Consider the following 69,480-nt stretch of genomic DNA (forward strand, 5'->3'; position numbering starts at 1 on the left):
GGCTGTTCTGGAACTCTCTTTGTAGACCAGCCTGGTCTCAAATTCAGAGATCCGCCTGCCTCTGCCTCCCAAGTGCTGGGATTAAAGGTGTGCGCCATCACTGCTGGGCTTCCACTTTCTATTTATGTAGCCCAGCCTGGGTTTGGACTTAAGGTTCTCCTACATTAGGCTCCTGAGTGCTGGTATTTCAGGCCCAGGCTGCCACGCTTAACTCTTCTTTAGCGGAAGGCTGAGGTTGGGAACTATGAAGGATGGGCAGCAAGAAGAGCTAGCTGAGTTTGTGATAGTAACTTTTTTTTAAAGCTTTTTATTTATTTTTGTGTCTGTGTATGAGCCTGCCTGAATATGTATGTACCATGTGCATGAAGTGCCTGTGGATCCCCGGAGCCACTGTGAGCACTCTTAACCCCTAGTCCTAGCTCCGGCCCAGTACCTGGTGTTTTATGAACACTGGTGCTTTAGATGCTATATGAATTTGTTATAACAAAACCAGAAATAGCAGCAACTGAACACGCTTTCCTGCTTTCTCTCAGAAATGGGGTCCCTGCACAATCATCCTGCCGCCCAATCCCCTGGTGATAGACCGGATCACTCGTGTGCAAATCCCTTTGTGTTAACTGGCACTATGAGACCACACCACTGCCTTCAGCACGTCAACGGAAAGTCAAATCTGAAGTAGCAGGGCCAACCCAGATAAAGGACGTGGGTACAGCGCAACAAGAAGCAGGCCTAGACAGGAACAGGGCACCAGGCACCACACGGGGGTGCTCTGTTGTGATGGGGAGAATCCCAGTGCAGGCGCGTTAATTAGGAAGAACAGGCAGGTCCAACGTCCATTGCTGCTGGGCGTCTGAGCTGGTGGCTCCTGGCCAGGAATGTATAGCCGACTGGAAGCCCAGAGGGGTGCGGATGACCAGAAGGTACCGTCCCCAGCTGAGGCCAGGCTTCCCAGCTGCCCAATGACTCGCGAGATGGGGACGGGGAGGGGAAGTCTGGTAGGGCTTCACAAAGCGAAGAGGAAATTCTTTACCCTAAGTCATTTTCTAGCGCCATTTCTAGCAGGAAGACACTTTGCGAGACCTCAACCCAGGCAACAAGAGGCCACGAGATGGCAGCAGAGGACGCAACCCGAGGCTTAAAATTCAAGCCAAAAACAGGTCGAGAAAAGGAAAAGAATTCACTTGGGAACTATCGTCAGTTGTATTCAGTGTATTCAAAGTCAGAATAAACGACTGAATTTCAAAGAGATGAGAGTAACATTCACCAGAATGGGTTCCCCCACCCCAACTCTCACAGGCTTAAGATGCATATGAAGCCACCCAACATGAACTCTCTCTTCAATGGAGAGAGAATGGGGTGGGGGTCACGACCTTTAAAAACTGACGTCAGCAGGAGCCTAGTCACAATCTCTTTTTGTTAAGTTCTGATTCAAACAAAATGGGTGACCTCCATAGAGGCTGCCAGATCGGTGCAGACAGAGTGGTCATAGGAGCATGGGAGCAATGCGGCAAGCGGTTCCAGAGCAGCCAGGGACTCTGGCCAGTGGTGTAGAGGGCGAAACTTAACAGCCAGAAGAGGAGCCGTGGCAACCTCCTGGTTTCTATGCTAACGCACCTGCCACATTCCCTTACCACCCCACCCTCAGCTGAACATCAAAAATCTCTTCAAATATGTAAAATATCCCCAGCAGGCAAAAACGACCTTTTCCTGAAAAGCAGTGCACTAGAGGGGTAACTTCATGTTTAACCCCTCCAACACACGGCTATTCACAGGAGCTACACACACCATGTTGTACACCCCAAACCAGAATTCTTTTTGTTGTTGTTGGTGGTGGTTTTTGACTTTTCAAGACAGGTTCTCCCTGTGTAGCCCCGGCTGTCCTAGAACTCGCTCTGTGGATCAAACTGGTATCGAACTCACAGTGATCCTCCTACCTCTGTCTCCTGTGTGTGGAGATTTAAATCAAATTCTTGTATTATTTGCACAATGCAGAAACTGGCATTGAAATCTACAGATCTACAGGCTGAATTTGACCACTGAACTAAAAACTATGTCATTATTAATATCTTAAAATTAGAGTATTTTACAAAGTCAAAATTTCTGAACTTCAAAATGGAAGTCATGGCAGTAGCTGGAGGTGTGTACACACCCCCATCCACACTTGGAGTGTGCACCGCTGAGTTCCCTCCAGCCCTGTCATCTCCCCTATCACCTTCTTACACAATGCATTTTTGTCCTCTCAAGTGCCTCATAGTTTTAAAGTACTTTTCCCTGTCTGACTCTACTTTAGCCTTATGCTTCAGCAAAATAAGGAGAAATAAGATAGAATGGCTATGTGAACAAAGTATAGTTCAGGCAGATTTTACTTGCCCAACCAACAAACCAGAATCCAGGTTTTCCTGACACCCAGTCTTGTTTTTTTTCCCATCAAGAATTTCACAGGGAAGTCACTGAAGTAAACAAGCAGGAATGGGTGTAACTGCTAATAGACAAATTCCAGCTATTTAGCAAATCAAGATTCAAATTCCAAACCTTTTCTTTCAATTAGTTCTGCTTCCCCTCATTTCCTACATTACCTTTTCCATGAAATTGAGTGTGGTTTTATGATTTGCTTTGACCCATAAGCTGTGATGGAAGTTACCATGGAGCACTGCAGAATTCATGAATTCAGGCTTTTTCACCTGTTGGTAAGGGGGTGGGGTGGGAGAACTTCATGGTGACACGTCGTATGAGGACCCTACTGCGGCTTGGTTGGGCATGGTGGCATATATGCCTGTAATTATCGCACTCACAAACTTGTGGATCAAATGGGAGTTCGAGGCCGGCCTGGTCTACAAAGCAAGTTCCAGCTTCAGCATCGCAGGGATTTTAATAATTTACAATGAACAAAGCCCCTTGCCAGTTACTTTGGACAATAAACGAGAAACAAAACCACTGAGGTCTTGGCTCTGAGCATTCAGCATTGTAAAAAACCCATGTGCACGGTCACTGAACATCTCTTAAGATACAGAATGCAATTTCCAGGTTTCCGATCACAACAGAAACAGCTGGAAGACAACAAATTGCTGGTTTCCCCCCATAGTTTCTTTGGTCACTAGGTCCTGACTTTGAAGAAAGATCTTCTTTTCAGAGCCCTTCATTCCTGCAGTTTGATTGGGGGAGAGAAAAAATGGGGGAGGCCCAGATTGGGTTCTCTCCATTCCAGAGCCTGATCCCAGAGCTGTCTCCACCCACTAATACTCACACGTAACTTTGTCATAGGGCGACTATTACCACTCCCAAGGTGTCACAAACAGAAAGGATCTGCCGCTGGCGCCACTGCAATGTCAAGGCAAGCCAGCCAGGCTGCGCTCTAGCCTCACTGTACCTGGGCTTGCCTGAGCCCGGAGAAGCAGCATTCTCTAGGGAAAGAAGCCTTCTCAAGTGGGAGCAAAAATGATGTGAGACGAACACCCATCCCGGGCACTATGTGAATTTGGGGTGAGTTCTCTTAGGCCTAGCTAATTTCTACTTTTTAGCAGCGACTAAGCTGCCCCTGGTGTTATCGGGATCCACCATTTTCCTGGGCTTTCTCCCCAGACCATCCGAGCCTGTCATCTTTGTACACTTGCAGAGGTCACAAGTGGTGTGGGCTCAGTGCAACCAGAGCTTCTGCGACCGCACGGCAGCAGGGATCAAAGGCCCGCCGGGGCCGGCAGAGAGCCCGAGCCTGCGCAGTCCCGCTCCCGCCTTGCAAAGGGTGGTGGCCACGCGGGCTCGGTCGACCAGCGTGCTCGCTCAGAGGCGGGAAAGCCCTAGGTCGGTACCCCCCGCCTGCCCAGCCAGCCCGTCCTCTCCAGCGCCCGGTCCGGGGGGGAGGGGGCGAGGAGGGCCGGCGCCTCTGACTCATCATCTCCAACCCCCTTCTCGCGCGCGCTCCAAGTCTCAGGACTTTGAACCTGGGCACCGGCGCGAGGGGCGCGGCGGCAGCACCTGGGGAAGCGCGGCTCTGCCCGGCGCCGACCCCCAGCCTCAGCCAGTGTGGGCAGCTGCGGGCAGGAGGGCTGGAGACCCCCAGCCGGCTGCGGCTGTCCGGCCGCGGTGGCGGCCCCGCTGTGCGCGGCGGCCCGCCCGGTTCCTCCCTGCACTCGGGGCCAGTGGTCGCGTCCGAGGAAACTCGGCTAGGCCCTGCTCCAGGCGCCTCGCGTCACTCAGCAGATGCACAGCGCCCCCGCCGCCGAGGGAAGGCTCTTTATTTTCCAGTAGGTCACGGGGTAGCGGGGCATCCTGGGAATTGTAGTCTCCAGTGACTTAGCAGGACCCGGATCCAAGGGAGACCCGGAGCACAACCGACGCGGATTCTGGGTTGGCGGGTGCAGCAGCTGGGCTCGGAGTGGATGGGATTGTGAAAGGTGAACAGACGGAAACAGTGAGATGAGGCAGATGTGAATCTGGATGGAGAGGCAGGGAGGAAGGAGGCCAAGAATGCAAGGGAGGAAGCAGCTTGACTAGAAACAAGGTGACAAGATCTTCCTCGAGTGGGAAAGAGAAGAGAGCTGGGCCTGGTTTGAGGAAAAACTGAGGGCACTCCTGTGGGCTTCACGCACATCTTTGGGGAGTTCAGTTCTAGTCCGAGGGAGGGGCACGACGCGAAAGTGCCAGGAGAATGCCCCCTTTGGTGGAGGAGGGCAGTGGCCACTCATTCATCTGTTCTGTTTCGGGTGCTAGCCACCATGGGACCATCCTCCAAACCGGAAACCTCCTCCATCTCAGAGAGACCCTGAAAACAGATGTGAGCAAATTTTAGGGTCGAGAAAGGCAAAACTCCAGGTGGAAGCAGAACCCTCCCAGCTTCTCGAGTCTTTCCAATAATACATTAAGGCCTCCTACTAACGTTTGCACACTCGTGTAGTCCCAATCATTAAATACCCAGTTCCTTCACAACCGTTATTAGGGGCATTAACGTCCAATGCCAGAAAGCCGGTCAGCGTCAGCCCTTCATTTCCCTACTGCCCCACTACAAGGACAGCCAGAAGAAAAATTAGCTGGAAGCTGGCGGCTTCATGTTTTCCTCCCTCACCCCCTACCTCCGGTAGCTCCTGGTAGTGCAGACTTGACCTCGTGAAGCATCCTTGCTTCCTCTGGCTCAGCAAGAACAGGGCGTATGTTGAGACCAGCACTCCTCCTAGGGTGAAGGCCTCCACGCTGAGTTCTAGCACCAGCAACCCTGTCAGCTGCAGGTAGCAGGGTGAGGATGCTTTGGGGGGTACAGTCCGTTTTCTTCCACCATTTCTCCTCCCTTGTACCTTTCTCTTTATTCACCTGTTCCTGGGTGGGGCCAGTAGGGGCAGGCCCCAAGGCTGTCTTCGTCACTTCTATCACCACCACGATGAAGCCCAAGATCAGGTTGAAGGTGTTGGATATCATCATGGCCCGCACCTACCAGTGAGCCAACTCAGCCCTGCCCAGCCTAGGGGATTCATTCCGAGCTTAAACTCCACCTATACCCTAGCTGAAAACAAAACTCAGAGGCAGGACTGGTGGTGGTGGCATAGGCCTGTAATCTAGAAGTCTCAGGCAGGAGGATTCAAAGTTCAAGGTCTCACTGGACTCCAGAATATGTTCAAGACCATTGAGTAAACTTAGAGGGGTGAAAGCACTGGGCTGTAGCTAAGGGATAGTGTGTGCTACACTGGGAAGTGGGGGGACGAGCTTGTATTCTCTTCTCTCACCTTCCAGAAACAGGGTGCTCTGCGAAGCTCAAGGGTGATGATCCCAGTGAGGAGACCCTGAGTGGTGAGAAGGGGGACATGTGAGCTCTTGTCAGACAGGGGTCCCCCGGGATCTTCCTCTCACTCCTTGTGGGTCTCACCGAGGCTCCAGGCCAGAGCGGCAGTGCTGTGGCCATGTGACAGGCAGAGCTCAAGCAGGCCACTGAGATCGTGAAGGGCACCGTGGCTATGGCCAGCCAGAGCTGGCTCACCTGGAGGCCAGAGTTGGGGAATTAGAGGGGACGGGCTGATTCTCTTTCCCCACAATGTTTTCACCTTTAGATACCAGTAGTTGGGATAAAAGGAAGGTTAAAAAAAAAGGGGGCTGTTAAAGAAGTGAAATTTAAAAATTAGATGCTATTTTTTCCTTCTGCCTCATTTTATAGTTTACTCACCTTTGCGTAGGTACGGCAAGCTACTTGGAAGGGTTTTACCTTGTTCATTTCTACATCCCCTCCTGGCCCCGCACCCCCAGCCTAGCAGAGTTTCTGGCACAGGGTATGTATTCACTGAATTGAACTGGCCAAAACCTGAATCAGGGCAACCTGGCCTCACCGCCACCACCAGTAGGTATCCACTTTGCCTGTGTCTTGCCCAGTGCTGTAGCTTTTCCAGACGAAGACTGGGCCTCTCCTGCCTCGCCAGATCCACACTGTGGTCCATGGTTCCCTTGCCGCTAAGGACGGTGCTTCCTGGATTGGAAAAACTCATTATGGGGCCATTCAGGAAATACAACCTCACTCTCGTTTACCCCTCTGCCAACTCCCAATTCAGAGTTGAGGCCCAGCACGTTACACCTACCTAGTCTGAAGCAGCCACTCCAGAGGGTTGGAACTCAGCTGGTAGCTCAGTGCAGACAAAATTTCCTGGCACGTAGTCTGTCAGAGCTGAGGTGTGGTGGGGCAAAGATCACTACGAGGTCCTAAGGATCCAAGGAGTGGCCACGCAGGCATCACCCTCAGTTCACCCCTCAAGCCACCAAGGCCTGCCTCCCTTTCCCCACTTCCTGTTGTCCTAGTTTCCCCCATCTTCTTCATCTTACTTCATCCCTATGTACAGAATCACCCTAGACCTCAGTCTCCCCTTATGTCCATCTTCTCTTTGTTCTTTGGCTCATCACTCCTCAAATTACCTGCTCTGCCCTAGTGAGATTATCTGGATTGCTGCTCCTGGACCAGTTTGCGTTCCCCTGCCTTTTCTGGAAGGTGTCTCCTTCCTCCTTACCGCTTTTTCAAAGGCGGCTCTGGGGATCCCGGGGCTCTGTCAATGCTAGGCAAGCACTCTACCACCGAGCTCAGTCTCCAGCCCTTGCTCCTTTCTTTCTTGAGAACTTTTTTAAAAATTGGACATTGATTGATTGATTAATTGGAGGGCAAGCCCTGTACATAGTGCAAGATTGTTCTGACTCAGTGAACAACACTGTGGTGCCCAAATGTTCAGTCTTGAAAAGGATACTGTACCTATGTTTTTGAGAAAGATTCCCGTAGCCTGGGCTAGAATCTTGGTTCTGATACTTTTCCAGGTTGATGACCTTGGCTACATCATTGTGACATTATTTTACCTATTTGAACTCCAGTTTATTCCCTGACAAGGCAGAATTAACAACAGTATGCCCCTGAAGGGTAGCTGATGCCCCAGGGTGGGAAGAGGCACCATTGTTGGTGCTGAGGTCATACAGATGGGCTTGCGGTCCATATTCTGTATGGCTTACTCAGAAGCCAAGGTGAGAACATGTATTTCCACAGTAAGAGAACCAGATCAAATATAGGAAAGAGCTGTGGTCTCGAGATGAGACTACCTGTGCTGTGTCCCTGATCGTTCTGGCTGACCTCAGTCAAGTTGCCTAATCTACTTCCTTATCTATAAAGAGAAATTAATAATACCAACCTCATGGGGTTGCCTGGAGCACTAAGAGAAAATGCATATGAATTAGTTAGCCCAGCACATACCGCATAAAGAGGTGGCTATTATTTATAATCACCGAAAATAAAAGAAACGGAGCCAGAAGATGCCTGGGAGTTGAGGCCCAGGAGGAAGGGAAAAGTGGCTTTCTCCTGCCCTACTCACTGGGGCGCTGTATCCACACTGCCTTCCTGGGCACCCTGAATCGCAGCTTAAAGGGAACCAGACATCTGTTTGTGCCTGGTTCCTCTCTTTTCAATCACCTAGAGAGCTGACTTTATTTAATGGCAAGGTTGAGATGTAGGCCTTGCGGTGAGGATCCCTGAATTTGCAGGCCAGTGGAAGGAGAGACCTCGAGCATCTTTTTCTTACCTGTAAATGGGAGTTTTTATTAGAGGATTACTGGAAAGATCTCATGCTGCTAAATACGTGAACAAGCATCGTGTAAATATTGACTAAATCTGAATATGCCACTTAGAAGTGTACAGTAACTGTTTGGGCTATAATCGCGTCGGGAGAAAGTATCACATCCCCCTCTTCTCTGCATCTCCCCCAGGGTTGAGCACAGCGCCGGTGCTTGGTAAGCACTCAGTAAATATTGTTGCATTGAAGAGCCATTAAAGTGTCTTAAAGAACGGAAAACAGAATTCGCGAAGCGGCAGCGAGAAGTGTTTATCCAGAACGGCAAAGACGGAAGAGTAACTTTAATAATGTTTCTTGTACGGCAGACATTAACTATCTCTATAATCGCCCCTCCTCCTCTCCCAAAAGAGAGACAAATTGTAAGGGAGAGGCTTTGAGATAAAACCCCAGGAAGAACTTCCCGAGCCTGTGCATGTTGGGGCAGAAGCAGCGACAGAGCCAACTCCTTCCCTGGTATGTCCGGGTCTAGGGTGGGAGGGGCAGTCCCGCTTGGAGGCTGGGGGAAGGACAAGATGACCTTTCACTATCTCCTCCAGTCCCCTCGAGGAACGGTCTGCGCGCCCCACCCCGCCCCCTCCTCCTCGCGCGACGCCCCCGACCCCCCCCCAGGCCCGCACCCCCTGGCGGCCGCCTCCTGCCGCTCTGGGGGTCCCCCGGCCCCGGAGCCCGAGCGCTCAGCCCGCCGCGCCGCGCCGCCCCCCGCATGCTAATGGCCGGGCCGCCTCCCGCCGTACACAATGCGGGCCGGGCCGGGGGCGGAGGGCCGGGGAGGGGCGGGGGCCGGGCCGGGGGCGGGGGGGCCGGGGCCCGGCGCATCTCCCCCGGCCCCACGTAACGCTGACGCCCGCGCCGCCGGCCCGCCGCCGCCGCCGCCCGCGCCGCCGCCCGCCGGGGCTCGTGAGTAGCCGCTCCCCCCGCGCCCCCCCGCCGCCGCCCTCCCCGCCCCTCCCGGAGGGGGCGCGCGCGGAGCAGGTGCAGGGGGCGGGGGCGGGGGAGGGGCGCCGCGCGGCCCCGGCAAACTTCGCCCGCAGCTCCGGGGGGCGGGGTGGGGGCGGCGGGGCCGGCGTGAGAGTTGGGGGGGTCCGGGGGAGGGGGCCAGGTGGGGGAGCCGGGAGCCGGGCACGGAGGGGAGGCCGCGGCGCGGGGCGGCGCGGGGCGGGGGCGCGCGGCTTTGTAGGGGCCGTGAGGCCGGGCTCGGAGGCCTGGGGTGCGGGGGGGGGGGGGTGAGGGTGCGCGGTGGGGGAGCGGTGAGCGGGGTGCTCCCCCGGCCCAGGTGCAGCGGGTGGGGGTGGGGGACGGAGCCCTAACTCCCCGGGACCGGGCTGGGCACGGGGGGGGAGGGGAGGGGAGAGGATGGGGGTGCTTCTCTCTGTGTCCCAAACAAAGTGTCACAAAGAGCTCGGCCCGCGGCAGCCGCGGAGGCGGCTGTAACTCTGCTTTTGTTCTCCTGGCCCGGGGTAGCTGAGCTCTGGCCTCCCTATGTCCCAACCCTGCCCCCATCGTCCTCCTGGATTATTTTCCGCGGGTGGAGTGTGGGGTGTGCCGGTGGAGCCCCTCGTGCGAGAGCACAGGTCCTGCTCTGCCTACCAGTTTTCGAGAGGGATATTCTCCCAGAGGGTCTCCCACCCACCTCCCAGCCTGAGAACTCAGGCTCTTACAGGCACTAACACTGACTTTTTTAAGGGCCAGCTCTAGTTAGAGGGATTTAAGGCTGTAGATATGCCGTCTGTCTCCCACCCCCCTCTGCCCCAGCCCGGGCTCCTCAGAACTTTCAGAATCGGGGTCAAGTTAGGACATGCTAGAACTTGGGTCTGGGAGAAGATTGTGTGCGGGGGTTGTGCCTCCCTCTCACCTCTCGATAGTTATTTGGGAGCCCATGACTGAAATTTCATGCCCCCCTATCCCTTTTCCAAGAACTCTAAAAGGTGTCGAGGTTCAGTGTAGTGTGTATTTGAAGCAGCTTTCAGAGCAGTGGGGTTCAGAGAGCCACGGAGAGAACGTAAAGTGAGTTGTTGGTCTGTGTGTGTTCTCCGGGTGGTCCTGACTCCGCACAGTCTAATAGCCCCCTTTCGATTTAATCTCATCTGTCGAAGTGGCTCATATTCATTAGCTGATTTAGGAGAGGGGAAATTGCTGACAAGGAAAAAAATTCATGTGTTGGGGATGACCAGGGGCAGAGGCCTACTTACAGCTAGGCCCCAGAGACCCTAATCCTTTGCTACTGAACACTTGACCTTAAAACATTTTGAGTCACAAGATTTGGGGTGGGAGAATCTTCTTGGTCCTTGATTTAGCTGATTCTTCTGTAAGTCTCTCACCACCATCCTCCGTAGGATTTGGGGGTCCTACCTTTCCGCATCAGCTCTCCTAGCGTGTAAAAGTAATTGGCCTGTTGCTTTGGAAATACTTCTCATGCGTACCGCAGGTCCTGCATCCTGCAAAGATACACACAGGAGCAAGATAACCCCTGATTCCCCCTGGGTCTGGAAAGTAGGTCACTGCTACTCCCTGGCCCGGGCTCAGGGGTGGTGTTTAAGCCTTGAGTGTAGAAAAATGCGAGGCTTGTCCACAGACAATACATGTCTGACTTAGGTTGCAAACCAGGTCACACTCTGTCTCTGTTGGTGCCCTCCCCTATCGAGAGCAATTTATGAGATCCGGTGCCTGAGACCTGGTTTGATGGAGATGACGGAAGCCATCTTGACTGGGCCTCGGAGGTCTCGGTGGATTTTACTGATTTCAGGCCACCTTCTGGGAAACTTCCCCTGAGGAGAAATTCAACTTCCATCTGGGCCTTCTTGTGTGCCACTGCTCCATCCTGGGAACTGCTTCCCATCCTGGGAACTGCTACTGCAGTGTGGTTGGTGTTGCTCAGGGGAGGAGGAGGAAGCTGTGCCCTGCTTCTGCTCCTTTTGCCTCAGATATAAGCCGTTTTCCTAGGAGACATTTTGTTTAGTGTTTTACAGGCATTATTCTAGGGCCTAGTGTCTTCTCAGGATCAGAATATGCGCCCATAGGTTAGTCAGCTATGACCATGCAATATTCACACACACACACACACACACACACACACACCCTCCCAGCCATCTGCTTCCTCTGAATATACCAGATTGGCTGTACACCAGGATGTTCCGGGAATCCCCAGGAAAGCAACAGAATGTGATGGACTCAAATACGATACCTCAGTAACCCATTCCAGGATGTACAAACTGTAACTGTTATGACAGTCTGTATAGCTAATTAAAATTTTTCTAGGTATGTGCATTTTCTATTCTATTTTCAGTGGCATCCAAAAGGCCACAGTAATTCCCCTGATACCTCTCCATGGTTTCTCTGATACTCCATACTTCCCAAATAGGATTTTTTTTCTCATCCACTAGTTTCTGTGTCCTCTCTTTGGTGGGCACACTGCCTCTCTAACACGGCCCAGTTGTGTCTGTGATTCTGAGGTGGCCAAAGTGGTGTCTCTGGTAGCCCACTGCACTCTCCATGGTACTGAAGGAGTGGCTATTTGTTTTAACATTTCTTGGGGGCCAGAAGAGTGTTGTGACTTAAAACCACACAACTTTCAAGTTGGCAGGGACTACAAATGTAAATTTATTGTAATTCATCTCATAGACGGTAAACTGAGAGATGAGGTGACTTATTCATGGCTGTAAGACATAGACTTACAATGGCCTGGTACCCTTAGTATCTAACTCACCTTCATGCAACTTTGAGTGAGGCAGGTCAGGCTGTTGGTCCCAGGAAAGGGTTTATTTGGAGTCTCCATAGGACAAGAGTGGATGCCTGAATTTGGAGCTGCAGAAACACACATGTTAAGTGGTCGTCTAGAGATGCTTGTTAATTTGTCTGTTAATGCTCCAAGGTCAGATTCTGCATGTAACAGGTGTCTTGCCACTCCGCTCAGTGCTGAAAATTAATGCAGTTTTGAAGCCCCAGAGTTGTCTTTGCTGATAAGCAGGGCTAACTCCTGGCCCAGTTTGCTTCAATTAAAGATTTGTAAGCAAAGTAAGGCTTGAGTTCTTTTCTTTCCTTGTAACCCATTTCAGTTTCATAATTCTCACGGCAAGGAAGTTCTTTATCAAATATTATGTCTGAGGTTAAATTAAAGCTAGGCCCAAGTTCATCTGGGCTGAACAAGATACAGTTCTGTATGGAAGGAGGAAGGTAGTTATGACTTCTGGCCATCCACTGAAGTCTAATTCCTGACCCTGTCAGCCGTGAAATGGCAGGAGAACCTCCCCCTCACCATCCTCTCCCTCAACTCTCCTCTTCCCTGCCCTGTGCAGCACTTGTCAGGGATAGGGAATTTTAGATGGAGAATTTTAACCCCTTCCTGCTCAGAGTATGTGTGGATCCCCCTATCTGTGCAGATGGCAAGGCCCCGCCCCCCGTCCCTCACTCCAGCCTCTTGAGCTCAGAGCCAGTGTAATCCTCCTCTTGTGTGAGGAAGCCTTTCCCCTGCAGAGAGGAGGAAAGCCTGCCTCGGAACAGCTCTGGACAAAGGGGCTGAGATGCCCCATCAAACCACAGGCTCCAAGGTTTGAAACGGGTTGAAACCTAAATGGGATTTGCAGTTTAAACCCCTTGCCTAGGCTGGTAGTGCCCCTTAACTTCCACACCTCCCCCAACTCTCTTCATTCCCTCTGTAGCTGGCTCTCCCTCCATGCCCCTCCCCCTCTGTCTCCAGACTCTGCTGCTGGGAGGTGTTTCTCTCCCATGCATGAATGAGTCTCTGTAATGAATGGAAATGAATGGATCAGGAATCCAGGAAGGGGGAGGGGGAGGAGGAAAGACCAGAAGACTGGGTGCCGGCAGAAGCTAGGAGGAGGAACCTGGAGGGATTTTGGCTGGCTGGCCCTGGGTCTGAGAGGAGCTGGTACCACTTGGATAATAGGAGTATGGCTAGCCCTCCGCATTTGTTTATCCAGTGGCACAGCCCCGTGCGAGTGGAAGAGGGTATACTATGATGGCTTCCCACATCGTGTGTGTGCTGGGGGGTGATGGTGGTTCTGGACTAGGTGTTTAAAACATCATTTGGGGGTGGAGTTCTGGGTTTGTCATACAGATTAGCAGATCAAGGGGTGCAAGTTTTGAAGACAGCAAATAGGAAGCATGTGATACCTCAAGATCCACGTAGGAAGAAGGGATGGGTTTTAAGAATACAGGCTGCAAAGTGGGGTGACTTTACTGCTGAGAGCCAGGGCTCATCTTTCCTCCAATCAATCTGTCTTGTTTTAGCACCTCCGCACCTGTTGCCTCCATTAGCAGCTTTCCTTCCTCCTCCTTCCAATCCTCAGAACCAAAGAATGTGAAGGGGGTCCATGGAGGTGAGTGGAGCACTGTCCTTGACCCGCAAGTTCCTTCGACGGTACCCCCTCTCCTACCTACATTCTTACTTCCTATTATAGTAATAGATGCTATTACCTTGGCCCCAGTATCTTAACTTCCACCCATCCCACAACTTCTGGAGGTGAGCGGCACCAGTGTTCTCAGGTCAGGCCCCAGCCTACCACACACTCTAACTTTCCGTTCTTCGTGCCTTTGATGCCTTTGCATTTTCCATAGATCGGCCCTTCCCACTCTCTCCTCTACGTGCATCTTTCCCCACAGGGCTCACGTCCCCGCATCTTGGTCGGCCACCTAGAGCCTTCCCCGCCAGTTTTCGACGGCGAACTGGATCTGCAGCACTACTCCAACGGACCAGGTGTGAGCGCCGGGTCTCCTGGGATGGGAGCAGTGGGCTGGTCTGAGACTCGTGCAGGTGAACGGCGATTTCCCTGTCCTGTGTGCGGAAAGCGCTTCCGATTCAATTCCATCCTGGCTTTGCACCTGCGAGCACACCCGGGCGCCCAAGCCTTCCAGTGCCCACACTGTGGCCACCGAGCAGCTCAGCGGGCTCTGCTTCGCTCACATCTTCGAACGCACCAGCCCGAGCGCCCACGAAGCCCTGCTGCACGGCTGTTGCTGGAGTTGGAGGAACGCGCCCTGCTCCGTGAAGCCCAACTGGAGAGAGCCAGAACCTCAGGGGGCATGCAGGCCACCCCTGCTGCAGAGGGCCTGGCACGCCCTCAGGTTCCTCCCTCGTCTGCCTTCCGATGCCCTTTCTGCAAAGGCAAGTTTCGCACCTCCGCGGAGCGGGAACGCCACCTGCATATCCTGCATAGGCCCTGGAAGTGCAGCTTGTGCAGTTTTGGTTCCAGCCAGGAGGAGGAGTTGCTGCATCACAGTCTGACGGCCCATGGGGCTCCCGAGCGCCCCCTGGCGGCTACTTCTACACCCGAGCCCCAGCCTCCACCCCAGCCAGAACCCAGATCTGCCCTTGAGCCTGAGCCTGAGCCTGAGCCAGAGCCTGAACGGGAGGCAAACCCTACCCCGACTCCTGCACCTCCGGAGGAACCCCCGGCTCCACCTGAGTTCCGTTGCCAGGTGTGCGGCCAGAGCTTCACACAGTCCTGGTTTCTCAAGGGTCACATGCGCAAGCACAAGGCCTCCTTTGATCATGCATGCCCTGTGTGTGGCCGCTGCTTCAAGGAGCCCTGGTTCCTTAAGAACCACATGAAGGTGCACACCAGCAAGCTGGGTCCTTTGCGTGCCCCGGGGCCTGGCTCTACTCCTGCCAGGGCCCCTCAGCCTCCTGACCTGAGCCTGTTGGCTTATGAGCCACTAGGCCCTGCGCTTCTCCTGGCCCCAGCGCCCACCCCAGCTGAGCGCCGAGAGCCCCCAAGCCTCTTAGGCTACCTGAGTGTGCGAGCTGGGGAAGTACGACCCAATGGTGAGGGTGCTGACCCTGGAGCTGGCCGAAGCTATGGGGGATTCCGCCCGCTGCCTTCAGCTCTTCCCAATCGTGCTCGGCGGCACCGTACAGACGAACCGGAGGAGGAAGAAGAGGTGGTAGAGGCAGAAGAGGAGAGCTGGGCCCGGGGCAGGTCGCTGGGCACTCTGACTTCCCTGCACCCCAACTCAGGTGAGGGGTCAGGACAGTCTGCACCTGCCGTGGGGGCCCAGGCAAGATCTACGGCCACCCAAGGTAGGTCCACACTATTTCCCTCTGGGTCGCCTGCTTTTAGTTATCAACACTTGGGCCACCACTCCTGTAGTTTCCTTTTCAAAAGACCTGTCTTTACAGTCTTCTGGGCTTTTCCCTACTGGGAAAACCCTGTGTAAAAAGGTGTTAACTCTTAACAAATCTACGTTCCCCTAAACCCTTTCCTCTTGGGTCCAGAGAGGTGGTGGGTATAATGGGTGCCAGACTGGGACAAGACAGTGAGACCCTATAACTTCCGCTTAACGTGTTGCAGAAGAAAATGGGCTGCTGGTTGGAGGGACCCGATCCGAAGCGGGCCGCGGGGCCACTGGCAAGGACTGCCCCTTCTGTGGAAAGTCTTTCCGCTCGGCACATCACCTGAAAGTGCATCTTCGCGTGCACACAGGTTAGGGAAGCGTTCTTCATGGGGGCGGGTCTAGGAGCAAGAGAGGCAAGAGCCACCGCAAGGCTGGAGGTCATGCTGCACAGTCTTCAGATGGGCCAGCTTTCAGATTCATCTGAATCACTTAGTGGGGAATCGGCTTCTAAACCTTGGGGTGAAGTTTGTAAATTGAGCAAAATGTCGTGTGCGTGTGTGTATGAGTATGTGTGCACGCGCAGTGATGGTGACCCCATGACCTACTCTGACCCACTCTTCCCAGGTGAGCGTCCCTACAAGTGTCCACATTGCGACTATGCAGGCACCCAGTCGGGCTCGCTCAAGTATCACCTTCAGCGTCACCACCGAGAGCAGAGGAGCAGTGCAGGTCCTGGACCTCCTCCAGAACCCCCGCCCCCTGCCCCCAGGGGCTCAGCCTCACTGCAGCCGCAGTCGGGAGCCAAACCAACTCAGGCCTCTGCCACCTGGGTGGAGGGCACTGCGAGTACCAGGCCTCTTTCGAGCAGCACCGGACCAGGGCCCCGAAGAAAGCCTGCCAGCCCTGGGAGGACCCTGCGTAACGGGAGAGGTGGTGAGGCCGAGCCCCTGGACCTGTCCCTGCGGGCAGGCCCAGGAGGTGAGGCCGGGTCAGGGGGTGCCCTTCACCGCTGCCTCTTCTGCCCCTTTGCCACTGGAGCTCCTGAGCTCATGACCTTGCATCTGCAAGTACACCACAGCCGTCGAGCCCGGGGCCGCCGGCAGCCCCGAGCTGACACATCTCCACCCTATGTCCGAGCACCGTCAGGAGAGACACCTCCCAGCCCTCCACTAGAAGAGGAGGGCAGCCCAGGGCTGTCTAGATCTGGAGAGGCAGGTCTTGGGGGGCAAGAACGGTAGGAGTGCCCTCTTAGGAGTGATTAGCTTAGTAAGCTTACCCCGCAGGAGCTGGGAAGCGCTAGAGGTAGTTGGGTAGAGCAGCCAGCAGGGAGCAGTGTGGGACCCGTACCCCAGCCCAAGGCGGACCAAGAGGTGAAGAGGGCAGTGGGTGAAGGAGGGTGGGCAGGCAGTATCCACCCAGCCCAGGGGAGTCACAGTGCCTTAGAAGTGGCAGAGGTGAGGGTCAGAGAACGGGGTCCTAGGGCTGGTAGAGGATGCGCTCCTGCTGAGGAGCCGCCCTGCCAGCCTCTGCTGGTCCATAGGCTCGAGAGTTTATTTTTGTATAAGGGGTGGGGGTGGGGGGCACTGTACCCTTCTAGCCCTGTCAGGGGCCCTGTAGACGTTGCTATTTTTGGTACGATTCCTGTCATCCCTGTTGAAGAGTCATGTCCCCAATAAACAGGTGTCTTGAGGCACAAGGCCCTGTGTGTCTGCCTGTGTTTCGCTCTCCCTAAAGCGCTTCATTATCAATGAGCTCCAACGGGATGCAGACTTGAGATTCAGGAGCTCTGGATGGGGATCCTCCTCTACCGTAGCTCGTGGACATCACTAGATAATTACTGGGTTATGATGGACCCATCTGATCATCTCAGCTCCAAGACGTAGGTGCAAAATGGAGGAGGGACTTCAAAGAGCCCGTTGAATTTCTTAGAACCTCTGAGGGGGAGGCACGTCCTCCCACGCTATCAGCTTTGGGCCAGTAAAGGGCAGAACCGCTACTTTATGGCCTTGGTTTTATTTTCTGAGTCCTAGTTGGAGCTTCATAGGGAAGAACTCGAGTTAGTTCAAACACTGTAATCCAGAGGCCTGCTCTGGCCCTTGGGAGGCACAGTGAGAGCAAATACATTTAATATAGCAATAGTATAATAACAGTAATTACATATATAAAGTCTGCAATGCCCACCCATCTCCTTCAATGGCTTGTAACACTTCATTTCCCATGATACCCCAGAATGGGGTTCCATTCGACCTGGCAGAGATGAATCTCCTGGGAGAGTCAGGGACGAGAAGAGAGGTGGCAGTCAGCAGAGCCTGTCCTGCGGTGGTGTGCATAGCACAGGTGGGAAACGTGCGAGAAGGGATGTTTCCCTGCCCCCGGGGGCAGAAAGCAAGCTCCAAGCAGGGGAGAGCTAGAGAGAGCAGCCAGCGACAGGAGAAGCTCTGGTCCTTGCCCCCCTCTGTCCAGGAAGCAGAGGGAGGGAAATGAGTCCTCCATTCTGTCCCATTGGCATCTCAACCTAAAACATGCTGACAGGGGCGCAGTCAAGTGCTGGATCTTCTCTGGAAGCCAGGAGAGAAGAGGGAGATGGGTTGGAGAGGCAAGAAGCTGACTCCCATGCACTGGAGGCCAGGAAGGAAGGCACGCTGGATGTGGAAGAAGGATGGCTGACTTACCGCTCACAGAGGCGTGGTGGGGTCACTCAGGGCTCGCGAATGACTCTGAGGACACAGAAATGGCACTGGGTTTAGACATTTCTCTATTGCGTACGTCTCTCCCTGCTTCTTAAGGCTTTTTTTTTACCTCTGACCTTGATGCTTCTCAGCCAGGCCTGGGGAGAGGAGAAAGGCAGACTGGATAATAAACCCAATCTGTGGCATCAGCTGAGAGGACCAATCTCTAGTTCCTCTAAACTCCCCAATGTCGGATGGTCAGAAAAGCCTACCCAGAAAGAGAGCACCCGCTCCCAGCCTTACTGCAGGGACTTACCTGCCGGGAGAGCCCTAAGATCCCTCCACTGGCCAGAGAGGGAGTGCTGCTCCCAGGGTGCGGGGGCTGCAGGCTGGAGCCGGTTCTTGGTCCTGGGGACCCATCTCCAGAAGAGTCAAGTGTTTCTGAGGCTGGAGGGGAAGCTAGGATAAGAGTAGGCATAAAACTCTTCCAGATTACCTTAAACAACCAAGCTCCTCTGACAACAGGGAGCTGCGAGTCACCATAGCAATCCACTTGCAAGAGAACCCCCCTACCAAGAGGCAGGAAACTGTCAGCAGCATCATTAGAGCAACCAGGGAAGAAGCGACAGGAAACTAAGAATTGCTGTGGTGAACCGGGAGGGTACAACAGGAAGCTGAGGCAGTTTCCATAGAAACTCAAGGAGAGCTAGAAAGGTACAGAAGTGCTTCTTAGCAAAAGGCTGCTGTAAGCATCTCCCTAGCAACCAGATGGAAGGCTCTTTTAGCAACGGGGAAGCTGTATGTAGTTGTCATGGCAACTGGGCTACTTGGCTAGAAAAAGGAATTGCTTAGCAATAGGCAGCGGTTGGGGGCCACCCCTTGAGAGGCGCCTCACCCAGGGAAATCTGCTTGACGTCCAGATCCCAGGCCTCCTCCTCGACGCGGGCAGGCAGGGAGCAGGCTCCCGGCGAGAGGCCGGGAAGGGACGGGCCAGCATGCTCAAAGGAGGATACCGCTACGGAGGCCCGGGTGCGGGCGGCTGCAGAGAGTGGGGAGCGGGGTGGTGGGGTGCTGGGGTTGAAAAGTCCTCCTGGCTCCTGGAGGAGTCCCACATTTTGGGAAGAGTTGCCCACTCAGGACTCAGTATTTTTCCTAACGACTCCCCTTTGCTTTTTTATCATTGGTCAAGGCCTGACTGGGAGCACAGCCCCGCCCCCTGCACCCTGGACCTTACCTCTTCCGGTGAGCAGGGCACTCAGTGTCCGTTCTCCGAGGGCTTTAATGTCCAGGAAAGGTTTATTCCCAATGCCCATGGAAACCATCTGCTGCACGCGGAGCTCTAGGGAACAGAGACCCTGTTTGCAACCTTCTCTCGGCCCTCCCACCTCAGGGTTAGCACACTGCTGTTGACTCTCTTACCCTCCCCTTCTCCCCTTCCTTGACCAGCACGGCATAGACCATAAGGGTGATGTTTGGCCTCTTCAGACATGCATCTGTTCTTTGCTATATAGTTCATCCTGTCCATTTGGCACCTGGTGTGTGTGTGTGTGTGTGTGTGTGTGTGTGCATTTGCACATCTGGTGTGGATGAGGAATACACATTTGGAGGTTAGGGCACACTGGATGTCAGTTGATCTTCATTTTCCCCTGTGTTTATGGCTGACCTCTTGATTGTTTTTGGTGTGCATATGCCAGGATGGCTGCATGGCAAGCTTCTGGAGGAAATTCCTGTCAGTCTCCCATGTGCTCTGTAGCAGTGATGAAATTACAGATGTCCCTGTTACTACATTTGCAGTACTGCTGGCTTTTGTGTGGGTTCAGGGATTTGAACTCGGGTCTTCACACTTGCATGACAAGCACGTTTGTCGTAGACATTAAGAGCAAAACTCATCTTTTGTGCGTCTGCGTGACTTGTCAAGTGCTTCATGTGTCACCTACTCGACCCTCCCGTCACGCTGAGCTGAAGAGAGCACTTTGCCTTTTCCAGATTGATAGAATGATTCAGAAAATCACAACAACGAAACCCAAATCAAAGCCCAGTACCAACCAACAACAAAGAAAAGCTATTGGTCTGGGTCACACCAGTCCCCCTAAGCCCAGTCCAGTAAGCAGTTCTGCACCTCTTGTGGAGACATTTGCTCTTTCCTCAGAATTTCTAGCTTTCTCTTTCCTTACGGATAGTTCTGTCTCGGCCATAGCTCTTGCTTGAACCAGCCCTTGAGCTGTCTCTGAAGGCATCCTGTCATCTCCATACTCCAAGCTCCACCCATCTAGTCCGCCCATCACCTTTGTTGTGGGCTGCCTGTCTCCACAGCAGCTGGGCAATAGAACTTGTCCACTTGAGTTTGGTCTCTGGAGAGGCAGCCTGCAAAGTGTACGCTTCTCGTGTGCGCCGTCGCCGAAACCATAGCTCAAAACAGAGCCCACTCTCCCCGATGTTTTCCGTCAGCCCCATGTCAGCAGTCTGAGGGAGGGCAGGAGAGACAGCCCTGACTTACAGAAGGAAAAGAGGGCTCACGGAGACACGAAGCAACTGTCTCAAGAGCTTACCAGGGTTTTAGTAAGGATACACCCCCTATGTATGCTATTCCAAACACAGACCTTTGCCTCTGCCCTACCTCTGAAGAGCTGGAACTAACGCAGAACAGTTTGGAAACCGTTAGTACCACCTGACCCAGGACTGTGGGCTGCTATGGATGCTTATATCTGGTTAGTGCCCAAAGCAAGACCTGTCTCTTGAGTTCTATCTACTTCAGTGAAGTTAAGGGGTGTCTGTGTAACGTCTTTTCTCTTCACATACCAGGTACCACCTTTAACTCAAAACACACGTGTGGGTTTTTTGTTTTTTGAGACAGGATTTCTCTGTGTAGCCCAGGCTGGCCTGGAACTCAGAGATCCACCTGTCTCTGCCTCCCGAGTGCTGGGATTGAAGGACTGTGCCCACCACCACCCAGCAGGCATATGTGTTCTCATTCGGAAGGTCTTTTTTCCATTCTGTCTTGAAATGCCTCCATAAGTCTTCTGACACCCTAAAATTGATGACTAATTAGAGACCAAAACCTATTTTAGGTGATGGAGATTCTGAACCTGTTTGAGGTTAAACTTCCAGAATATCCTGAGTTCTTATGAAGACCATGGCTCAGTATCCCTACTCCATGCCATGTACCTTGAATGCCTGCTTGTAGGTGAAGGTCTCAGATCCCCCCTCAGAGCCCTTGAACTTGCTGAACAAGAGCAGGTCCTCGAAGAGAAAGACGTGGCGGAGGCACTTTTTCCGGCCACAAAAGACGGTGAATGGGTCCCGATGCAGGAGCTGTCCCTGTTCCTTCAGATCTAGCTGGAGAAAGGAGAAGGGACGGCTGGTTAGGGGCCTTGGTCAGGGAGGGCTTCAGCCTAATCCTTTCCCTGATTCTCATGCCCAACTGCCTAGCAGCTGCAATTCCTCCAAGTCTGTGCCCAGCCTGCCATGGTGAAGTTTTTGTGTACTGGAGATGCAGAAAGAAAGCCAGCAAAGAACATGGGTATGTTCATCTAAACCAGAGGTTCTCAACCTTCCTAGTGCCGAGACACTCGAAAGCCGTTCCTCATAAGGTGGTGACCCCCAACCATAAAATTATTTTCGTTGCTATTTTATAGCCATAATTTTGCTACTGTTATGAATTGTAATGTAACTATCTGTGTTTTCTGATGTTCTTAGGCAGCCCCCATTGAAAGGGTCATTTGACCTTGGAAGGGTTGCAACCCATGGGTTGAGAACCACCGATCTAGAGGGAGTGCAGTTCTAGCCTGATCCGGAATCAGTGTGGGAAAGAGATCAGGTTGAGTAAGAAGCAGTAGGCTAGACACGTGGAAACAGACAGGCAAGAAGAACCAGGAAAGGAGCGGACAAGCACAGGGCTCATGTAGAACAGAGGGTGTTGGATGTAATTGAGGCAATGAAGGACAGACAGTCTAGGGCCCTCAGACTTAGGGTCTGCTTTTATGGTCACAGCCTACACTGTTTCGAGACAGGGTTTCTCTGTAGCTCTAGAACAGGCTCTTGTAGACCAGGCTGGCCTCGAACTCACAGAGATCTGCCTGCCTCTGCCTCCCGGTGCTGGGATTAAAGGCATGCACCACCACCGCCCGGCTGCCTACACTGTTTCTAAGGCCACAGAGTTACAGTTTGAACAAGAGTCAGCAAAGGCCGGGACCTTACCTCACAGCCCCGCACAGCTTCTACTGCGAGCAGATCTCTGCCTCGGGCCTCTTGTTCCTGGAGCAACTGTACAGCGGTCCTGAGCGCCTGGCGCTCGGAGCTTAGCTCAGGCCCAGCTTCCCTCAGGAGCTCCTCCAGGAGCTGTCCATACCGAGCCAGCTGCTCCAGGGGCTGTTGAAGGGCCCGAGGCAAGCAAGGGCTGCTCTCCATAGAACCCTAGGGTAGAACCATAGCCTGGGATGAGAAGACCTGCGGCCAGGGCAGGGCCAGGGTGGGGGCCGGGGCTGGGGCCGGGCTGGGGCGGGGCCGAGGCTGGGGCGGGGCCCAAATCTGAAGACACGGATGTGATAGGCTGGGGTATACGCTTTGGGGAACAGAGGAAGACCTGGAGATATACTCTTAAAGGTAGAACAAGGGGCCTACAAGACGGCTCAGTGGGTAAACGTGTTTTCTACCAAGCCTGACAACCCGAGTTTCATCCCTGGGACCCACATGACAGAGAGATTGACTCATGGAGTTTCTCCTCTGGCCACACACACACACACACACACACACACGCATGTGTGGACACGTACACACACACACACACACCATTCAAGAAAAATGTAAAAAAAAATTTTTTTTTCAAAATAAAGAGAAAAAAATACAGATGTCAAAGAGATGGCCCAGAAGCTAAAGGCATTTGTCACCAAGCCTGGGAATCAAGCTCCATCCCTGGGAGTCCGGTGGTGAAAGGAGAGAACTAGCTTCTGTGAACCGTCCTATGACTTCCTCACACATGCTTGGCACACACGTGCACGCACCCCCCCCCCACACACACAGTGTAATTTTAAAAAGGAAAGGAGGCAGGCAGGGCCCCAGGAGATGTAGCTGTCTTGTGCTGAAGGGGAGCCAGCTCTCAGCCACTTATGCTTACACCTTTCACGCGAACTCCTTTGACCCTCAAGCGCCGGTGAGCCGGACAAAGTGCATACTGCCCTTGGTTATCACACGCAGAAACAGGCTTAGGGGCTGAAGAGACAGCTCAGCAGTCAGGAGCAGAGGACCTGGGCTCAATTCCCGGCACCCTATACATAGTGTCTCCTAAGTGTCTTTAACTCCACTTTAAGGTGACCTGATACCCTCTTCTGGCCTCCTTGTGCACTGGGTACAGTGCAGTACACATACGTACCACATACATATGTGCAGGCAAACAGCCACACGCATACAATAAAAATAAATAAATCTGCCAGGCAGTGGTGGCGCACGCCTTTAATCCCAGCACTTGGGAGGCAGAGGCAGGCCGATCTCAGTAAATTCAAGACCAACCTGGACTATTTAATGAGTTCGTGAAGGGTTGTGTTCTCTGAGAGGTCAAGCTGGGGTGAGTTTTTAGGTCTTCCTGGTTCCTTCTCTTACAAAATTTTCTCATTGTACTTTGTGTGTGTGCACACGTGCGTGCAGTCAGAACACGACACATTTTCAGGAACCACTTCTCTCATTCTACCATGTTGTTTCTGGGCTGGAACTCAGAGGCCGGTCTGGGAGGGAAGCATACCTTCCTGCCATCTCATCGACTCACTTTTCTTAGGGAGGTTTACCTTGGCCGAGGGGGTGAGTGCAGTCAGACCAGTCTCCAGTTTATGTCTGTGCTTCACGAACTGTGCATAGAGGTTGAACTGGTCCCCCTGTACCAGTAAGGAAGACGTAGTAAGTGTCCCTGGTGAGGGACCTGTGGATGCTTTTCTTCTCCCATCCCCACAGCCCGAGGAGGGATAAGCGGACAGCACTCTGCTGGCCAGGAATCAACAGTGAAGTTCATAGAACACCCGAAGACAAGTAACACTGGGCCAAGTTGAGGGACCGCACAAGAGGGAGGGAGGGGGAGAAGTGAGGGGGACTGTAGATAGGGCAGAATGCGGGAAGGGAGAAGATTTGGGAGTTTAGTGGGTTGCTCACATGGCGAAGGAAGCAGGCCCCAATGCGCAGGGGATGGGTGCTACAGCCCTGAAGCTCCTGTAGGAAGTGCGATCCGTGGAAGCTGCGAAGTCTCTCTCGGGCACTCAGGGCCGCGGCCCAGGTGCAACGAAGCTCGGGAGTGAGCTCGGGCCCAGGCGGTGGCACCGGCTCATTCAGAGCGGTGATGTACTCTTGCTCACAGGCAATCAGTTCCGACACTAGACGCTGCTGGGCACTGTAGGCACAACCAGAGTAGCAGAGGCATCACTAGGCATCACTCTGGCATGGGAAAGAGTCGCTGTCCCCGGCAGTTCTCTCCCGGTCTGAACTCTCACCTGATGCTGCGTTTGCGCTCCATTCGAGGGGTGCCTACTCCCCAGGGCCCATCTGGTCCTCCAGCCCGACCCAACAGCACGTGTTCTCGGGGTGAACACGTCCTGTCCACCACTTCAGTACTGGTGACTTCCAGGCCTCGGATCAGCACAGCCCTCGGAGGTCTTCCGTCTACTTCTGGAGCTAGCTCAAGGCCTTCCTCCTCATGGTCCTCCCCACACGGGGTCAGAGAGCAATGTGATGGGGCTGCCCGTGGTCCAGGGCTGCTGGGAAGAAGCAGGGAGCTGAGGCTGGGTGAAGGGCTGTGGGCTCCATGCTGGGCCCCTGTGCTGCTGGCGCTGTCTGCCCGTCGTCTTCTGTGGCCTCGAGGACTGGCCTCTTCTCCCAGCTGCTGCTGAATCCTTCTTTCCAGCTCTTGGCAGCGTGCCCGGCATCGGCCCCATTCTCGAAGGACTGCTGGGCTGCCCAGGTCCAGAGCCAGAGCTCGCATCTCCTGGAAGGTGCCCGCACTGGGCTCCGGGGCCCGCCGCAGGGCTAGGGCTGCCAGCACAGCGTCACGCCCAGGTCCAGCTCCCGCCAGCCGAGCAGAACCCTCATCTACCCATTCGTGAGCCTACAAAAGCCAAACAGGTTGTAGGTGGAGGAAAAAGGTAAGGGCACACGCCACTTCGAAACACGTATCCCACCGCCAATGGCTCCCTTGGGGCCTGCCCAGCATCACAGCATAACCTTGGAGATGGCACGGACACAGAGGAGCTAGTACTTACACACACAGCACGGAGTTAAGCTTGTACTAATTGCTTTCAAACAGTGCCTCACCTAACTTTCACAGCAGATGTGCAAATGTCTTCAAAGGACCTACCTCGGGTCATTCAGCCTGGGCAAGCTAAAAGCCAGAGTCAAGGAGACAGGCTTCTAAGGTACCACTCTTAGCCGCCGCCTGACCAACTTCTCCAGGCTGAAGAGAGAAAATCGGCTCAGGAGGGCGCTCTGCACCCACCTGTTGGAAGAAGCGCTGCAGCCGGAGCGCCCGATGGAGGCCACTCTCAACCTGCTCCAGCCGTTGTTCGAAGACATCCAGAACTTTCTGGGAGGCGATGTCTTCCTCCAGAGCCAAAGCTTCCCGGGCCTGGGCGAGGCGCTCCTGGAGAGAGGGATCTGAGCTCAGACCTGGTCCTCTCCCCGTGACCCCCACCCCCAACTCCTCTCAGTCGTTACCTGCACCTCAGTGCTGAAAGCCCGAAACCGCAGTTCTGTCTCTTGCAAGACCGAGAGTGAGTTCCCCGGCATGGCAAAGCTGGCCAGCTGCTCTTCCCCTGGGCCAGAAAGCCACTGCAACACCTGAGAGGGAAGGGGAGGTGGTGACCGGGCCAGGCTAAGACCCACTTGGCTGCCATCACCCCAAATGCAGTCTCTCTAGTGCTGTGAGACTCATACCGTGAATGACAACAGTTTTCACAGGATTAAATGAGAAGCTGGCTATGCCATCTTTGGTAAAGTGCTGTAGGATCAGAGCTGGGAGGAGACCGGGGTTATTGTGCCAGGGCCAGGCCAGGATGAGGAAACAAATAAGACGGACTCGCACCAAAGAAAGGAGGGATGAAAATTCCTTGGATAACAGGGCCAAGAGGAATTCTACATCTAATGTGTGGTGAGCAGGAACCTAGGCAGCAAGCCTGAAGACAGCCCAGGAGATGCGTGTGTTGTGTGCTCGTGTGCGCGCGCATGCGTGTGTATGTGTGTGTGCGTGTGTATGTGTGTGTGAGTGTGTATGTCTGTGTGTATCCAGTTCCAGTCCAACTTTCCTACTGTAGAGAATCTCCTACTCTTTCTGAAATGCTTGACTAATTTTTTCCTCCGAAGAAAGCCTGGAAGCTAGGGTGGAGCAGCTGGAAAATAAGAAGTCTCAGAATGTTCCTCAAAGTCAGTGCCAGCGAGAGCACTTTTGGAGTCCTCTACTGACTTCACGCCCCATCCTACCCACCTGTGTGCTGTCTGTACAGGACGGGCAACTCGGCAGCAACATCTATACATACCAGAGCTAGATCTCAAAGCTAAACACTTTTACATCCAAATTCTGTTTTCAAAGTAGGTTTTTAAATGGGCAGGGATATCTATTAGTAGGGGATAACCCTGGATGGAACAACAGAAGCCAGCAGGCAGCCTCAGAACACAAAAACCCTGGCTCCCTTTAGCACTGACTTTGAGATGACCCTTTTATACCTACATACAGATCCACGGGGTATATATTCACAGTACAGGAGCTAAGGAAAAACACCAGATTTTAAGTCCCTCTTCCCTTCACAGTGCACAGACAGCAAACTCCCACAGAGCTTAAATCCAGAAGAGAAGGACCAAGGTTCAGAGAAGCCAGTCTTATTCTTGAATCTTAAGAGGCCTGTGGTTCCTTTCAGTGGCTAACAATGTAGGAGGAGACAGGGCCTTTTTTCCTCCATTTTGGAGAATGGTAACACATAAGGAGTCAAGGAAAATGTGGAGCCAAAGAGCTCAGCTATTAACTACCAGGCTCAGTTAGGCTGGCATCCCCGCAAGGCGATGAAGGCGGGAGCATGAGGAGCACCAGCTACATAGTGACTTCCAGGCCAATCTGGGCCACATCAGATCTCCTCTCAGAAGACTCCCAAACAAATCAAAACTCGGTTGCACCGAGCCAACCAGCTGATTCCAGGGTTCCCTTTGGGCGGCGAACACTTCCCACAATATCTAATGATCCTGACCAAAGACAGACAGGAGGCTGACCTTCTGGCTTCTTTCTGCTGGTGCAGAGATGCTCCTGCCCTCGTGCTGAGTCTCACACTTCTATGACTGACCTCCAAGGGAGGAAGGAGGGATGCGGTTAAGCAGGGGCCAGGCTTCCAGGCTAAGGGTTTGGGGAATCTCCTCACCTGCTGGAGTTGGCGCAAGCGCTGGCGTTGTTCCTGCTTCTGCACGCGTAGGTTGGAGAGACGCACAAGTTGGTGGATGGCCTCATCTACCTCCTGGTATAACACAGCTGGGCCTGGACCCTCTAGCCTGGGGAAAGAGAGACGACACTGAGTCTCTGCCCTTGTCAAGCTCACCAGTTCTGCCTTTGTATCCGCAGGGATGCAAACATCGCAGGTGTCATGACAACGGGAATGAGGCTGCGAGGGTTATAAGTGTAAAGGCACGGCATCTTACAGGTAAAAGCAGAATAAAAATTATCTGTCACTTCAGGGTTAGGTCACCTCTCTGCGACCTGCCTCCCCGCACCCCCATTTGCCTCGCCACAGCCACACCCGACTCTCATACTTGCTGCTGTGGGTGGAGCGCATGCGCATCAGGACTGCTCCTCCAGTCCGCTGTAGCGCCGCCAGCCGAGGATCTGCCAGCACCTTTCGCAGGGGCTCGGGCGTTCCCACCGCCTCCTTGGGACACGGAGATACTCGGAGTTCCACTAACGCGCCAACCCCAGTCCCACCCCTTCCACACCCGCCATTAGTCCACCTGGGTCTACACCTCTTCCTTTGCTTCCGCTGCTCCCTCTAGCTCCTTGATGGCCTGTTGCACAGAGGCCAACACACCCTGGCACAAGCTGCACAGCCTTGCCACCTCCTGCAATCCACATACAGAGATGGAGGTAAGGGCCGGGTTCAGGGTAAGAAACACAATGGGCATAGCGGGTCTTTCTGTAGTCCCAGCACTCGGGAGGCAGAGGTGGGTGGATCTCTGAGTCTGAGGCCAGCTGGCCTGCATACTCAGTCCCAGGACAGCCAGAGTTATAAAGAGAGACCCTGTCTCAAAAACAAAGAAAGGAAAATAAATAAACGTAGAGACAAATAAACAAATAAATAAAATAAAAAAACCACAGGATGGAGATGGAGTCCTGGTGACCTTTGTGGAAATAATGCTAGGTTTAGTTTGTTTCTGAGTTTGTTGCTTCCAAGTTATACAATATTGGGCAAGCCCACAATTCCTAAAATTCATTTTATTCAATAGTAAAGTCAGAATAAATATAGATTTTGTAAAATCTAAGGAAGTGATATCAGCCTGGCACTGGAATGGTTGCAGCACACAGGACAGCTTGGTATGTGAGTTTCCTTTGCCATCCTGCCTTGGTCTTCACTCTGCCAAGCCCCGTCTCCAGCTCTCCATATCTTCTGCGCTAAGAACTATTTGTAGTCAACTGTGATCACGCTGATTCCTCTATTCTTAAGCACTTACTACACTTAGGTTCAGAGAAGCGTGAAGGTAAGCGACAGAGGCTCTCTAGAGACCACGCCAAGGGGGAAGATCCTGCACCTTGTGGATATATATATATATATATATATATAGAGAGAGAGAGAGAGAGAGAGAGAGAAGGCACTAAAGGCACCATCTCCAGAAGTGATGTAAAGTCACATGGAACCAACTCCGAGCACTTTCTAGACACCAACAAAGCTATCACAAATACTTCCCTGCGTGTTTTATATCTTAAAAGCCCCTACTAGAAAGCATCCATTAAGGTTAATAATCTGACACACTTGGGGGGCAGGGAGCTGGAAAGATTGCTCAGTGGTATTTTTCTTCCAGAGGACCCAGGTTTGATTCCCAGCACTCACATGTGGTTCTGATGGCTCCAGTCTCTAGGGACACCCACATGCGTGGCGTTTACTTACACAGACACAGAGACACATGTACACGCTTAAAAATGAAACAAATCTTACAAAATTAAAAAATATTACAAAGGTGGGTGGTAACTGAAAAGACAGTTTACAGGTTGAAAGCACTTGTTGCTCTTGCAGAGAACTTGTGTTGAGTACACAGACCCACAGGGTGGCTCACAACCTTCTGAAACTCCAATTCCCGGGTATCAGATGCCCTCTTCTGGGTTTTCTGGGCACCTGGCACATGTGTGCCTGAAAATACATGTATGTGGAGCATATACATATATGCAGGCAAAATATTCATACACATAAGATAAAAAAATAATTTAGCGAACCCTTCCCATCTTCACAGCGGCCAACAGCATCTGATCAAGGTTCAGGAGTCAGAACTATTTTGTGAACTGAACGGAACCGTATCTCTCCCAGCCCCATGGTTATGCCTGTCTTTGTCTTCCGCCTACATTTCCAGCTCTCAGATTTCTAGGTGCTGTTTACCTGATGTATCTCCACCCAGTGGTTGGGGGAGAGGTCCCTGTGACCCCCCAAGTCCCATGGGAGCTCCTCTGGCTTGGCCACTCTTTTCAGGTCCTTTTCTGACAATGGCTCAGCTCCCTGTAGACACAGGAAAGCAGGAGAGTTTTGCGCAGGCCCCTTGGGATTCAGTGAGCTTCCCCTCCCTTTTCCCTCGCTGACGTGGGGGGGACAGTAGTGGACGAGAACCTACCTTAAGTCCACAGAGTTCAGGTGGAGGGTCTTCATGAGTGAGAATCACCAGCCGCTGAATGAGCGGAGGGTTGCCTGAGTCCTAAGTGCAAAGAAAAATAGCCCTAAACTTTGGACAGTTGGATGGCCTGGCATGGCTGCCACTGGAGAAAAGCGAGGACCTCGAGACATGCCTGTCACGGGTTGTTGATTACCTGAAGCTGACTCAAGGCAGGAATAAGTGCTGGAGGCAGTGGGGGTGCCTTGCGAAGGTCAAGCAGGGTGGTTAGCCCCAATAACTGGAGATCAGGCCTGTGGAGGTAAGGAGAACCAAAAAAGACATGTGTGCGTGCGTGCATGTGTGTGCGTGTGTATGTGCACGTGCGTGCATGTGTGTGTGTGTGTATGTGTGTGTGTGCGCACGTGCACACGCTGAGGAGACAGCAAACAGAACAGAAGAAAGCGCAGGTCATCTGGCTTGGTGCTAACAGCCTTCAGAAGTTAACGCTACTATATTTGGGAAGCAATGAGCAAACGGCCGAGGTCTGGGACATTTGCCCAGCAGGCGACCTAACAATCACAAGCCTACACTGACATGGCTACTGGGTGGGAGGACTAAAACTCGATGTGCTATGATGGATACATCCAAGGCCTTAGCGTTTATCTGAGGTACTCAGCGTCACAAAGTATTTGCTGTCTGAATGATTCTGCGCACTGATAATCTGGGCTCTACCGCAGAGGCGAAAGAGCCAGCAGTGTTGATTTTGAAAACCACGAAGCCATCCTGGAAGTCAGAATTGGTCAAGGTGGACGGCCTGGAAACCGAGGCCTGGAAGTCGCAGGCAGTGCCTTGAGAAAGAAAGCAGCTCCCCCGACTGCGACTGCGCTAAGGCCCAGGGTGCTGAAGCTGGCCGCGTTTACCTCAGCAGCGAGTGCAGGTAACGAAGGGCGCTGCTCAATGTCTCTTCTGAGGGCTCCTCAGGCAGGCACGGAGGTGTGATCATCAGCAAAGCTCTCCCAGTCTGATCGACCCCTCCTGAAGACAGAAAACGGCCAGGCTATCCTGGCTGGGAGCAACCTTTGACTATCTCCCCACCACCTTCCCTCCTGCCCACCCTCCCTGTGTGTGTGCTTGGCATGTCCTTGTTTGTGTGCATACACGTGTACGTGTGTGGAGGCCAGAGGTCAATGTAAGCTCTTTTGCGATCATTTTCCACAGGAACTCTCACTAAACTTGGATTATCTCTGGCTCAGCTAGACTGCCTGGGCAATGAACACCAGTTCCCTTTTCCTTCCAGCGCTGGGTTACAGATCAGTGCCGTGTCCAGCTTTCCTGTGGGTGCTGGGGATTTGAACTCAGCCCTCCTGCTTGTGAAGCGGGCACTTTACCAGCTGAGCCATCTCCCCAGCCCCTTTCCTCTTATTCACAGATGCCCACTGACCAGTCAGAACGAAGAATCCTGATGCCATCAAGTCCCAAGCTACAGGTGGGTTATCCAAGATGGAAACTGGGGGTGTTTCTTCTGGGGTGCTGTCTTTTACATCCTGCAAAGTCTCCAGAGGCTGTTTTGGGGGGTCAGATAGGATGATCCCTGGACCTGTGGATCCTGTGCAGATAGAGGCAGAGTTACTCTATTCTGTTACCAGCTAGACCACAGCTTCTCCTCCAGTCCCCTTCCCGAGGCCCAGCCTGCCCTGGCCCTTGCCCCTGGGCCTGTCATCTCACCTGCTGTACACACCGGGATCGACTCCTCTTGTTCACTCTCTCTGATCCCCTCTTCTGGAGGCCCTCTGTCTTCTGGGGGTGCAGGCTCTTTTCCGTCTGCTGGCTTGAATTCCTCTTTTGGTTCAGACTCTGGCTTTTCAGAATCCTCTTTCTCCTTAAGCGGGCTGCATTCTGCAGGTTCCTGTTCACTGGGTGAGGCCAGGCTGACGGGGGCTTCCTGATGCCTAGTCGCTTCCTTGTCCCTGGAGCTGACTGGGTTACCATCCCCTTTCAAGGCAGCTCTGCCCGCAGCCCGCTTCTTTCTTCTGTTTCCTTTGCCTGTTCTTCGAGGGGTACCAGGTGGTCCTCCAGCCTCCCCTGCCAGGAGGCAGGATTCAGAGGCCTCCCCCAGAGCCTCTGCTGGGGGCTCAGATGACTCCAGGGCTGTTGCTTCTGGGTCCGCCTCAGCTCCTGGGGGTGAGTCCGAAGTGGCCCCAGTGCTGCTCCCCTCACCAGGTGGGCGTGCCCCATCCTGGTCCCGAGCCCCTAGGCTTTTCTGGTGCATCCATGCCCTGTGTCTCCGGTGCCGGCCCTTCCCTCCAGTACTCTTACGGGTGGGCACTGTGCGGGTCCTGGAGAGGCCCGAGGCCTCAGCATCTACGGGGTTTCCCCTCATATGAGGCAGTGTTACCTCCAACAGTTCTACATATTCTCCCTCTGGACCTTCAGCAGGGGCATTGTGTCCATCTCCAGGACTCCGGGTACCCAGCACCTCCTCGGGGAGTGGAGAGCTAGGAAGCCCCGGAGGTCCAGAGGGCAGTTCCGGAGGTGGTGTGCTTGGCTGATGTCCGACCATGAAGCCCTCTTTGTGCACAAATCTTGGGCAGATGAGCTCAGCCCAGGGAAGCCTCTGAATTCCAGAGGGTGCAGACAGGAGGCAGGTGCTGAGGCGCCCTGTTGGCCGGTCCTTGTTAACGCCTTGCAGCCACTCGGGGGTGAATAGGTAGGCACAGGCTTCATTGGGCACTGGCAGCTCCTGGACCCGTCCACCTCCTGGGGCCAGACATTTCAGTGCCAGACGGGGAGCCTGGGCTGCTGAGGGTACTACCTGCAGGTAGAAGTCGCCAGGGCGCAGCAGCTGCCAGGGAAGGGCTGCTAGCTGTACCACTATCTGCTCATGCAAGCAGAGTGGCCAGCCCTCGTGGAAGAAGAGGAATCCACTATACTGGGCCTGGAAACAAAGAAGCAAGAGGCTATACTCAAGGCCTCTGCTGAAGAAACCAGCAAGCAGTGGGAGGGGCATTGTGAGGATGAGTCTACACTAGGCAGGGCTGGCCTTACATCTGGTGGGTTAAAACCCCTAGGGGACAGGAAAGGAGACCACGTGGCAGAGGAAAGAACCAAAGTCGTTGATCCTTTGGTGGAAGGAAGCTTTCCTAGACAGCCAGCTGCGTATGTGGGAAGGTAAGGACCCAGTCAGTACAGCATCACCAGATGCCACTGCCTTGGCAAAATCAAAGACTGTTGGTGTTTCTATCTGCAGAGTGAAGACTTTTCTGAATCACGTCTGAGTCTGAGGGAGTATCCTAAGACATTCACAAGGAGGACATGTTTGAAACTTGTTCTGAAAAAGTCAGGGTCTTTTTGGGGGGAAGTTGATGTTTGTTAAGAGTCTATAGTTAAGGAAAATAAATATACCTGTATATGTGTTAGTGTTTGAGTGGTCACAGTCAGTGGGAGGTCAGTAAATGAGACCTAAGGGTTCCTGTGGAGAACAGGATTGGGAAGACTGTGTCTCTAAGTGGGTGGAAATTAGCCTGACAGAAAAGGGTTAACAGCCACTCACACAGGCTTCCTGCTGGACCTTGGCAAGCAGGTGTTTAGCAGGTACCAGGAAGTCCAGCGTGTACCTCAGCGCATCCTCCTGGTAAGTCCTCTCCACCACCTGGAACACTTGGCCCAACAGGGTCGGTGCTGTGGCTTCAAAGGGTGGGTACAAGGCAGCCAGTGTGCTTTGCACACAATCCTCCACTGGCTCAGGCTCCTGGGAGAGACAAGACCAAGCTATAGATAACTAGAGCTTACACTAGCACGGCTCTTGGGCAGGTCGCTGGTCTGCAGATAGCTATGTCCTAGATCATATGAGCACAGCGGGTAATCAGAAAATGCTGGCTGAATGAGCCAAAGGATAGGAATGGGGTTTGGTTAGTCAGTACCTCCAGGCTTACCCTGGCTTCACATTTAAGGATAGGAATGGGGTTTGGTTAGTCAGTACATCCAGGTTTACCCTGGCTTCACATTTAAGCTCTGAGACCTTGGCTTTAGAGATGCAGGGAGACTTTGTTATGAATGACTCTGATCAGGATTGTTCCAGGTACTTGTAAATTAGGGTGACTGCATGGATTCACCTGCACAGGTTGGGCCACTTGACCTCCCTGATGGTCATGAATTCTGGTAGATGGGGAAGGGTTTCTACATAGCCATCTAGCCAATAGAGTTTCCCAGAACTCACCATCCGGATACCTTTATCATAAGTGGAGGTGTGCCCACCCACAAACCATGGCATCCTAGAGATGGCTGACTGATAGGTGGGAAGAAAGAAGACAATAAGCCTGTGGCTGTCTCAGTTCTTTGTGGCATCCTTTTCTTCCATTCACAGAGCCTGCCGGATTGGCTGTCATGAACTGGCTGGGGCCACGTGAAAGAAGATAGAGACAAATGGAACTCTTGCAGAAGAGAGGAGAAGTCTTGATGCTATGCAATCCCGTTGAATTTTACCTGGACCTCAAAGACTAAACATTTTATCTAGTCTCAAAGACTAAGCCATGTCCCATTCTGACCCACTTCCCTAAGTGAATCATTGGGGTAACTTTCTTCAGCTCATTCCCTAAACAAAATCCCTCGGGTCTGTTTCTTTGCAAATCTTTCAAAATGGCTTTTTAGTTTCTTTTCTCAAACGTCTTTGTTGTAAACAAAGAATGGGGCACTCTGCAATATTTACCGAGCTCTCAACCCATAGCAAACAGTCCTGGTTTCGCTCCAAGACAAAAATTGCTTGTTTTACTCTCCAGCCAGAGTTGCTTAATCCCGGCTGTTTGAAAAGATTAGGGTATTCAGTCACCCCCAGAGACCAGCATTCTGTATTATCAGCGCTCAGACTCGGCCCCAAGGTGTGGGCGAGCAGACAGACCCTCAGTGTTGCCGGGACTGTGTACGTGGGTGGGGAAAAAGGGTAGGGGTGAGGCTGAGTGGGCCTGGGCTCTGAAGTTAGGATCGGGGCGCTACAGCATGAGTAGCTAAGCAGCTGCAACCCATTAGGGGCGGTGAGCTCACGGCTGAACAAGAGTCGCAGCCACAGGAAACGGCCTCAGCAGGAGGGGAGGAGGGGTCTGGAGCAGGCGGAGGTGGGCAGGAGCCCAAGACACCAGGCCTCTGATCGGCGGGGACCAGAAAGACAGGCGAGACTGAGTCAGCTCTCACTGGCCTAGTTCCTGTCTAGCTCCAACCCCCTGAGCAGGGTGATGCCTCCCGGGCTCTCTCCGTAGGCATCGCCCCGGGCAGGGCCTCTCCCCCTCCTCCACTCTGCAGTGAGTGCGGTAGGCTGCACCGTCTGGACAGTGGGCGCCCTCGCTAGCAGAGCCCACTCCTGCCGTAGTTTTTCAGGGTACGTCTGGCCGGAAAGTTCCAGGCTTAGCGTTCGATCCCGTTGACACGGGCTTCTGGTACCCTGAGTCGCTGCCCTCGGAGCCTCGTCCTCGTGCATAGGATTCCATCCAGTTCCCTCCTTGCAGCGGGAGGGCTCTGAGGCAGGCTCCTGTTCCCTGCAGCGGCGTGAGCCTTGGGGAACTTTGTCCCAAAACTCTGGTTTTGGCTCTGGATACGTCACGCCCACTGGTACTGCGGAACACCCCCTACCCACCCTCAAACTGCCCCCTTTCTGTGAGGGAATTTCCCTTTGGACATGCCCTTTGGCCCTGACCCAGCCACAGCTGTGACGAGTCCCTCAGGGCCGGATGGGTGGGCCCACCTCACCGGCTTGGGGACAGGGATGGAAAATGGTGGTTCCAGGCAGGTCAGTTCTCATGACCCGAGGCAGAGCCCTTTCCAGGGCTGCCACCATACCAACTCGCAGAGGGTCTCCAGGAGTGAAAAACTGGGATGGGGAGGGGGAGGGAAGTTTCGGGAGCAGAAGACTGGGTAGGACAGAGAAGGCCGGGGGTGGGCTGTGTGCAAAGATCACGGAAAGATGGGGAGGCTGCAGAGAAGAAAGAAAGGGTCACCGAGTACGGTGGGGACTGGGCAGGCAGCGGCCGGCAGATAGAAGAAAAGAAGGGGGATGGGAGGGTGGAGAGTCTTCGGGGCGCCCAGCAGCGCTAGGCAGGCACAGAAGGCATGGGGCTGGGGACTCGGAGCGGGCTGCACGAAGGCCGAGGGAACACCGGGATGCGACGCGGGACTCACCATGGCTCAACGTCCGGAGGCGTCCGATTCTCCGGCGGGTGGGTCGGCGGGGCCCGTCGGCCACCGCCTCCCTGCCGGCGCTCGATCTCGCCGGGTCTGGCTGCAGGACAGCTCGCACGGCGGCCGCGGCTCCGTCCGCTCGCTCGCTCACTCGCTGGGGCGCCCAGGCCGCGGGGCCCCGCCAGGGAGGGCCGAGACGGCCGCCTGCACCGCCCCGCCCAGCCCGGGACCCCAGCCGAGACGCCCCCTCCGTCGCAAGCCTCGCCTCCGCTCCCCTCGCTGTCCACTGCCAGCCCGCCCCGCCCCCGCCCCCTCCGAGAACCGCCCAGCCGAGGACGCCCCGGGTTTCCCGCGTCCTCTCGCTCTGCGTGATCCGTTCAGCCTTATTTCTGGACGCTGCAGAGATCTCTCGTCTAGGATCGAGGTTGTCGAGCGGCCAGAAGCCTTCTTCCATCTCTGAGACTCATGACGCTTCTCCCTGCGGTCCGTGGCCACACGCTCCGGTTCCCCGCAGGTAGAGCTGAGGGCAGAGAAAGTAGGGGATCCCCCAGCCTTGGGCGTTTGCCCGCCCTTCTTCCCCTTCCACCTTCTTGGGTCTCGAGAGTCCAGACAACTACAATGGGCTTCTGTGTGCTGCCTGGGGAGGGCGGGGGATGAGAGGGGAATTATGGAGAAGCAAAGGCTTGGCATGGGGGTGGGTGTCGTGCCTCTGGATCACGATCCTTCTGTAGGGTATGGGCGCGTTTTCGGAGTTGCTCCTCTCTGCCTTTTTCTGAACCTCATACCCCTGTATGAGGATGAAGGAGGGGAGGCAGCAGCTCCTGGCCTGGATCCCATACTGGTACTGATGCTAGCTAGATCTGGCTTGTTGCAGGGCGATAGTGGCCCGCCACCGCTAGGGTTCTCCACAGTGACTGTTATCTTACTCTGCAGACTAAAGGAGCTAGATTCCTTTCAAAAGTTCTAGGCTCACCCCTTATGTCCCACCGACAAACAGTATCGCTTCTGCGTGGGAAATGAAAGACAGGTGGGTTCTCCCAGAAGAGATTGGGCGACCTCAGCACAGCAAGGGGTTACCTCTGAGTCACAGCGTACTCGCCCAAAAGGTGGACCTTTGCGAGGCGATCTGAGAGCTTCCCAGTTCCCAGAGAGAACTTAAAGGTACTGTCACTGCAGGATGAGGGTAAAGTTTGTGTAAAAGATGTGTAGCGGTGGTTACAGTCCGATGAGGTTGCAACGACGGAACCCAGGCAACAGCACCGAGGAGAGGGAAGGGCCTCTGTGACAAATGACACTTCTCCCCTCAGGAGAAACTGCCTTTTCCCCTCTGGGTCTGGGGAAGGAAGAAACTCAAGGAAAGAGCCATCTGGTTCATAGGATTCAAACAGAACCTCGGGAAGGGGAACCCTATGACCTTAGGCTAGACCCGCGTAGATGGAACTGGTTCTAACCTTCTGGCAAGCTAGACTCCCCACTTTCCTTATCATTAATGCACAGGAGCCAAGAGAATGAGATTTTGCTACCCCCCTGGTGTCTGCCGGGTAAATACTGCCCTGAAGTAGGCTGTGGAGACCTTCTTGGGAAGCTTTTCTAGATGATGTTTCACGAACCTTGCTCATCATGGCCTACAATCTAGCTCACCTGTCCTTGGTGTGGAAAGACTGAACCTTCCCATACTGGAACTTAGCGGTTCTCATACCCAGATCATTTGGTAGAATCCAAGGTTCCCTACATAGGCAGTGAGACATAGACACACACAATGGGAAAATCATCCGGAAGGTTTGAACAGGCTAACCCCTTCTTTCCATGGGGTGTGTGTGTGCTTAAACAGCCCTTTCTCCATAGGCATGACTTACCTATATGTGTGTACAATGTAATCTGTGAGGTGTGTGCTCTTTGATAAGGGAGATGGGAAGATATTCAAATAGGCCCTCTCCTGCATTACAGATCCCTTTCTCTGTGCTTTATGTAATGTGTGTTCTTTGAAACGTAGCAAATTTCTGTTTCATAGAAGGAAAAGTTTAATTTTGTTGAAATTATGTAGCTTTCTATATGCAGTACAGTAAAGGGGATGAGCCAGGGCCTGGGCCCAGCTGTCTGACTTCAGGATTTTCATTCTTAACCAAGTTGTAAGTTCTAGAACGTTAGGTGTCAAAGTCCGTTAAAGAACTCCACTCTGTCACCTTTTCTACCACCTCACCACTCCATTAAAAACATGGGGAGTCAGTGAGGAGCGGGGAATGTGTCTGGGCCAGACTTGGTATAGAATAATAGTGAAATTAATTCCTGAGAAGTTCCTGTGTGGTTCTAATGGAAAATAAATAAATAAATAGTATTCAATTAGCATATCGTATCAGTTCTGTTTTGGTGTGATTTTTCATTACTTTTGGTTTTATTTGATTCAAAACATTTCTTTCAGAGCTTATAACTCATGGGACTGGAGTGATGGCTCAGTGGTTGAGATCCTTCATTGCTCGTGCAGTGGGCCTGGGTTCAGTTCCCATAATGCACGTGGTGGTCCACAATCGCCTACAACTCCAGTTCCACAGATTTGTTATGTTCTTCTGACACACGTGATACATATGCAAACATAAAATAAATCAATTTATTGTAACTTGTTTTCTTTCCTGACCTAGGTGCCATCAGAACCAGCCACTAATGAATACCACGACTGGCCTACTGACCCTACTTTGACCTTCTAATAAACTATTCTCTGCTTTCTAAGTGACATTTTAAATATTAGTCAGGGCCCATGAGCTGGCTCAGTCAGTAAAGGTGCTTGCTGCCAAGCCTGACAGCTAAGTTCTGTCCCCAGGCACACACGGTGGGAGGAGTGAACCAAGCCGCAGGCTGTCCTGTAGCCTGCACACTGCACACACAAGCTGTCCTGTAGCCTGCACACTGCACACACAAGCTGTCCTGTAGCCTGCACACTGCACACACAAGCTGTCCTCTGGTCTGCACACTGCACACACAAGCTGTCCTGTAGTCTGCACACTGCACACACAAGCTGTCCTGTAGCCTGCACACTGCACACACAAGCTGTCCTGTAGTCTGCACACTGCACACACAAGCTGTCCTGTAGTCTCCACACTGCACACACAAGCTGTTCTGTAGTCTCCACACTGCACACACACAAGCTGTCCTGTAGTCTCCACACTGCACACACAAGCTGTCCTGTAGTCTCCACACTGCACACACAAGCTGTCCTGTAGCCTGCACACCGCACACACAAGCTGTCCTGTAGTCTCCACACTGCACACACAAGCTGTTCTGTAGTCTCCACACTGCACACACACAAGCTGTCCTGTAGTCTGCACACTGCACACACAAGCTGTCCTGTAGCCTGCACACTGCACACACAAGCTGTCCTGTAGCCTGCACACTGCACACACAAGCTGTCCTGTAGCCTGCACATGTACACACAGAAGCTGTCCTGTATCCTCCACACTGCACACACAAGCTGTCCTGTATCCTCCACACTGCACATACAAGCTGTCCTGTATCCTCCACACTGCACACACAAGCTGTCCTGTAGCCTGCACACTGCACACATAAGCTGTCCTGTAGCCTGCACACTGCACACACAAGCTGTCCTGTAATCTCCACACTGCACACACAAGCTGTCCTGTAGCCTGCACACTGCACACACAAGCTGTCCTGTAGTCTGCACACTGCACACACAATCTGTCCTGTATCCTCCACACTGCATACACAAGCTGTCCTGTATCCTCCTCACGTGCACACACAAGCTGTCCTGTATCCTTCTCCATGCACACAAAAGATGTCCTGTAGCCCCTTGTAGCAACTGCATGTGCAGCTGGTAACTTGCTTACACCCCTCGAGCCTCTTTTCTACCCGTCCCAAAGTGAAGTGTGGTCACCATGGGAGACCCTTCAGCCACAGCCACTTTCCAGCTCTGTAAGCATGACCTGCTCCCCTTCCTTCTATCTTGCTTTGGGTCTGTATTAAAGTACTATCATCTTAGAGCCAATCAGACTAGCCAATCTGACGTGTCTCTTCTCTATCATGCACACCATTCATATCTGTCTTACTGACACTGATTGGTCCGCTTGTTCCCTGTCTCTTGCTTAGACAGCATTCCTTTATATTCCATACAGCCTAAAAATAAACTTGGTGGAGTTGGGAGCTGTATCTGTCTTTTCCCTGATCCTTCCTAACTGTTATCTGACCAGGATAGAGGCAGGAACTTGGGAAAGGTAGAAACGGGTTAGGGATGCGAGCTGCAGCTCTTTCCCACCTTCCCGAATCTGACCCTTAGTGTTTTGTTATTTTCAAACAGATGATACATAGGACGGAATTAAAAACAAAATAGTGTAGGCTGGAGAGTTGGCTCAGAAGTTAAGAGCTCCGTATCTCTTCCAGAGGTCCTGAGTTCAATTCCCAGCAGCCACATGGTGGCTCACAACCATCTGTAATGAGATCTGGTGCCCTCTTCTGGCCTGCAGACATGCAGTGAAGGGTACATCTATTGGTCAGATGTAAGTTTATTGTTTTATGAGAGGTGGAGAAGGCGTGACTTGAAGGCAGTTTGCCTCTGCGTCTCGAGTGCTGTTATTAAAGGTGTGAGCCGCCATCACTGCCCAGCTGAAGGCTTCTGAGGACAGTGAGGTTAGTTATGTACTTAGTTCATATATGGGCACATGAATCTTTTTATATAGTTGTACTCCTTTTAGAAATATACGTTTTTTAAATTTTATTTTTATGTATTTAGGTGTCTTGCCTGTATGTATATCTGTGTTTCACACACACGCTTGGTGCCTGAGGAGACCAGAAGGTAGATCCTGTGAGACTGGAGCTATGGATGGTTGTGAGTCACCATGTGTGTGCTGGGAATAGAATCTGGGCCCTCTGGAAGCAGCCAGTGTGTTGTTAACTGCTGAGCCATCTCTCCAACCCAGTGTTCTGTTCCTTCATATACTATTGCTCATACACATTCCCAAGCATTATGGTAACTCTCAGGTCAGTTATGGTAGTCCATACCTATAACCACAGCACTCAGGAGGCAGAAGAATTGTACGTTTGAGGCCAACCTGAGTTACATGGCAGATACAAGGTCAACCTTTGCTACGTGGGAAGACTCTGTCTCAAAGAAACCAAGATTTTCAAACATGCTCTCCAGTAAAACCTCAAGTAAGATGCCCGTCATTTCTTTAGTCCCTTTCAACTTTAGAGAGTTTGCATTATTTTAAGTTTTTCTCTACTGTGCAAAGGAGAGAATAACACACATTGTGCAAATTTACTCCTTATTTTGAGCTGTTCCTATCTGGCATATTTTACATTCTGGAATTACTAGGTCAGACAGTCGGAGCCGTTTTATAGGTCATTGTAATGGTTTATCCTGGTTGTCATCGTGACCACATGTGGAATCAACTAAACACAAGCCGTTGGGCTTGCCTGCAGAGAATTTTCTTGATCTGATTATTTGAACAGAGAGACCCACCCGAAATGTGGTGTCAGCCCAGATAAAAGGATGTGGTAGAGGAAACTGCCTTTTGCTTGTTTGCTTTCATTCCTCCGGATAGTCCTTCAGTCTTGCTGCTGTGATATCCCTTTGTTGGTGTTAGGACCAACTTCTTCAGACTCCTAACACAGAGAATGGCTATGCAGAAATCCCTGAGGTCTTCAGCACCACACTGGAAGCCCCGGCATTTCTGAGCAGCCCCAGGATTCTAGCTTCTGACGGTCTCCAGTGTGAGACTGCCATTGCTAGTCTGCCAGGACCTCTTTCTGTAAGCCAAATAAATCTGCTGTCGTATGTGTGCTCGTACTAGCAGTTACCTCCCTCCAGACAGCCTGCCTAATAGTTGTTGTGTTGCCAGAGAAGGCATCATTTGGAGGTCAGGGGTCATGAGAACTCTTAAATATTAAAAGGTTGCTGTAAGGAGCAAGACTTATTATGAGTGCCCCAAAGTGGCAGCACATCCGTGAATTGTTGTAGCTAAGCAGAGAAGATGATTAGGCTCCATTTAAAGGGGTTGTTAACATTTGGAAATGCCTGAAATGTGGAATGGGACGGTGTCTCTTTAAGAGGTCATTTCTACTCAATGAAAACTTTTATGCACAGTGAGAGTTTTTAGAAACATTGTTTCATAAGCTTTACAAATTTGTGATCTGTCTATTTTGTTAGCCGTATTCTGCTGTTCCAAGAATAAACTTTGTTAAATGAACATACATTAAAATGGAAAACATGACTAGGCATAGTGACAAACACCTTTAATCCCAGCACTAGGGAGGCAGAGACAGGCGGATCTCTGTGAGTTCAAGACCGGCCTGGTCTACAGAGTTCCAGGCTAGATCAATAACCAGTGGTAGTAGCAGCATCCTCAAGCCCTCGCTGGAGACTGGAGTCGGACTCTGCTGAGCAGACAGTCTGGAAACGGGAGGCAGAAATGACCTCTCACCCCGGTCTTCAGAACTGCCGAGCAGGTAGGTTCAAGTTGACTTTAGTTTCTTTTTCATCTTTTCCTTTCTTTTTGGAGTACACAGCTCAGAACAGTTTCTTTCTTTCTCTCTTCTTGTTTCTTCTTCTCTTTTGGTTTTTCAAGACAGCGTTTCTCTGTGTAACCCTGGCTGTCCTGGAACTCGCTCTGTAGCCCAGGCTGGCCTCGAACTCATAGAGATCCACCTGCTTCTGCCTCCCGAGTGCTGGGATTCCCCAGTTCCCTGATACTGCCTTTCGTGCTCATTGCTTACCTCCAGGTCTGTCTCAGTTCCTTTTCCATTGCTGTGACAAGACACCAGGACCAAGGCAGCTTATAAAAGAAAACACTTAATTCGAAGGCTCACAGAAGTCCTGTGTGGCCGCAGGCAGGCGGGCATGGCGCTCCATCAGTGAGCTGAAAGCTTACACTTGACAAACAAGCGTGAGGAGAGAGAAAGAGAGAGGGGGGTAACTGGGAATGGTGTGTGCTTTCGAAACCTCAAAGCCCATCCTTGCCCCAAGTCACACAGTGGCTACAATACAGCCATAGCTCCTAATCCTTCCCAAATAGCTACACCAGCTGGGGACCAAACATTCAAATCCAAGAGCCTATGGGGACATTCTCACTCCACCACCACAAGGTCCCTGCCACGCTGTGCTCACTCGCAGGGCCTTCATCATAAAGCTCTTTATGCTCTACCGGTAATGCTGCAGGTGGCTCTGAAGCCAACACTAGCTCCTAAGCAGTCAATTCCCACAATTGTTACGTTTATGCTGTTAATTTGTTTCTTAACCAAAAGGCTTTACGTTTCGGATGAGTAGTCTGAACCCTAAGGAATCTGTGGTTGGTAGAATATTACACACTTATGTTCATTAATATAAATTTACTTTCTTATATGAACACGTGCTTACACACACACACACACACACATACACACACTTTCTTTCTGTGTGTGTGTGTGTGTGTGTGTTTGTGCGTATGCGCACACGTGTTAGCTCTGCGAAGGCATTCTGATTTATGGAAAGAAATTATTACTTAATGATCTGTTGTGGTTTTTGTTTGTTTGTTTTTGCCATCCAACAAAACTCCCAGTTTGATGGGGATATAGCTTAGCTGGTAGTGTTTGCCCGACCCTGAATTCCATTCACATAAATGCAGGTACTTAGGAGGTAGAGGCAGGATGGTCGGGTGTTTAAGGTCATCCTTGAGCACAAAGTTCAAGGCTACAGGCCTCTGAAACAAGAAACAAACAAATCCGAGTTTGCCCAAGAAGAAAATAATCCCTATGGTGATTTTTTTTTATCGTGAAGTTGGTGACTCAACCACAGGCCGAATTTTAGCTTTTCCTGGCATGCATTTGGTGGGCTTTGTCTACCATCACCACCAGCGGCCTCAGAGAAGGCCTGCTTCTTTTGCCCAGTTCTTCCAGAAGCCATTAGGAGTCTCGTTAAGTCAGAATAATTCTCCAGGAGCAGGCAGCATGGAGAGGAGGGAGAACACTTAGGACGAGCCAGGGTTCACTTCCGGTATCATCATCGTCTATGGAATGCCCGCAAGCTTCAGCTGCTGCTCCCGTGTCCCCAGCAGTGTCCTCCTGTCTTAGTGACACCACCACAGTGTCCCTCCTGTCTTAGTGACGTCGCCACAGTGTCCCTCCTGTCTTAGTGATGTCACCACAGTGTCCCTCCTGTCTTAGTGACGCCATCACAGTGTCCTCCTGTCTTAGTGACGTCACCACAATGTCTCTCCTGTCTTAGTGACGCCATCACAGTGTCCTCCTGTCTTAGTGATGTCACCACAATGTCTCTCCTGTCTTAGTGATGTCACCACAGTGTCCCTCCTGTCTTAGTGACACCATCACAGTGTCCCTCCTGTCTTAGTGATGTCACCACAGAGTCCCTCCTGTCTTAGTGATGTCACCACAGAGTCCCTCCTGTCTTAGTGACGTCACCACAATGTCTCTCCTGTCTTAGTGACGCCATCACAGTGTCCCTCCTGTCTTAGTGACGTCACCACAATGTCTCTCCTGTCTTAGTGACGTCACCACAGTGTCCCTCCTGTCTTAGTGACATCACCACAGTGTCCCTCCTGTCTTAGTCAGTGACCTAATGCTGTGAAGTGACATCATAACTACAGCAACTTTTTTAAAAAGCTTTTTTTTCAAGACAGGATTTCTCTGTGTAGCCCTGGCTATCCTGAAACTCACTATGTAGACCAGGCTGGCCCCGAACTCACAAAGATCCATCTGCCTCTGCCTCCCAAGTGCTGGGATTAAACCACTGCTTGGCAGCCACAGCAACTTTTATAAAAGAAAACATTTAATTGTGCTGACTTACAGGTTAAGAGATTTAGCTCGCTATTGTCATGGTGGGAAGCATGGTGGTGTGTAGACAGACATGGTGCTGAAGAAGGCACTGAGAGTTCTGCATCTGGATTGGCAGGTGGCAGGATGAGAGAGTGAGCCACTGGTCCTGGCTTGAGATTCTGAAACCTCAAAACTCATCCCCAGTGACACACTTCCTCCAAGAAGGCCACACTTGCTCCACCTGTCCTAATTCTTTCAAATGATGACACAGCCGATGAGCCTATGGGGCCATTTCCATTCAAACCCCCATGCCTCCCGCTAAACTGCCCAACAAAAAGAACAGAGAATACAATCAGTAAAACCAACTATGTAGTACAGCTGAAAACACCTCATAAAATGGACTGCTTTTGTGAGCTCTCTCTCTCTCTCTCTCTCTCTCTCTCTCTCTCTCTCTCTCTATTTCTTTCTGAGTTCTTAAAATGCCCCTTTTGGGGGCTGGAGAAACAGTTCAGTGGTTAATAGCACTGGATGCTCTTCCAGAGGACCTAGGTTGGCTCTCAATCTCCTGTAACTGCAGTTTCAGGGGATCTAACAGCCTCTTCTGGCCTCTGTGAGCACCAGGCATGCCCGTGGTGCACAGACACACAAGCAGACAAAACACCCATGCACATAAAATTTTAAGTATTTTCAAAAAAATCTGTTTATTTCTTATATATACACTTTCCAGGAGACAGTGCCCAATCTCATTACAGATGGCTGTGAGCCACCATGTGGTTGCTGGGAATTGAACTCAGGACCTCTGGCAGTGCTCTTAACCTCTGAGCCATCTCTCTAGCCCATAAAATTTTAGACAAACAAACTTGAAAGGGACCCAGCAGGCAGGGAAGTGAACGGTGAACGTGAAGAGATGAGAGTAGAAACTCGGTTCAGATAGGCTTCCTCACCCTGGGTCAAGACTCCAGGGAACCTGCAGTTTAATCCAACACAGTTTTTAAAGATAACTTATTTAGTTTTCTTTTATGTGCCCTGGTGTTTCGCCTGCCTCTGTGTGTGTGTGTGTGTGTGTGTGTGTGTGTGTGTGTGTGTGTGTGTCAGATTCTGGAGTTACGGGCAGTTGTGAGCTGATATGTGGGTGATGGGAATTGAACCCAGGTCCTCTGGAAGAGCAGCCAGTGCTCTCAACCTCTGAGCCATAACTTTAGCTCTGTTCCCAACAAATTTAAACACAGTATAATTTGGAAAAAGTTTTGGCATATTACAACTCCTGGTGCACAAGGAAGCAAGGAAGCATAAATTACATCAAAATTTGACTCAGGGTACATTCATTTCTTCCAAGAAGATGCTTTCTGGAGACAGGGTACCTGTACGGGCTTAAGGGTTTAAGTAAGAGTCTGGTCACACATACAGTGTAGAGGTCATTTGGGCTACCTCTATTCCTGGTTGTAGGAGCTTGGGGGAGCTTCTGGCTATACAGATAATGTAGGGTCATTTAGACTATAAGGAATCTCTGGTCCTGGTTGTGGAAGTTAGAGGAGCCCCTGGCTGTAAGGGTCATTTAGATTACTAGCCACCTCCAGTCCTGGCCCAAAAGATAACACAGGTCGCCAGGATGCTTTCTGGGTGGAAGAACAGGTTTTTCATCTTTCCCATTGGAAAGACAATCCTGTGTGCTTGCCGTCCTGGTTTCTCTGGAGATCTGTGGGCCCAAGGACCTTAGTGCTTTGCTTCCAACACAAGCAACAGAAAACGTCTTAAAAGCCCCTTTATGCCTGGGAAAGGAGACTCACAGGACCACGTGATTAGGAAAGAAATGAAGTCCTCTGGGTCATGGAGATGCTTCAGCAGGGGGAAGTACCCGCTGCCCAGCCTGACCATCAGAGCTCTCTCGCCAGGACCAATAAACTGCCCATACTTCCTCTGACCTCCTCACCTGTGTGTGCACACATGCATGCATACATACATAAACAAGCTTTTTTTTTTTTAAATTTATGTTCTCAGGTTTCAGTGAAATGGCTCATTGGGCAAAAGTGTTTGCTGCCAAGCCTAAGAATTACATAGCTTAATCCCTAGAGCCTTCATGGGAGTGGAGGGAGGAGAGAGAGAGAGAGAGAGAAGGCTGAAAGTTGTCCTCTGGCCTTCACAACAGTGTCATAGCATGTGTGTAGCCACATGCACGTGTGCACACGCACACACACACTCACATTTAAATAAATAAATAAATGTAAAAATATAACAAATAAATAAAGGCCGGATGTGGTAGAGTACATCTTTAATCCCAACATTTGAGGGGAAGAGGCAGGTAGACCCACAAAAGTGTGAGACCAGCCTGGTCTACACAGTGAGTTCCAGCCAGCTGGCACTACAAAGTAGAACCGTGTCACAGTGAAGAAGAAAAGGAAGAAGAAGGAGGAGGACGAGAGGGGGGAGGAGGAGGAGGAGAAGGAAAGAGGAGGAGGAAGACGAAGAAAAAGAAGGAGAAGGAGAAGAAGAAGTGCCTGGGCTGGCAAGATAGTTTAGAGGGTAAAGACACTTGCCAAATTAACCTGATTACCTGAGTTCAAGTCCTAGATACCACTGTGGGTAGAAAAAACCGAATCTCAGAAGTTGTCTAACATCCATGCACACGCCATGTCATGCACACACGTGTACTGTGTAGACACAAACAATAATAAATAAACAAATAATAAGATTCCCACCATTAAAGCTGCAGATCAGAAGGCTAGTTTTTCTTTATGTGTTTATTCTTAACTTTCAAATTAATTCTAAAAATCATTCTAAAGAAGTGTTTATTACCATTTTCCCACTTATAAAAGTTAATGAAAGCTGAAACAATGAACTATATTAAGCAAAATTATCTAAACATTAATTTTATTTTAATTATGAGTGTGTATCCTGGTGCCTTTGGAAGCAGGAAGAGAGCACAGATCTCCTGGGTCTGTCTGGACCTGCAGTTACTGGTGGTCTAAGCCTCCAGGTGCGGCTGCTGGGAACTCCTCCTCCTCCTTCCCATCCTCTTCCTCCTTCTGAGGGAATAAGATATAGCTTATTTTGGGGCCATTCTGAGTAACCATAGCCTGGGAACACAAATTTAGGCTACCTCAAATTCCATGTTCTGACATGAAAAAAGTTTCATAAAGCTTATAGTTTTACAGAACAAAGAGAGTCATAAATCAAAGGAAGTTTAAAATACACGGCGGGTACATCCGAGAGACAGGTACACTGAGATGGAGAAGCTTTCTATAGGGCGCAAGACGATCTGATGACGTGCTTAGGTTTTGGATTGGTGGAGGCTAGTGTTCTGCCAGGCTAATAGATTCTAAAAGGTTTCTCTCTATTGAGTCATAAGATGTTAGCTCCAGCACAGAGGTGAGCAAGAAACGGCTGGTCCTGAGAGCCAGAACTAGCCCAAGATGAGGTTATTAGCCTCTGAACTTACGAAATTCACTCTCTGCACAGTACTGAGATTCTAACAGTCTCTGCAGACAGTTCATTCCAAGTGTTTCCCCCAATGGCCAAGCACCGCATTTTGTTTATTAAATATTTTAAGATCCTTTATAGCTAGGAAGCTCATTCGTAGGATCTGAGGTAGCTGAGGTTAAGCAGTGAGCAGGAGAGAGCAATAGCTGGTAAAGACCATTAAGAAAGAAAGTCCAGGGTCATAGCAACGCTACTAGCCACCATACTCTGGATCTTATTTTTTTAACACCTTCTTTTAACATGGTAATAGCATTTACCCATGATTATAAATTGCTATATGTAAAAATTAAGTAATTAAGAACAGAGTTTGGTCTAATAGAGTGAGGTTACAGATGAAAGAAACACTTCTAAAATAACAAAAATTTACATATTTTTAATGAAATTGACTAACAGTTTCTCCCGTATATACAGTTTTGTACTTGATGGACTTCTCTTGCTTATATTTAAGTGGCTGGAAACGGGACTTCTGAAGGGGTCACTGAAGTGTTGTCTCCTCTTTTATTAGTAAGATACAAAATTGTTTAATTAATTTTTCTATTCCCAGTTAATTGTACTATAGACTATTTTGGATGCTAATTACACCAAGAAACATCAATACCTGCCGTGTGTGGTGACTCAGCCTTTAGTCCCAGCAGTCAGGAGGCAGAGGCAGGAGGATTTAGAGAGTTGGAGGCCAACCTGGTCTACAGAGTGAGTTTCAGAACAGTCAGGACTACATAGAGAAACCCTGTATTGGAAAACTCTTTAAAAAGACAGAAAGAGAGAGAGAAAGAGAAAAAGAAAAAAAGATCAATACTTAAGTTATAATTCATCATAGATGTTGTTATTAGAGATGTCTTATATGCTCTGGAGAAGAAAAATTAACCCAAATTTCTGGGTATCTCTAGTTAGAGTAAATGGAGTTAAGTGTAACTTAAAAACTAGATTTTATTTGTTTTATTCAAAATATACTGAATAAGAGACTATATATGTATACACAAAGACAATGAAAAACTTGAGTTATTTCAAGCATTGTTTTGGATAAGGTAGGGGTCTAGGGTAAGCACACAGTCGCACAAAAAGGTCCAATCAAGTGAGGGGACACCATACTTTCATTTGCAACTTCATTAGCACCGAGATTAGAAATGTATCAGATAGAGTATTAGGTATCATAAATACTTTTTAAAGCCTGACAACAAAAACCTTTAAGAAACATAAACAGAGAAACATTTAGTCACTCTGGTACTCCACTGTTGGTGTCACTCGCGTTTTCCAAGTCCGAATGAAAGTGCCCTTAGGTGACCTAAGGTTCAGCATCCCCAGGAGTGCCTTAGGAGCACCTGGATACAGTCCTGGTCTTTAAGGCAGAATGACGCCGTTGACACGAGGGCTTTTTTTTTTCTCTTAGCTGAAATCGTCTGGATTTTATCTTTTGGAGAAGACTTTACAATTAATTTTGAACTTAGTTATAGTTAAAAGTCCTTTACAGCACCCTGTGTTACTTGTTTATCTAACAGACCAAATTTTATAAATAGATTTAACTATTTGTCCATTAAACAAGTCTCATAATCACTGTTTAATTTAGTAAGGATATTCTAAGTAAGGATCAGTTTCTCAACAGAAACTTTTTTTAATGGTTAAAGCAATGACTGACAATCCAAAAAGCAAAGTCTTTGCCCAATGGGAAAACATATTTAAAAACACCCTAAAATTTAATCATACATTTAAAATGTTCATTTAACCAAGAGATACTAAAAATAGATCAACTCTTAAGAAAATATTGTAGAAATCTGGGCAGTGGTGGTGCATGCCTTTAATCCTAGCACTCAGGAGGCAGAGGCAGGTGGATCACCAAGTTCAAGGCCAGTCTGGTCTACAGAGTGAGTTCTAGGACAGTTAAAGTTACACAGAGAAACCTTGTCTTAAGAAATAAAACCAAACAACAGCAACAACAACAACAAAAACCAAAAATTGTAGAAAATCAAGCATTAATTTTATCTCAAGGTACAGAATTAACCTTAAAACATTTTATAAGCTTGATAGTATTTTAACTTAGTTCTAATCACATTTTTAACAAATGTTTGCAGTATACCTTAATCTTAACATCATTATTGTTACCACAAAATTTAGAAAACAACTTTAATGACACAATTTTAAATGAAAGCTCAGGAAGCTGTATCTAAACTACAGAAAAATATGTTTCTTAGATATATAACAGTTATAAACATGGCAAAGTGCTGTGGGATGCTCTTTCTGTATGTGCTGAATATGTGCTGCTCTTATTGTCTGATAAATAAAGAGCCAGGTGGGAAATCCAAGCAGATAATACAGCTGGGAGACGTAAGCGCAACCACCTAGGAATTAAGACATGTAAAAAATGAGGTAATGCCAGTCATGTGGCAATACATAGACTAATAGAAATATGCTAATTTAAGAAGTAAGAGCTAGCTAGTAATAAGCCTGAGCTATCGGCCAACCATTTATAAGTAATATTAAAACTTTGAGTGATTATTCAGGAACTGGTGGTAAGAGAGAAACCTATATTCACAGCAAAGTACATTAATAATTTGTTTTCCTAGCCAAATTTAAATGAATTACTTGCTGAAGATAGAAGTTATTGTAACAGGTACTTTAAATTGGTCTTTGCTATAAAAAGCATTACTTTTTATTCATGTTTATGAAGTGTCTGGTGTAGGATAAGACATACAGAACAGGTTAAAGTTTGACATTTAGATTATTAGTATTATGTCTAACTAAAATAGAGATAAATAATTTAAAATACATCATTATAGTGTAACACATTAAGACATTCTCTAAACTCTAAGACGTTTGTCCAAGCGTCAAAGTAGGCTTTCAAAATGACAATTTAAAAATACTGAAGAGTTTTCTCCTACCTAGGTCTAGCTAAAATAAGAATCTTGAAAAACCCAATTGTTTGTTCATTTTAAAAGAAGCAGTAATGGGGCTGGAGAGATGGCTCAGCGGTTAATAGCATTGCCTGCTCTTCCAAAGGTCCTGAGTTCAATTCCCAGCAACCACATGGTGGCTCAAAACCATCTGTGTAATGAGGTCTGGTGCCCTCTTCTGGCCCGTAGGCATACACACAGACAGAATATTATGTACATAATAAATAAATAAAAGAAGCAGTAATGGCCAAAAATATCCTTAAAGGGCTGGAGAGATGGCTCAGAGGTTAAGAGCATTGCCTCCTCTTCCAAAGGTCCTGAGTTCAATTCCCAGCAACCACATGGTGGCTCACAACCATCTGTAATGCATAGGTGTGGTCTGCTGCCCTCTTCTGGACTGCAGGCATATACACAGACAGAATATTGTATACATAATAAATAAATAAATATATAAAAAAATCCGTAAAATCCTTAAAATGTTTGTCCTATATACACACACCTGAAAACAAAGACATGAACTACCCTCTTTTGAAATGTATTTATTCAATTTATTAATTTTACATGTGTGGGTGTTTTGCCTGCAGGTATGTGTAAACATGACATCACTCCTGGTCCCTGCAGAGGCCAGAAGAGGTATTTGACCCTTGGGGACTAGAATTACAGATAGTTGTGAGTCACCACGTGGAGCTGAGACTTGAACCCGTGACCCCTGGAAGAGCAGTCAGTACTCTTCACCTTTGGAGCCATCTCTCCAGCCCCTACCCTCTTTATCTTTGCAATAGGGTTGAGTATCTCAAGGGAGGGCAATTGTCTATGTGTGTGTAGATCTCAAGTGGGACAGGATCAGGGAGACAGGAGCTTGACCACAGCTACATGGTCTTTTGTCCTTAAGAGTACACCTAAATTGTTTAAACTTAAAAACTCATATTAATTGTTCCCCCCAAAAGGACCATTACCCATCTTTACTTGTTTTACCTGTGGGGTCACATTTATTAAATATACTTTTTGTGTTTTATCATTGTTTTATTTCTTAATTTTTTTAAATATTTATTTATTTATTATGTATATAATATTCTGTCTGTCTGCAGGCCAGAAGAGGGCACCAGACCTCATTACAGATGGTTGTGAGCCACCATGTGGTTGCTGGGAATTGAACTCAGGACCTTTGGAAGAGCAGGCAATGCTCTTAACCACTGAGCCATCTCTCCAGCCCCTATTTCTTAATATTTTAATTTCACTATGAGCCAAAATGAAGCTGAGCCAAGTTAACAACTTTAGTTTACATAAGCACTTACTTACAAGCCAATTTGGCAGTAAGTATAATTATGTAAAAATAAAACATAACCACATGCAGATAGAACGTTTATATACATAATCATTCTAAGATATATTTTAATGATTTGTTTTTATTTTATGTGCATTGGTGTTTGGTCTACATGTATGTCTATGTGAGGGTGTCAGATCCTTTGGAACTGGAGGCACAGACAGTTGTGAACTGCCACGTGGGTGCTGGAAATTGAACCCAAGTTCAACACACACATACACACATACATATACACACACATACACACATGTACAGATACATATACACATACACACATACATACACACACATACACACATACGCATACACACATACATACACACATATACACACATACACACATGTACAGATATATATACACATACACACAAACACACACCCACACACATGCGCACACACATACACACATACACATACACACATACATACACACCCACATGCATGCACACACATGCATACACACATACGCATACACACATACATACACACCCATATGCATGCACATACATGCACACACACTCACACACATGCACACACACGCACAGATGCACGCACACTCTCTCTCTCTCTCACGCACACACACATACACACACACACAATACACACAAGGTACTCCTATATTCAGTATTATCAAGGTTTTAGTTTCATCCGATAAGGTGGTTTGACAAGTTGTCTTGACAACTGTTGGAAATCTCTTTCAGGGAGGCAAATTCTGTGTGGCCAGAGCCCTTACCCTCTCACAGCAAGAGATTTCCAGGGAAATCCCCACATCCTCAGGGTCCATTCTTTCAGTGATCTGATAATCAGACGGAGAGACATGGGGTCTCTTTAGAATCTTTATGTCTGCCAGACCCCACTATACCAGGTAGGGAGAAGCGGGGAGGGGGATCAGATTTTCAGAGATGTTCCGCAGAAAAGTCATGTGACCCAGAAGCAGAGTGTGGGTGTGTCTTGGAAATATCTGTTTTGATGTTAGATCACTCAACTATAGAAGCAGAGGAACACAGAGCCCATGTTTAATAAGATTGATCAGTCCAATGACAGGCAAACTCCCCAAGATGCTTGAAGATGGTTGAGGAGAGAATCCCGGGAACGCTGGCCTCAGAAAGCACAGGTATATATTATCATCAACCTGAATTCCCCTAAGCTGTAGGGACGTCCACTTGGGGGAGGGAGGGGAGGAAGCTGGCACTGAAATTCTTGGCTTTAAGGCTGAAATGAGCTTAGGCTGGTTTGAATAATGAAGACACATTACTGCTGAAGGAAGACTAAAAACCAGAGGTGAAGGAGGAAGGCTGGAGAACACAGAACGCTTTAGAATTTACCTGAGATTTTGGCATACACCACAAAGAGTTTTAACTTATTCTTTCTTTCAACACTCACAGGTACTGCTTTTTTTTAAGAGTTCTTTTTTATGATTAATTGCCACTTTTATTGCCCCCAAATCATTTTACATTTTAATTTAAGCTACCTGCCTGTTTGTGATTTTTTTTTCTTGAAACTTTATTGTCTGGGACTTTGATAAGCACTCAGCGCCAGTTTGGAAGTAGTAAATGTTTGTCTCCATGTTTCCACATACTTGCGAGTTAGGGATCATCACAAATAAGGCCAGCTAGGGTGTCTGGTGGCCTTTTATCTCCAAACATTTCCTCCTTTTGGAAATCATGTTCTTGTTCCCCATTCTCTCTCTCTCTCTTACACACACACACACACACATACACACACACACTTCTCATATATATGTATCTATCTATCTAGATATATGATATATATGGATATGGATTGATTTTCTCAGCTTTTGTCCTGAGACTGTCTTTTGTTCTCTTGCATCTTACTCAAATGTGAGGGGGCTCAAGACAGCGGGTGAACCGGTCCCTCATATGTGTCTTCCCAGGTGAACTAATAAAGTTCCTTCTGACCCAGGAAACAGGTGTGTTTGTTGGGATGTTCCCCCAGACATCTCCACACTTCTGTGTGGGAGGGAACAAGTACCTCACAATGTCAGTGCCTTTGGCAGGGTCACAAGGGAAGCAACAGAAAAACGTAGAATTATGCAGATAGAAGAATATCAGGAGACTGAAGTCAAAACCCACAGAAGTGATGTGGATGCCCTTCTGTACGCTGCAAATATGTGTTGCTCTTATTGTTTGATGAGTAAAGCTGCTTTGGCCTTTGGTAGGGCAGAACATAGATAGGCAGGAAAACCAAGCAGAGATACAGGGAGAAAGAAGGCGGAGTTGGGAGAGATGCCAGCAACTAGCTCCTGGAGGGAAAAGATGCCAGAGCATCTATAAGTAAGCCACAGGCCATGTGGTGATTCATATTAATAGAAATGGGTTAATCTAAACGTAAGAGCTAGGTATTAATAAGCCTAAGCCATCAGCCAAACAACTATAATTAATATTAAGTCTCTGTATTTTATAAGCAGCTGCTAGACTGGGCTGGACGCAGAAAAGCCTCTAGCAAAGGCCAAATGATAATAAATCAAATTTGTCAAAACAATGAAAACCAACACAAATAAAAACTAAAATGTCTTCAAAGTTCCAAGAGTGAACAGATACTGAAAACAAGCTGAACGGTCAGAGTCCAAAGTGACTTTACAGGTCCAAAAGCAAGCAAAGAATCACACCAAATGTCTAGACCAACGTGCTTCAAGGCAAAGAGATCTGATGCCTTAAGCCAGTGGTATCCTGTCAGACATTTACATTATGATTCATAACAGTAGCAAAATTACAGTTATGAAGTAGCAGCAAAATAATCTTATAGTTTGGGGTCACCACAACTAGAGGAACTGTATTAAAGGGTTGCAGCATTAGGAATGTTGAGAAACACTGCCTTAAACCAAATATTTAAAAAGTGAATTTAAAAGGTATTTAACAAATAGAAGTCTTTCTTTTTAACAATTTACTTTTATTTTATGTGCTTTGGGGTCTTGCCTGCATGCACCTCTGTCTGTGTGAGGATGTCAGATCTTGGAGTTACAAATACTTGTGAGCTGCCATGGGGATGCTGGGAATTGAACTTGGGTTCTCTGGAAGAGTAGTCAGTGCTCTTAACCACTGAGCCATCTCTCCAGCTCCCAAAATAGCATTTTTGTTAACTAGTTCAGAATAAACAAAATGGACCATGGACCAATCAAGTTAAGGGAGGCCCAGAGGCCTGGAAAAACTCCCAACAATCTGCCTGAGGAATAACAAGGCAGCCTAGACTCAGTGGGTTCATGCGGATGGTCGGCTTCTGTTCACTTGATTCCTCCAGAGAAAGGCAAATCATCCTGAGTCCAACATTGTGATGCCATAATTGTTGATAAAACTGCAACTTTCTTCTTAAAGGAGAAAAGAGATAAGAGAGAGTTTATTTTGGAGCCATTTTGAATGACCATGGTCCAGGAACACAGATGTTTCAGCAAGTGTTCTTAACTGTTGAGCCATTTCTCCAGCTTCAACATTTGTTTTGTTTTGTTTTTTTCAGACATGGCTTTTCTGTGTAGTCTTGTTTTGGAACTGGAACTCACGCTGTAGACCAGGCTGGCCTCAAACTCACAAAGATCCACCTGCCTCTGCTTCCCAAGTAGTGGGATTAAAGGTGTGCGCCACCACTGCCCGGCTCCAACTTCTATTTTTAAATCTATTATTTTATTTTGAGTATGCATATATGTATGTTAATGTACCACATGTACGTGGTGCCACGGGGGGGGGGGTCAAGATTTTGGCGGGCTGTCTTGACACTCCTCCAGGGAGGGGTCAAGGCTTGGTGGGCACTTGGACAGGGCCTCCAAAGATGGAGGCCAGAGACCGGGACTTGGGACTTACATTCACAAGCACCAATGACAGGACCCCATCTTGAGTCCTGCTTGCTCCTGGCTTTAAGGAGGTGTGGAACTGTCTCAGTTTGCCCTAGGGCAATGCTAACTCTAGACTCCCTTCTGTTCCCATTTCACCCTGGAACCTGTTCCTTGCCTTTACAGGAGGCAGCATTAACAGCTGGATACAAACTTGTTCTGTGTTTACCCTCGGAATGACTAATTCAGTTTCTTTATTAGCTTTAATTCAAAATCATTGCAGAGTGTGGAGTTCTAGTCTTATAAAAGCTGCTAACTTATTATAGACTGTTAGAAAATACAAGTTAGTCAGTCATCATCTTTAAAGTTCTGATATAATTAGTTACAAAAATAAGCCTTATTTAGTTCCCTGTATATGTTTTCAAAGTCAAACTTAAATAATGAGAAACAAAGTTTGTCTAATCAGAAATGCCTAGGCAGCCCTCATACTTCAGAGATCTGCAGAATATGGAATTTAAAATAATGATTAAAAAGCTTATTATATTAGACAGAGACTCTGAGATCCTAACAGTAAACCAAGGTCTCCAAAAAAGATTATGAAACACCATGATGTCTCCACCTGGATTACGACGACGCTGACCACTGGACGAGATGCCCCAGTACAACACCGGCTCCCAGGTCCTGGTCCAGACTGTGGATAAGCAGTAGGACCTTGGAGAATTGATTTCACCGGTTTTGCCTAAACAAAATGAGGTCAGTCTTTTCCATGTCCCTCTTCCACAGAAAAAGAAAAAGTTCACCTTATGGCCCTGTCTGAGACAGTAAGACTGCGATTCTGGATATTTCTGTCTCCAATGCTGTGGAGGCCTGGGTATGACTCACTGTATATGGACTCTGGTCCCTGTTATTTTTGATAGATTCAGAAACTATTCGGTCTGCACTCAGATACACTTTATTTATCCTCCTGGGATCTCTGATAGTATTGATGGCTAGGGCAGTTATAATGTCAGTTTAGCAGCAAAATGTATCCAGATCCTCCCACAAAGCTACAGCCAGCTTGTTAGCTCATTAAAAAATCTTTTAAGGTCTGAGGATATAAAAGTTCATAAGCTTTGAGGGTCTAAAAAAAATGACTTAAGATATAAAAAATGCTTCTAATTCCCCCCCCCCATGGAGTTCTAATAAGCTGATAGAGCAATGACTACTTACTGTATGGGTCACAAGCTCAAGATTTTAGATCTATTCTGGTTTTCATTCAAATATGAACTTAAAAGGGTTTCTCATTGGGCCAAAGACATCTCTGTCCAAACCATACATGGTTCTCTGGACAGCAGAAAAATATACATTATCTAACCAAAATCTGTAGTTTTTGTTAGGACCCAAAGGTATGAGTCTATTCTTTCTGTTTACAGATACCCATTATCTGTTCTTTTTCTACAATACGGGTTTTTCTTTACATAATTTTTAACTTCTGTTTCTACTTTAAACTTATCTCAATAGGCTTCCACTTGGCTGGCAGAGGCACCTAAGCATCACTTGCTGACTACAACTTGCTCTGAATGGTGGCTATCTCTGAACTTTCTGAAAGCTGATGTGGACCAATCAAGCTGATAGGAACACTCCCTGTTCCTTCAATGGAGTATGAAGAGTGTCCCATTGCCTGAATTTCCTCCTTACCTTTGGCTAACCTTTCAACCTGCTTGGGCCCAGATAACAACGCTCCAATGTCAACTTGAAGTAGTTGCAGAAAGAAACACATCATCCCATGCCCCTTGCCCAGAATAGGTTGAAAGGCTGAGACAAGGGGGAACTCCCTGGCATGGGGGACAAGATAACTACCTATAGTTCCTATTGAGGAACTAAAAATAGGTCCAGAGTTGTCAATTAATGGATTTATTAATTTAAATAGTTCCATACCTCCTTAAAACCAGGAGCAAGCAGGACCCAAGATTGGGTCCTGTTATTGGTGCTTGTGAAGGGGGAAATGTAGGAGCCAGCCATGATAAGCTAAATATGAACCGATCGCCCAAAGGAAGCTCTTTACTTCCAGCCTTTATCACCTGCCAGAGTAGGACTCAGCTGTCGATTTAATTAAGAGGTCTGAGTCTCAGTAGTTTACCCTGAAGCAATACCTGGTTGCAGGAAGAACTACAAACTGAGATTACCTGAGCACCACCTAAAAACAGACCATCCTAAGGAAATGCCTAACGTTCCAACCGTTGTAGATAGGATCACCTGCCAGCATACACTCACCAGGACACCCCTAGATAATGTCAGCCAATCAGGGATCCTGAACCTCAGAAACCCCTCATCCCCAACTTTACTACTATAAAACCCTATTCTAGCTGAACTCAGGGCTCTCTGTTTATTCCAATACATTGGACATGCAATGAGACCGAGTTTGCAAGCTTGTGTAAAATAAAGGCTCTTTGCTTTTACATATGGGACTCGGCCTCCTTGTTGGCTTTTGGGGGACTTCGCGGATTTGGGCATAACACTCTTATTAAGTTATTCATCTAAGCCAACCAATAAAACATCCTTATAGTCCTAAAAGTCATATAAATATAACAACTTATAAAGTGATTAGATCCTATGTTTTCCTATCTGTCTCAAAACTAATCTAAAAAGGAAATTCCTTTTATATTAGGAAATACCTTTGTTACATTAGGTCATTGGTCTAACTTTCTACTGTAATAGCTATCCTTTCTAGCAGGTTTGGACCCAGCTCTCACATGACACACGAAAGTGAAGGCATAGTGAGATCACTGCATTAGACCACTCCATGGGAAGAAAGGAAAGTTTATTGGGGATCAAATTGCCAAAGTCATCTCTGGGGTGTAAGTGGGGGCAAAGAGTAGAGAAAAAAGTCAGAAAAGCAAGCAGATTCTATAGAACAGTCAATAGGGTCTTTGAGTTGATACAGTCTGCTTGGATTGATTTGGAACTAGATGCTCTTGCTCAAGGTAGTTGAGTTTGCAGGAGTATTAAGGGAGGTTCTGGCAAGTAGAAACTCCACAGTTGACCTCTATTTACCCAGCAGCAATCCTTCTGTTGACCTGGTCAAAGCCCTCTGCTTAGGACATACCAGCACTGGCATTTGGATCTAACACTATGCACCCAACTCTACATTCTCTTAAATGCTGCAAATATCTAGCATATCAAGTATGTTCTTTTCTTAAACCTGCCAATGCTATGTGTTTGGTTCTTTTAAATATTTCATTCTTAAATTTAAGTCTTTTGGATATCAAAGCATACGCACTAGGAAGTGACATATCTCAAAAACTTGGGGAGGCCTTCTTAGTAATGATTTTAGAGACACTTTGATTGACTCGCCCAGTTGGAGTAACTCCCAAAGCAGGAGACAGTGCCGCGTCTCCATAGATGCCGTTCTTTAGTGTAGCGTTTCCCACTCGGAAGAGGCAACCTTAAAAAACATTTACAAGATGGGCTGAAATTAGAGAATAGATATAAACAATTTCTGTTATTCTTGCAGGCTATGCTTGTGTCTGTCGGGTGAAGGACATACTAGAGAAAGACTCATGCAAAAAATGTTGATATTTTTGCATTTGTGTGTGTGCTTGTTGATGTGGCCACAACCAAGTTGCATGTTTGTGGGCTGGGCTATGTGTGCTGAGTGCTAGATCACTGAGATGAGGTCACATGGTGTCTTAGCTACTTTTCTATTGCTGTGACCAAACACCATGACCAAGGCAGGAAAGAGTTAATTGGGCTCACAGTTTCAGAGGGGTTGAGTCCAGAGTAAAGCATGGAAGTGGGGACAGCTGAGAGCTCACATTTTGTTCTGAAAGTAGGAGGGGGGGGGAGAGAGAGACAGAGACAGAGTCAGAGAGAGACAGAGAGACTGGAAATGTCAGGAGTCGCCCACCCTCAGTGACTTAACTCCTCCAATAAGGCCACACCTCTCAATCTTTCCCAAGTAGTTTCACTCACTGGGGACCAAATATTCAAGCAGTGTTTGTGTCTTGGACCCAGCTAGTCTACTACTGATCAAGATTTGTGTGAGTTCTCTGCCTCTGAGGAGAGAGAGAGATAAAGGGGGGAGGGATAGGAGGAGGAAGGGAGCGGGGTAGAGAATGAAAGAGAGAGAGAGAGAGAGAGAGAGAGAGAGAGAGAGAGAGAGAGAGAGATCTTCAGCTAAGAATCCCAGAATCTTATTTCTGGGTGTGATGCTTCTGCAATGTTGGTTCTTTTCCCCCGGGGTGGATCTGTGTCACTAACAGATCTCTCTAGAGGGATTCTTCTCTACCCATCAGGCAGATGACCTGAACATCAGGGAGTAACTCGTTTCTGTCTTGCGGTCCCTCATCTGAGTCTCTCTCACCATGATAGGGTGATCCCCAAGTGAAGTGAGACAGTGGTGGAGACTCAGGGTTTGAACATTTCCTGAAGATCAAGATGACTGACGCCATAGACTTTGTAGATTCTGAATCCAAGTGATTTGCAAACACGCTTTCCCCCAAGGTGGCCAGCCTCTCTCAGGAGTCGTGGTTTTTGATTCCAATCGTTCATCATGATTCTTTCCAATAGCCACAGTCTGAGGGCAATTTCACCCATTAGACACTAAAGTTTGGTATCTGTTTATCCATCAAGTGTGACAATGCCCCACTCTGGCGGTCTAGAGTAGAATATAAGGTATTTCTCAAAGGCTAGGATTCAGAGCACACTTGGTAGAGTGCTTGTCTAGTGCAGCATAAAATGTAGGACATGTGCCCTGTGATCACAGCCTGGGAGGTGCCAGCAGGATGGCCAGAAACTCAAGGCCATCCTTGATTGAGAACCCCGATTCAGTGCTGGGCAGTGGTGGTGCACACCTTTAATCTCAGCACTTGAGGCAGAGGCAGGCAGATCTCTGTGAGTTCGAGGCCAGCCTGGTCTACAGAGGGAGTGCCAGAACAGGCTCCAGAGGTACAATGAAACCCTGTCTTTAAAAACCAGAGAGAGAGAGAGAGCGCCCTGATTCATGACCAAGTGGAAGAACAATTGAGAATAGTTCCCCATGTCAGTTTTGGGCCTCTACATGTGCATGTACCACGTTTACACGCACCCACCCACACCCATGCATATGTGCGCATGTACCACGTTTACACGCACCCACCCACACCCATGCATATATGCGCATGTACCATGTTTACACGCTCCCCCCACACCCATGCATATGTGCGCATGTACCACGTTTACACGCTCCCACCCACACCCATGCATATGTGCGCATGTACCACGTTTACACGCTCCCCCCACACCCATGCATATGTGCGCATGTACCACGTTTACACGCACCCACCCACACCCATGCATATGTGCGCATGTACCACGTTTACACGCACCCACCCACACCCATGCATATGTGCGTAGCTCACACATTAAATGGGGGAAATTACATTTATCTGGCCCCTAATTTCCTCTTATGACTCTTTGCCATGTTGTTTTTTAGTTCATTGCCCCTCTGACCTTCACGCATGTGCCTGTGTGTAGCAGCACTCCCCCTCCCTCTCTCCCCCTTTCATTCATTCCTTTTTTTTTTTTTTAAAGAAATACATTTGTCTGGATGTTTTGCCTACATGTATGTCTGGGCACCACATGTGGGCCAGGTACCTGCAGAAGCCAGAAGGTCCTGTGGAACTAGAGTTACTGATGTTTGTGAGCTGCCATGTGGATGCTAGAAACGGAACTCTAACCTTTTGGAAGGAGAAGAGCCAGTGCTCTTAAGCACCAAGAAGTCTCTCCATCCCTTAGAACCAATTCTTGCTGATTTTGTTTTTGTGTGAGTGTTTCTGGACAGCACTCAAATTTCAACTTAAATTCCTTCCACAAGATGAGTTGACGCAAAGTTGAAACACTGAGGTGTAAGAATATCGAACCAGATACTGACAGCTCCTCTGTGTGACCAATTTGCATGCATCCACATTGACAAAGCACAGAAGCTACAAAGTGCTAGAGTCCACCTAATCCTAACTCGTGTGTGGACTGGAGCTCCACTCCGTTGTTCCGGCTTTGCTGTTTAGCCTGACTGCCTCTGGCAGCAGGATCACTGCTCTCGGCCCTGCAACCACTTCTGTTACCTAACAGTCTTTCTCAAAAAGCTGGTCTCCCTTGTAAGCCCCCCCTTCTTCTTCCTTTCTTTTTTAAATAATATTGTAGTTGAAAATATTCGTCCACTTTGACCGTTCTTTGCCTTCACCCTTTTATAACTAACATACCAAACACCCAAGGGGTTCAAGCATAGTGAGGGGCAGTGCTACGTCCTTCATTAGTTTTGTGGGGTTCCTACCTCTCTCTTCTGGGTCTTTTTTTAAATATTTATTTATTTATTATGTATACAATATTCTGTCTGTGTGTATGTCTACAGGCCAGAAGAGGGCACCAGACCTCATTGCAGATGGTTGTGAGCCACCATGTGGTTGCTGGGAATTGAACTCAGGACCTTTGGAAGAGCAGGCGATGCTCGTAACCACTGAGCCATCTCTCCAGCCCTCTCTTCTGGGTCTTATGGATCATATGTAATGTTGCTTATTAGATCTTGGTAAGTTGCCATCTCCCTACATCTTTTCTCAGTTGGAAAATCTCCAGTCAAGCTCCTGTATCCCTCATTTGCTCTCCCTAGCTCGTATCTGTATCTGCATCTGTATCATCTGTATCTGTATCATCTGTATCTGTATCATCTGTATCTGTATCGTCTGTATCTGTATCGTCTGTATCTGTATTATCTGTATCTGTATCATCTGTATCATCTGTATCTGTATCATCTGTATCTGTATCATCTGTATCATCTGTATCTGTATCATCTGTATCTGTATCGTCTGTATCTGTATCATCTGTATCTGTATCATCTGTATCTGTATCATATGTATCTGTATCATCTGTATCTGTATCGTCTGTATCTGTATCATATGTATCTGTATCATCTGTATCTGTATCGTCTGTATCGGTATCGTCTGTATCTGTATCGTCTGTATCTGTATCATCTGTATCTGTATCATCTGTATCTGTATCGTCTGTATCTGTATCATCTGTATCTGTATCATCTGTATCTGTATCATCTGTATCATCTGTATCATCTGTATCTGTATCATCTGTATCTGTATCATCTGTATTTGTATCATCTGTTGTAGGGCCCTGGTCTCCCTTATTCCTGGGGTGCATTCGTGGGGACAGTTTATGATCAACTAACTAAGCTTCCTGTGTGTTTCTGTGCTATTCCTGCCCCTCCCGGTGGTTAGCTGCAGGGCATTTACTCCATTGTTAGTATGGTAATTTCCCACCTGCCTGGGTGGAGATCCTAGTGCTGAAGTTAGGTAGATAAGGACTCCCCCAATGCTGAATAACTGAAACTGTTTATATTGCAAACACTAAGCAATCGCTGAGGTCAACAAGAGGTGGCTGTGCCCCTGTGAGCGAGCAAGGGGCCATGTCTCGGGGGAAGAGGGGGACAGCAGCAAGTTCAAAGACAACCAGTCTTGTGTTCCTACAAATGCAGTCATTTAGAATAAACTTTGTTAGAATAGCTCATACATGGAGGAAAGTGAGAGACACTGGGGTAGTGGACTGGGCATAAGATACAGATACAAATGATACAGATACAGATGATACAGATACAAATGATACAGATACAGATGATACAGATAAAGATGATACAGATACAGATAAAGATACAAGTGATACAGATACAGATTTTAACACCCGATTTTGTGTTACACCCTCGGTACAGTTCGCACGCCACTGTACCGAACGAGAGTCGAGCAAGGGCCTGGAGGTTGAAAAGAACACACAGAGAGACCAGGGTTATTCGAAAGGAGATGGGCTTGTATGTATGTATGTATTTATATCATAAATGTTCTTGCTAACTGAGAAGGTCGGAAGAAAGTGCCAGATGCACCGGAACTGGAGTTACAGATGGTTGTGAGCCACCATGCGGAGCTGAACCGGGCCCTCTGGGAGAGCAGTCAGTGTTCTAACCACTGGGCCATCTCTCCAGCTCCTATGGGGAAGTAGGAAGATGAGGAGTTTGGCTTTGGTTTGCTTGGCTCCTGTAGAAGGGAGCTGCAGGCTGCGTTCCTGCCACCTGGCTCCCAGCAGCCTGGCTAGCTTATGCCCCGAAATAATTACAGGGAAACTGTATTCTTTTAAACACTGCTTGGCCCATTAGTTCTAGCCTCTTAATGGCTGATTCTCACATCTTGCCTAAGCCATATTTAGGAATATATGAATCCCTCTTCACCTAGGGCATGAGGAGGAAGCATACATCCTAAGACACTCGGTGTCACATGAGTTCAAAGTGACTAGCATAGAAAGTGCTCACAACTGCGGCTAGCGTGCAGGGAACGTGTAGCACCAGTCTTACCGGGAAAGATTCAGCATGTCTGCCCTGGAGAGAAGAGGCATGGCGTCACTTCCTCTTCCTCCCAGCATTCTGTTCTGTTTACTCCACCCACCAATGTTCTAACCTATCAGGCCAAGCAGTTTCTTTATTAACCAATGACCTTCCTCCATCAGGCTCCTCTGTTCTTCTGTCATGGAAGTCGAGCATGCTCACAGGCCTGACACTGGAGTGAAACATTCCCTGCACGTTAGCCGCAGTTGTGAGCACTTTCTATGCTGGTCACTTTGAACTCACGTGACACCGAGTGTCTTAGGATGTATGCTTCCTCCTCATGCCCTAGGTGAAGAGGGATTCCTATCATGACATCTTTTCTTTCCTCCTGTAAACGGTGGACTTCCAGCAGACTGTCATTAGCAAGGGGCTCCCTAATGCTTCTCTGTCTCCATGGATATCCAAAGCTCATTGAATTGAATAGCCTCATTGCTAGGAAAGCTGGCTCACCCTGGCTCCACTTTTAAGTTCATTTATTTACAGGATTCCACTTCTGTTCCTTAGATCCAGATTTAAATAACCCTGAAAGCCATGAGCAGTTCACCCCTGACATCCATTGTCACCCTCGGCAACAGAAATCTTGAGAGACTAATTTTTCAACTCCCCCCACCCCATTCTCTCTCTGTCTTTTGAAAAGTTCTACATTTTATTACTGGGCAGACCACTCCCCCAATTTATTTATTTTTATTTTATTTTATTTTGGCTTTTCGAGACAGGGTTTCTCTGTGGTTTTGGAGCCTGTCCTGGAACTAGCTCTGTAGACCAGGCTGGTCTCGAACTCACAGAGATCCGCCTGCCTCTGCCTCCCGAGTGCTGGGATTAAAGGCGTGCGCCACCACCGCCCAGCTCCCCCAATTTAAAGATGACTAAGTCTCCAGATGAAAATGTTGAACTCCGTCCATGGGTCAGTGCAAACCCCAAGCCTTGCCTATGTGACTCTATAGGATCAGCCTTATTCTCCTCCAGGGTTTCCTCTTGGAGCTGGACCTGGTTTTGTTACCAGATCTCATTCGAATCCGCTGAGGAAAAGCATGATTTTGCTTTTGGTTCTTGGCCAGTAATCACTTGATTCTGGAAGTCTTGTGAGAAGACATGGCGAGAAGTTGAGTCTCCCCCACTCTTGCCCAATTCTTTAACTGTTAAGTTAATACATCAGGTTTCCACCAGCCTGGGCTCTGGCCTTAGTTATGATCAGCTGAGACCTCAGTTTTGGCTTTTGGGATGCTATTATTCCTGGCATTCTGAAATGTCCTCTGATCAAATGGGTTCCTGTCAAGCCCAACTGAGCTGCCAAGAAGGAGAATCAGGCCAGTCCTTGCGTTCACTGTAGCCAGTCTTTCTCTGTCCCACTAGCCAGCTCTAAACCACGACACAGAGACTTCCTATTAATTATGAGAGCTTGGCCTTGGCTTAGGCTTGTTCCTAACCAGCTCTTAGAACTGAAGTCAGTCTATAGCTACTAGTCTGTGTGCGGCCAGCTAGCCTGTGGTTGCTGTCTCTCCTGACTGTCTTGCTTGTTCCCTGTCTCTTGGGATTTCCATCTTCTTTTCCCCAGCATCCTCTCTGCTCTGAAAATTTTGCCTAGATATTGGCTCCTCAGCTTTTTATTAAACCAATCTGAGTAGCACATCCTCACAGTGTAGAAAATGGTTATTCCACAACAATTTACTACCAACACAAGGCAGTTCCAAAAGATGCTGCACATCTTCACTGTGTCTCTAGAGGAAATTTTTCCTATGAATTTATAAAATGTTGAAAGCACAGCCTGGCACGATGGTTCATACTGGTAATCCCAGAGTTTGGGAGGCTGGGGTTAGACTTCCAGGGGTTCCAGGCCAACCTGAACTACATACGGAGTGAGACCCTGTCTCAAACAAACAATAAATTAAAAATGTTAAAATTCTATCAGTCGCACAAGTATGCCTGTATGTTTATTATAAAAATTTAATAATTAATAGTTGCAAAATCTTATACTGTTATTTATAAAATGATCACTAAATTTCTTCTCCACAACTAGAAAACAGGAAAATTAGCTGACAGGCAAGATAAGCATTAGGAAGCTGAGTATGGTGGTGGAGGCCTTTAACCCCAGCACTCTAGAAGAGGCAGACAGATCTCTGTGAGTTTGAGGCTAGCCTGGTCTACAGAGTGAGTTCTAGAACAGTCGGGGGTATCCTGAGAAACCCTGTTTCAGAGGTTAGAGTGTGGGGTTGGGAGAAGATAAATATTAGGAGAAGCTGCATGAGCTAACGAATCTTAGAAGAACTATATATTTTTACAATTTAGTAAATAATAAAAGTATTATCTAACAAATAATACAACCAAAAGAACATAAACTATATTCTACCTATGATTTAATTACATAATACTCATAGGAATTTATTGTTGTATTAACAATTGTCATGTAAATAAAGTCATTCTTAAAAACTGTCTCTTGGAAGGTTCTAGAAAGAACGAGGTATAACTTTATGATGCAGAGAGATGCACACAAATCTTAAGTCCACAGATTTCACACAGTGAACATCTTCAGATGACAAGAGAACTCCACCCCTCAGAAAGCACCCATGTTCCCTCCTATTCTTCCCCAAGGCCTCTGTCAACACAAATATCTTGAAAACTGTTTTGTTTGTGTTTTAAGATAGGGTCTCACTTTATAGATAGTTTCATTCTGGAAATCACTGTGTAGCCCAGGCTAGCCTAGTCCTCTCTGCTGCTTTTGAGCTCCTCCTGCCTTTGACCCTGAATTCTGGGATTAAAGGGATGAGCTACTCACGCACTTGGTTTATTATAAGAATGCCCCTTTCCTTCTCCTGCCTAGACCTGCTCTTTTTCCTCCTTTTTTCTCCCCCACCCCACCAAGCCCACAGCATCCTTCTGTGGAGCCAAGGGCTTTGCCATTGCACCGACTTTTGAACTTGTTGTTTATTTATTTGTTTGAGACAAGGCTCTGTGTAGTCCAGGATGACCTGGAACTCCCTCTATAGACCAGGCTGACCTCAAACTCAGACATCTTCCTGCCTCTGCCTCCCAAGTCCTGGGACTAAAGGAATGTGCCACACTGGCTTGCAGAACTTCTTAGTTCTTACACTACTTAGGGAGCTGGTCTTTTCAGAAAACAAAAACAACTAGAGATTGGTTTCATTTGAGAAGCACTAAAAGTGTAATTTTAGCCACTTCAAGTTTTTATGGGGAAGATGTTTCTCTCCAAACCACTAACAGCCATCAGAGCTCACCAGCAGTGAGGCTGAGATGGCTCAGCCCAATTACCTGAGTTCGATCTTTGGGACACACTTCGTGGAACAGGAAATCCGACTGCCACCTGTCTTCTGACCTCCACATGTGTGCATGGTAGGCCCACGCTACCACCTGCCCAAGAAGATTTTGTTTGTCTTTGTTTTTCGAGACAGGGTTTCTCTGTAGCTTTGGAGCCTGTCCTGGAACTAGCTCTTGTAGACCAGGCTGGCCTCGAATTCACAGACCTGGAACTCACTCTATAGACCAGGCTGACCTCAAACTCAGACATCTTCCTGCCTCTGCCTCCCAAGTGCTGGGATTAAAGGTGTGCACCACCACTGCCCAGCCTGAGAAGTTTTAAAAAACGTTTTACAAATTGAAAATACAAAGACTTGTGAAAAACTTCAGATGCCTCTAAGTGTTTGCCTTCTTAAGCCTTTCAGTTAAAAATTATTTATTTAGAATACGTATACAGTGGACTGAGAAATGTATATAACTCCGTGGTGAATGCTTTTCTAGTATACATGAGTCTCTAGGTTAAATTCCCAGTAGCGGACATACACACACACACACACACACACACACACACACATAAATGCATAAACGTCGAGTATGGTGATTATTATGATTTTGAGTAAAAGTTGATATAGTTTTTGAGTATTCTGCCTGCCACAATGTGTCTTCAGGAAGTGGTGATCTGGCTCAGTTGTTTGGTCTTTGGTGACAGTGTGTGTTTGCTGTGTCTCTACTCTCCAGCCTCTTCAGGGCCAACTCTTGCGCTTACTGGCCGCACACCCTGTTTGAGTCGGCATGTTCCCGGTGGTAGCTCTTCTCCCTAATACTTTGTTCCTTCTTTTTTCCTTCTTCAGGCAGTAACTGGGGATTGAATCCAGGTTCTCACACAGTTAGTACTCTGCCACTGAGCGACGTCCGCAGGTCATCCTTCTCCAACCATCTCCCCTATCCTCTCAAATCCTGCTCCACTCTGCAGGGCTGTGCCTGAAGGTTTTCCTCTAAGGTCCCCAGTAAGAGCCAGAGGAGCCGATCAAAGCCCCTGGCAAGCCTGCAGGGAGAGCTGTTGTTGCCAAAGGGGGGTTTGCCAGTATCCGGTGCCTTCTGGTTTCTGGGACTTTTTAAATTATATTTTGTTTATTTATTTTTGTTTGTTTTTCTGTTTTTTTTTTTTGAGGGTTTCTCCGTGTAATAGCCCTAGCTGTAGACCAGGGTGGCCTTGAACTCACAGAAGTCTGTCTGCCTCTTGAGTGCTGGGGTTACAGGTGTGTGTCACCACTGCCCGACCTTAAAATTTTATTTCTAAATCTTTGTACATACAATGCTGTGTTTGTTTGTTTGATAGGTAGGATCATTCCTGTTTTTGCTTTAAAGAATAGCCCTGGAGAAAGGTCCAGGAGCAGTGTTCAAGGTCACTTGAGCCAGGAGCCAGGATTATGAAATTCTGCCTGGCTCCAAAGCTCATCTGTCTCTGGTGCGGAGCACACTAGCAGAGGAGGAGAGGAAATCACTCAGCGAGGATGGTCTCACAGTGGGGCTTCTATGGCATAAAGTGGGCAGGGGACACAGTGCGCTTTGGGACTGAGAAAAAGGAGGAGGTAAGGTGTGATAAGGTCAGATACTTGCCCAGGACATTCCAGATCTCCTCTCTAGAGGGAGAAATAATGCCTGCTGTCCAGGCGACAGGGGGATGACAACGTGCCCTACCTCAACCCCCTCAGGCCCAGGCAGACTGCCAGTGCAGAGAGCCAGGGAGCGCAGAGGCAAGGGAGAGCGACTGCAAGGAAGGAAACTCTGTCAGCTTTGCCAGTCTGTTTCTGACAAGCAGGCTGTGGGCCACGGAAGTTTCTTAAG

General features: G+C 49.0%; 3 protein-coding genes, 1 long non-coding RNA gene and 1 pseudogene across 24 annotated transcripts; 2 read left to right on the forward strand and 3 right to left on the reverse strand.

Annotated features, from left to right (window-relative positions):
- The first annotated feature begins 3,254 nt into the window (after nt 1-3,254).
- On the forward strand, nt 3,255-16,828 carry Znf219 (zinc finger protein 219). Of its 12 annotated transcripts, none has more exons than XM_041638876.1 (6): nt 3,255-3,480; nt 8,209-8,528; nt 13,320-13,408; nt 13,692-15,045; nt 15,380-15,511; nt 15,768-16,828. In XM_041638876.1, the coding sequence occupies exons 3-6, from the start codon at nt 13,403-13,405 to the stop codon at nt 16,379-16,381; spliced, it is 2,106 nt and encodes a 701-aa protein (XP_041494810.1). In that variant the 5' UTR covers nt 3,255-3,480; nt 8,209-8,528; nt 13,320-13,402; the 3' UTR covers nt 16,382-16,828. The 12 variants fall into 12 exon arrangements, with proteins under 12 accessions (XP_041494810.1, XP_041494811.1, XP_041494812.1 ...); XM_041638865.1 differs by having other exon boundaries at nt 3,259-3,480; nt 13,692-15,108; XM_041638866.1 differs by lacking the exon at nt 3,255-3,480 and adding an exon at nt 3,889-4,241 and having other exon boundaries at nt 13,692-15,108.
- Tmem253 (transmembrane protein 253) lies at nt 4,199-6,697 on the reverse strand. 2 transcript variants are annotated; one of them, XM_041638880.1, is made up of 7 exons: nt 6,552-6,696; nt 6,306-6,442; nt 5,852-5,962; nt 5,712-5,768; nt 5,302-5,418; nt 5,067-5,213; nt 4,199-4,759 (listed from the first exon to the last, which is right to left on the reverse strand). In XM_041638880.1, exons 2-7 carry the CDS (start codon nt 6,411-6,413, stop codon nt 4,679-4,681), a joined length of 621 nt encoding a protein of 206 aa, XP_041494814.1. In that variant the 5' UTR covers nt 6,414-6,442; nt 6,552-6,696; the 3' UTR covers nt 4,199-4,678. The 2 variants fall into 2 exon arrangements, with proteins under 2 accessions (XP_041494814.1, XP_041494813.1); XM_041638879.1 differs by having other exon boundaries at nt 5,067-5,418; nt 6,552-6,697.
- A 326-nt stretch (nt 16,829-17,154) lies between the features above and the next one.
- Arhgef40 (Rho guanine nucleotide exchange factor 40) lies at nt 17,155-36,138 on the reverse strand. Of its 9 annotated transcripts, none has more exons than XM_041638981.1 (25): nt 35,774-36,138; nt 33,159-33,356; nt 31,334-32,543; nt 31,050-31,214; nt 30,529-30,643; nt 29,823-29,919; nt 29,630-29,710; nt 29,401-29,517; nt 27,779-27,874; nt 27,572-27,687; nt 27,187-27,313; nt 25,499-25,621; nt 25,281-25,424; nt 24,283-24,893; nt 23,948-24,182; nt 23,590-23,676; nt 22,010-22,225; nt 20,978-21,148; nt 20,098-20,275; nt 19,047-19,151; nt 18,708-18,851; nt 18,129-18,271; nt 17,943-17,970; nt 17,816-17,860; nt 17,155-17,408 (listed from the first exon to the last, which is right to left on the reverse strand). In XM_041638981.1, the coding sequence occupies exons 1-24, from the start codon at nt 35,774-35,776 to the stop codon at nt 17,838-17,840; spliced, it is 4,533 nt and encodes a 1,510-aa protein (XP_041494915.1). In that variant the 5' UTR covers nt 35,777-36,138; the 3' UTR covers nt 17,155-17,408; nt 17,816-17,837. The 9 variants fall into 9 exon arrangements, with proteins under 9 accessions (XP_041494915.1, XP_041494914.1, XP_041494919.1 ...); XM_041638980.1 differs by having other exon boundaries at nt 17,155-17,701; XM_041638985.1 differs by having other exon boundaries at nt 17,155-17,701; nt 18,129-18,259; nt 35,774-36,137.
- LOC121438643 lies at nt 30,229-32,697 on the forward strand. Its single transcript, XR_005973106.1, has 3 exons — nt 30,229-30,545; nt 31,038-31,094; nt 32,677-32,697. It is a non-coding gene; the product is annotated as an uncharacterized LOC121438643 (long non-coding RNA).
- Nucleotides 36,139-65,318: 29,180 nt separating the features above from the next.
- LOC121438426 lies at nt 65,319-65,474 on the reverse strand (annotated as a pseudogene).
- Nucleotides 65,475-69,480: the final 4,006 nt, after the last annotated feature.

This window comes from Microtus oregoni, unplaced genomic scaffold (assembly GCF_018167655.1).
Source record: "Microtus oregoni isolate MIOR12 unplaced genomic scaffold, Mior012 000056F_ref0000123, whole genome shotgun sequence".
NCBI classification, from domain to species: Eukaryota; Metazoa; Chordata; class Mammalia; order Rodentia; family Cricetidae; genus Microtus; species Microtus oregoni.

Coding starts and splice junctions, on each gene's coding strand:
- Tmem253 (XM_041638879.1), bottom strand. CDS start 6,413: ATGGACCACAGTGTGGATCTGGCGAGGCAGGAGAGGCCCAGTCTTCGT. Junction 5,963..6,305: donor GATACCTACTGGTGGTGGCG/GTGAGGCCAGGT, acceptor TCTGGCCTCCAG/GTGAGCCAGCTCTGGCTGGC. Junction 5,419..5,711: donor GAGCACCCTGTTTCTGGAAG/GTGAGAGAAGAG, acceptor GCTCACTGGTAG/GTGCGGGCCATGATGATATC.
- Znf219 (XM_041638865.1), top strand. Junction 15,109..15,379: donor AAGATCTACGGCCACCCAAG/GTAGGTCCACAC, acceptor AACGTGTTGCAG/AAGAAAATGGGCTGCTGGTT. Junction 15,512..15,767: donor GCATCTTCGCGTGCACACAG/GTTAGGGAAGCG, acceptor CACTCTTCCCAG/GTGAGCGTCCCTACAAGTGT.
- Arhgef40 (XM_041638981.1), bottom strand. Junction 31,215..31,333: donor GATCCCGGTGTGTACAGCAG/GTGAGATGACAG, acceptor CTATCTGCACAG/GATCCACAGGTCCAGGGATC. Junction 25,622..27,186: donor GCTTGCGCCAACTCCAGCAG/GTGAGGAGATTC, acceptor CTTCCCTCTCAG/GTGTTGCAGTGGCTTTCTGG.